The sequence below is a fragment of the Lynx canadensis genome, chromosome A2, assembly GCF_007474595.2.
Source record: "Lynx canadensis isolate LIC74 chromosome A2, mLynCan4.pri.v2, whole genome shotgun sequence".
NCBI lineage: Eukaryota > Metazoa > Chordata > Mammalia > Carnivora > Felidae > Lynx > Lynx canadensis.
Window position 1 is genome coordinate 8682641 of NC_044304.2, and position 52992 is coordinate 8735632.

Consider the following 52992-nt stretch of genomic DNA (forward strand, 5'->3'; position numbering starts at 1 on the left):
GGGCCATGGTATAATGACATTTTGGTATTTGTTGGGATTTTCTTATTGACCTCCCGTCACAGGTACTGGATATTCCTTGTCTATTATAAATATTCCTCCTTTCATATGTGAAATGGTTTCTGGTTTGTTTTTTTTTTTTTTAATCCAAAGAGTCTTTTCTTTCCTGGTTAATAAATTGTAGGCATCAATTTGTAAGTATGCAGAGTTTATCATAGGGTATAATCTCATTGGAATTGCTGTTTACATCTTTTCCCTTGACTCTGTCATTTCTTCCGACTGTGATTTGGAGATTATACTTTAAGAGACCAAAAAAAAAAAAAAAAAAAAATGTAGCATTGGAGATAGCACTCCTGGAATGCGTTAGGTCAACATGGGTAATGTTGTGACCTAATTTTCTAGAATCTGCTCTCTTTATAGTTTCATGTTAGAATTCACCGGTAGCCTCACTTGCATGAGAGTCGGAAGGCAGAAAGGAAGAAGGCCTTAGTTTTTGGAATCACGGTACAGACAGTGATCGATACCATAGGAATTTTGCCTACACCTTCCAGCCCATTTTGCTGATTCTTTGCCCTGCCCGTCAAGAGTATCTTCAGTACCACCGCCAGCTACTTGACTTCCATTTTCTCAGAGCTGTAGCTTTCCACAGATGCCGCCACAAGGTCTACGACCTGGCAAAGGTTGATGCCGCTTGGATTTTCCCGCAAGCCATCATGTGTCCACCAGACTATCATGGTTGAGAATGTTCTTTAGAGCGCTGACTTTCCTCTTCTCTGGACTGTATTTGTATAGGGTCTAATTTGTGTAGTAAACCCCTCGTTCTGTTAATACTCCTAATTACTGTGTGTTCCCGATTTCACCAGTACAGCTACAACATGCAGCCAAGAGGAACCCCATGGTAACCTATTCCTCTACCGCATTGTACAGTGACTTCTGTGAAAATAAGCCTTTTCGTGTGAAAATAAGCACCTTCTCCTTATCAGGCAGATTGTGGGTGTTTCTGATTACTCACATCTGAACATAAGTCTTCGGTATATTTTCAATTATGTTTTTATGTGATTTAAAACATTTCCTAAAGCTCAAACCACTGTTTCTGTCCATGGTCCTTAAAATTTTTTATTAACTGTTGGATATTAACAAATGTTATCTTCTCCATTTCCTGACAGGATATATTAAAACGTCCCATTGCAATTGTGGCTTTTCAAGTCAACCTGTAATTTTGTCAGCATTATGCATTCCGAGGGTCATCGTGTGCAGACGAGTTCAGATATTTTTTCCTCCAATTTTGTTTTTTATTCTGTAGTCATAATTTTTGTAATTAAATTTCTCGTCCTCCGTTATTGATTCCAAAAATGTGCATCATGGTTTTGTCAGTGCCTTCTTGCCAAAGACTGCCAGGGTGACATCTGTGGTCAAAGAGAGAGAGGTGGAATGAATTGTAGTGATAAAGATGACCACAAACCACAAATAACAACGGGATTATGTTGGGGCGCCTGGCTGGTTCAATCAGCGGAGCGCGCGACTCTTGGTCTCGGGGTTGTGAGCTCGAGCCTCACGTTAGGTGTAGAGATTACTTTAAAAAAAAAGAAAATCTTCTAAAAAAAAACGGTGGAGTCAATCAATGCGAAGGTGCTCAAATGGTCTAGGATTTGGACTTGTGAAACTCTTACAGAAATTAATACAATTAAAAGCAGATATTTTTACAGGGGAGTTGAGAACAAAGCACACCCACAGACCGAGGGAAGACCCTTGCCCAGAAAAGGCCTTCATGCTGGGCTGAAGAGGCAGTCTTTTCTTTGCGTGGAGCCAGTCTGCACAGAGGTGATGTGGGTGTTTTATCAAATGCCCAAGTTTCCACAAAAGATGATGAGGCATACAAAGAAACTTGGAAACCTGGCCCACTAAAGTCAAACCCTCAATCTCCAGAAACCAAGCCTAACAAAACACAGGCCTCAGACTTTAGTAGACAAAGAATTTAAAATAATACACCTAAAGAGCTTAAAAGGAAAATAAAGTCCAAAGAACAATGGATGAAGAAATTGAGAATATCAAAGAGAAATCATTTTTTAAAAATCTGGAGCCCAGGGCACCTGGGGGACTCCGTCGGTTGAGCATCCAACTTCACCTCAGTTAGAGTCCCGCATCGGGCTCACTGCTGTCAGCATGCAGCTTGCTTCGGATGCTTTGTCCCCCTCTCTTTGTCCCCTGCTCACGCTCTCTCAAAAAATAAGCCTTGGGGCGCTTGGGTGGCTCAGTCATTTAAGCATCCGACTTCAGCTCAGGTCACGATCTCACAGTTTGTGAGTTCGAGCCCCACCTCGGGCTCGCTGCTGTCAGCACAGCTCCCAGAGCCTGCTTCGGATCCTCTGACCCCCCGCCCGCCCCCCCGCCCCCCGCCCCTGCCACTCCCCTGCTTGTACTCTGTCTCTTAAAAGTAAACATTAAAAAATAAATAAACCTTTAAGAAAAAATAAAATAAAATTCTGGAGCTGAAATCTACAAGAACTGAGTTGAAAGAATTCACCAGAGGGGTCAAAAGCAAACTTGAACAAGCAGCAGAAACAATCTGCAGAGTTGAAAACAGGTCGTTTGAAATTTGAGTCTGGGGAGCAAAGAAAAAAAGAATAAAGGAAACTAAACTAAGCCAAGGAACTTAAGGGATACCATTAAACCAACCAATATGCACGATATGGGAGTCCCAGAAAAGAGTGAAAGAAGAGAAAGGGTCAGAGAATTTGTTTGCAGCAATAATAGTGGAATATCCTCCTTTCTCTGTCTGGTGGTCCCATTATGCATATGTGTGCACTCAGCATTCCACATTTTCCAGCGGCTCTATTCAGTTTTCTTCATCCTCCTCTGCTCTTTAGATTGCATAATCTTTATTCATCTGTAACTTCTCACTGTTGATATTCTTTAATGTGATGTCATCATCATACCCTCCCTTACTCCTTTAAATATGGTTTCCCTTAGATCTTTGAGCATATTTATAATGGGTGCCCCGAAGTCTTTGTTAAACCTATCATCCGTCTAGACCCTCTCACAGGCAGTTTCTGCTGTCTGCCTTTTTTTTCTGTCTGTAAGTCCATCCTTTCCGGTTTTTTGCACGTATTCTACGTTTTCAGTTGAAAATTGGACATTCTAGATTATAGACTTTTCGGGGCTGCTTGTGGTTTGCTTGTTTATGTGGTCAGTGATTAGCTGACATTTTGGTGACATCTGTTTTTTTTTTCCACATATGAGCCTCTGACGTTCCTCTTGTCACAAGAGCTTGCTTCCAGTCACAATGGGATGGCTGGTTTGGGCAGAGATCTCACTGAGTCTTTCCCTGATCACACGTTACGGCAGGCCGGTTGCTTTATTGTTTTTGACACTGAGACATGAATTGCTCCAGAGTCTGATCCAATTTCACTCCTGCCCCCTTGTAGAGGTAGTTTTCGAGGCCAGGGTTTGAGGTTTGCTCTAATCCTAAGAGGGCTTTCCTATCTCGCTCTTCCCCTGGTTCTCTGGTAAACGAGCTGGCCTACTTGTTTCATATATATGTATAGATTTTTAACGTTTTTAAAAATTTTTTAATGTTTATTTTAGAGAGAGGGAGACACAGAATCCGAAGCAGGCTCCAGGCTCTGAGCTGTCAGCACAGAGCCCCACCCGGGGCTCGAACTCACGAACCGTGAGATCGTGACCTGAGCCAAAGTCAGACATTTAACTAGCTGAGCCACCAAGACGCCCCTAATGTTTATTTTTGAAAGAGAGAGAGACAGAGTGGAGGGAGAGACAGGGCAGAGGGAGAGGGAGACACAGAATCTGAAGCAGGCTCCAGGAGCCAAGCCGTGCTCACTCTGAGGTTTTATTGAATAAATGTTTCTTTGTTACACACCCTCATGACACTTTCCCAGAGCCTTAAAAGGATTAGGTTTTTAAAGCGGCTCATCATTTATATTTGTTTTGCTGGGGAGAGGATCCCACAGAGCTAGTCATTGCAGAATATGCTGTCATTGCAGAATAGTATTTTTTTCTTTGGATGCTGTGGTGAATGGAACATTCTTAATTCCAGTTCTGGATTTTTCATTACTAGTAGTTAGCAATACATTTTTAAAAAATGTTTATTTTTGAGAGAGAAAGAGAAAGCACAAGCAAGGGAGGGGCAGAGAGAAAGAGGGAGACACAGAATCCAAAAAAGGCTCTGAGCTGTCAGCGCAGAGCCCGACGCGGGGCTCCAGTTAACGAACTGCGAGATCATGACCTGAGCCGAAGTCAGACGCCCAACCGACTGAGCCACCCAGGTGCCCTGTTTCGATGGTTATTTTTACAGACAAGATTGTGTCATCTGCAAATAAAGAGTTTTGCTTCTTTCTAACCTTTGTTCCTTTAAGTTCCCTCCTTGCCTTGCGTTAGCTTGATGTTCCAGGACAGTTTTGAATAGAAGTCGTGGGAGAGAGTACTTGTTTTGTTTCCAGTCGGAGGAGGAATGTATTCAGTCTTACACCCCTAAGTACGATGCTACCTGTAGGTTTTTCATGTTTCATCAGATTGACGTTTCCTTCTAATGTTCTGTTTTGTTTTGTTTTTTGAGAGAGAAAGAGAGCGAGCAGGGGAGGGGCAGAGAGAGAGGGAGACACAAAATCCCAAGCAGGCTCCAGGCTCTGAGCTGTCAGCACAGAGCCCCACACGGGGCTCAAACTCACAAACCGTGAGATCCTGACCGGACCCAAAGTCAGACACCTAACCAACTGAGCCACCCAGGTGCCCCTGAAATTTCCTTCTAGATATCATTTGATGAGAAGTTGTAGAGTGAATGGATGTTGGATTTTTCTCATTTTCTTTTCCTCTGGGGATTATTATATACTTTAGTCTTTTAATATCTTACATTGGTTTTCAGATGTTAAATCCACACTTGCCTTCTTGGAAAAGCTTCACTTAGCTATACTGTATAAACCTTTATATGTATTGCCATATTTCATTTCTCAGTATGTTAAGAGATTTTATGTTTGCGAAGGTCATTAATCTGTCCCCCCCCTTTTTTTCAGTCTACCCAAACCTGCTTGTGTATCAGTGTTTTCCCCCTCCAGCCTTTATTGTGGTATAATTGACAAATAAAATTATAAGATATTTAAAATATACATCGTGGTGATGGGTGGCTCAGCTAGTCGAGCATCCAACTTGATTTCAGATCATGATCTCAGGGGTCATAGAATCGAGCCCGTGTTGGGCTCCATGTTGAAATGTGCAGCCGGCTTAAGAATCTTTCTCTCTCTCTCTCTCTCTCTCTCTCTCTCTCTCTCTCTCTCTCTGCCTGTTCCTCTCCCCGACTTGTGCTCATGCGCTCTCTAAATTAATTAATTATTCATGGTGATTTGACACAAGTATACAGTGTGAACGAGTTCCTGCCATTTTTTTTCTTGTGATAATCTTTGTCTAGATTTGATAAAATTATTTCCAATGTAGTTCCTCCTGTTTCATTAGTTTGATACTGGTATTATTTCTTCTTTAAAGTATATTAGAACTGGACGCCTGGGTGGCTCAGTGGGTTAAACCTCCCGGCTCAGGTCGTGATCTCACAGTTTGTGAGTTCGAGCCCCGCGTCGGGCTCTGTGCTGACAGCTCAGAGCCTGGAGCCTGTTTCCGCTTCTGTGTCTCTCTCTCTCTGCCCCTCCCCCGCTTGTGCGTGTGATCTCTCTCTCTCTCAAAAATAAATACACATTTAAAAATTTAAGAAAAAAAAGTATGTTAGAATTCCAGCTGTAAAGCTATCTGGACCACAGCTCTTCTTTGTGTGAAGATGTTTTAACTACTACTTGAACTTCTCAACTTAATAGAGTCCTGTTCAGATTTTCAGTGTTTCTTCTTGAGTTGACTTAGTAGGTGTGAATGTTGCTAGGAATTGTCCATTTCAAATAAATTATCCAATCTGTTGTCATAAAGAGGTTTATATGATTCCTTTATAGCTTTAAATTTTTTTAACGTTTATTCATTTTTTGATAGAGCGTGAGTGGGGGAGGGCAGAGAGAGAGGGAGACGCAGAATCTAAAACAGGCTCCGGGCTCTGAACTGACAGCACAGAGCCCGACACGGGGCTCGAACTCACAGACCGTGAGATCATGACCTGAGCTGAAGTCAGACGCTTAACCAACTGAGCCACCCAGGTGCCTGGATTCCTTTATAGCTTTAAAAAAAGAAAAAATCTCAGGTAGGTTTGTAGATTTGGGTGGGTGAGGGGCGGAGTTTGGGGGGTTTTTGTTTTTGTTTTTTTTGGAGCATATATATTTGTTTCCTTGGTTTTCTATTTTTGTAATTTGTGTCTTCTTTATTTCTTGGTTAGTGCTGCTTTGATTTTTACAATTTTCTTTATCCTGTCAGAGAATAAATTTTGGTTTTGTGGATTTTTTTTATTGGTTTTCTCTACTTCATTGATTTCTGTTATTTTCAGTATTACTTTTGATACTCTTTTCCTTAAGGTTTAGTGAAGTTGAAATTTAGATTGTTGATTTTAGGTCTTCCTTCCTTTCTAATGTATTTAAAAGTATGAATTTGACCCTAAAGTTTTTGTGTGTGTTCCACAAATTTTGATATTCTATTTTCATAATCATTTACTTCAAGATGCTTTTTTCAGTATTTTTATTACATCATTGATTAATTCCTTTTTTGTGGTTTGAACTATTTGATTTCTTCTAGGATCCAAAGCAATTTTTTTTAAAGATTTTTTTTTTATGTTTATTTATTTTTGAGAGAGAGAGAGCACAAGCAGGGGAGGGGCAGAGAGAGAGGGAGACAGAGAATCTGAAGCAGGCTCCAGTCTCTGAGCTGTCAGCACCGAGCCCGATGCGGGGCTTGAACCCGTGAACCGTGGGATCATGACCTGAGCTGAAGTCGCACATAACCGACTGAGCCACCCAGGCACCCCCAAAGCAATTTTTTCAGGTTAAATTCTTTCATTTCCATATAGTTAACATCTTTTCCCATGAAAATGACATTATTTTATTTTATTTTATTTTATTTTTTTTTTTTTTTTTTTTAGAAAATGACATTATTTTAGTAGGAACTTATGTGTTGCTTTCATCAACGCCATGCAGCCAAAGATGACCAGGAACACAGTTACAGTAGAACATAGTTGAGTTACTGATACGTTGTAATGGTGGAGACCATACACCATGAGGAACCGTGATGCGTCTCAGTAGAGGCTGGTAGGATGGATGGACTTACTATCTCTGATTTGGGCTTACATTAGTTGGTTGGCGGGGGGGAGGGCATTCCAAGAATTGGAACTTTGATTAATGGCATCAGAAAGTCAGTGTAATTCTGTGATTGGGTATCTTAATCGTTAGATCTAGAAAGAACAAATGGAATGGGGTTAAAAGAAGCAATAGTCAGGGCGCCTGGGTGGCTCAGTCGGCTGGGTGTCAGACTTTGGCTCAGGTCATGATCCCACGGCTTGTGGGTTCGAGCCCCGCGTCGGGCTCTTGCTGACAGCTCGGAGCCTGGAGCCTGCTTCGGATTCTGTGCCTCCCTCTCTCTCTGCCCCTCCCCTCCTCGCACTCTGTCTCTTCTCTCTCTCTCCCTCTCAAACATAAAATAAACGTTAAAATTAAAAAAAAAAAAAAGTCAATCGTCTGTGTCACAATAGTGACACATGTGGTCATTGTTGTGGCTTGGGCAGTTTCCTTGTGTAATTCAGTTACAGACATGACAGCGGCCTCGTGTTGGTCTTGTTCCATCACAGAGAGTGAACCTGTGGGGTTTGGGTTGTAAGATAGTTTATGCTCAACAGCAGAACAGGTATAGCCTTGTCACAACAGGCCAGCAACTAGCAACACCAAGGCCTCTCAGGCACCATTTCCATCGTTTTGTGGAAATGAGCACCCACAGATTGATACCGTAAAACTTGAGCAAATTCTGTAAAGTAATTCTGTTTCCTGTCTTTCAAAAAAGCAAGGGGTTGCGGTACATTTTAGCAAGCTTCCAGTGGTCACAAAAGCTAGTAAAAGATAAAAGACTGACTTCAGACCCTTGCCAGTTGGCTCAGAGATTGTGCTCTCAATGCAGTTCTAATTTTGAAGCATCTCTCCTATGCCGGGTGTTGTAAATCAGGTAAACTTTCTGCCAAAGGGCCAGGTCCCAGACCCGTTCATCTGGGCAGTCTCTGATCCCTTGCGAAGCTCCTCGGTTCTGCCATTGTTCCACTCAAGCAGCCCATGACTATTATGTAAACACACAGTTAAACTTGATTTACAAGACATGTAATTGCTCGGTGCATTGTCTGTCTCTGCGAGTCAGACCCGGGACAAAGAGAGAGCAGCAAACTATTCGAGCAGTGTCAGCAACATGGTGGCCGGGAAGCTCCAAGTTCTTGCTCCCCCACAGAAACATCGGCAGGGAGGAAGCAGGAAGTGAACCAGAGTTCCAGCAGAGCTCTGGAAAATCGAGGTTTACAGCAACCAAATGAACACCTAATCAAGAAAAAGCCACGTTCAAATGGGGGGAAAGTGTTGTGCCTTTTCACTTACCCCTTCCTGACTCTCTCCCCAGCACATCGGTGGCCTTGGTCTTGAAGCCGTGGCAGCTTGGTTCCCAGCTCCTCCGTTGAACCCAAGGGAGCAGAGAAGACCTTATTTGCAAATTATTGCGTGTCTGTCCTAACCTTTCTGGAGGATCTTGAAGGATTGACACAAGGTACTTGTCTCTTTGTTTGTTTGTTTCTCTCTCTCTTTCTTTCTTTTCCTTCTTTTCTTTCTTTATGTTTATTCTTGAGAGAGAGAGAGTGCGAACAGGGGAGGGGCAGAGAGAGAGGGAGACACAGAATCGGAAGCAGGCTCCAGGCTCTGAGCTGTCAGCACAGAGCCTGATGCGGGGCTCGAGCCCACGAACCACGCGATCATGACCTGAGCCGAAGTCGGACACTTAACCAACTGAGCCACCCAGGTGCCCCCCGAAGATTTTTAAAAAATAAAGAACAGAAAAGCAATAGGCCATAGAGAAATAAAGAATAGAGATCAATGACACAAAAGGTGGTTCTTTGAAAAAATAAAAAAAATTAGCATTTAGCTCAGTTGGCTAAGAGAAAAAGAAGATGCAAATTACTACAATAAATAAAAAGTGACATCACCACCAATTTTACAGGTAAAAAGGATTATTAGAGAAAATTGTGAACAGTTGTACACAAATAAACTGGATAACCTAGATGAAATGGACAAGTTCCGGGGCGCCTGGGTGGCTCAGTCGGTTGAGCGTCCGACTTCGGCTCAGGTCATGATCTCACGGTCTGTGAGTTCGAGCCCCGCGTCGGGCTCTGTGCTGACAGCTCAGAGCCTGGAGCCTGTTTCAGATTCTGTATCTCCCTCTCTCTCTGCTCCTCCCCTGTTCATGCTCTGTCTCTCTCTGTCTCAAAAAAAATAAATAAATGTTAAAAAAAAAAAAAAAAAAAAAAAAAAAAGAAATGGACAAGTTCCTAGAAGCACACAATATACCGAAACTGAATCATGAAAAAATAGAAAATCTAAATAGACTTAATAACTAGTACTGAAACTGAATCGTTAGTCAAAAACCTTCCAGCAAAGAAAGGGCCAGGACCAGATGGCTTCACTGGTGAATTCAAAGCCAGACAAAGACAAGAAAAGAAAACCACAGACCAATATCCCTGATGAATGTTGGTGCAAAAATACTAAAGAAAAATTAGCAAACCAAATTCAGCACATTAAAAGTATTATACACCATGACCAAGTGGGTCATGAGTGCACTAAACGTGAATGCAAGGATGGTTCAACATCAGAGAATCAGCGTAATATACCACATTAGCAGAATGAAGGGGAAAAACATGAGCATCTCAATGCAGAAAAGACAGTTAACGTGATTTAAAAAAAAAAAAAAGGGCACGATCTTACATGTGAGAAACCCTAAAGATTCCACATACAAAAAAATAATCCAGCAAATGTGCAGGATACAAAGCAAGCAAAACTCAGTTGTGTTTCTGTACACTAACAATGAACGATTCAAAAAGGAAAGTTTAAGAAAACAATTTCATTTACAAGCATGAAAAAGAATAAAATACGGTAAAACATTGGTTTGAGCATAATTCGTTCTGGAAACACGCTTGTAATCCAAAGCACTTGTACATCAAAGCGAATTTCAAGAACTATTGGCTCACTTGTGATCCTGTGACTTTCAGCATCATGTGTTACTTGTATTGCAAGACACCGCTCGTGTATCAAGTTAAAACATACAAGAAATGTTTGCTCGTCTTGCAGAACACTCGTCGAACAAGTTACTCGCCATCCAAGATTTTATCGTACTTAGGAATAACCTTAACCAAGGAGACAAGATTCATACACTAAAAACTACCGATGTTGCCGAAAGAAAGTGAAAAAGATCACAATAAATGCAAAGACATCCTGTGTTCATGGATTGGGAGAGTTAAGGTGTTGACACCACCCAAGTTAATCTACAGACTGAGTGCAATCCCAGCAGTGTTTTTTGCCAAAATAGGGGGGGAAAAAAAAGATCCATTCTAAAATTCGCATGGAGGGGTGCCTGGGTGGTTCAGTTGGTTAAGTGTCAGACTCTTGATCTCAGTTCAGGTCTTGATCTCAGGGTCATGAGTTCGAGTCCTGCATTGGGCTCCACACTGGGCATGAAGCCTATTTTTTTTTTTAAATAAATAAGATAGAATTCACATGGAATCTCTAGGTACCCCAAATAGACAAAACAATCTTTAAAAAGAAAAAAGTTGGGCGTGTCACACTCCCTGATTTTAAAACTTAAAGCTCCAGTAGTCAATACATTAAGGCACTGGCAGAAGGACAGATATGTAGAGGGGGACTTCGAAAAATCTTCTGCAGGCAGGGGCGCCTGGACGGTTCAGTCGGTTGAGTGTTGATTTTGGTTCTGGTCACCATCTCACATCGTAGGCATAGAGCCTGCTTGGGGGTCTCTCTCTTTCTCTCTCTCTCTGTCTGTCTCCCCCTCCCCTGCTCATGTGCATTGCTCTCTTGCTCTCTAATAATAATAATAATAATAATAATAATAAAAAAACATTCTGCAGGCATATCCAGCAACCAGAGAATTTGGGGGAAGATGCTGAGCTCAGCCATGGTCTCATGTAGGGCCTGGATGCACCCCAAGAACACCAGAGGGAGAGTTAGAAACATTTGTGCAGGCAGCCTTCTACAGCCAACCACCAGTCAGTACCACGTGTGGTCCTGGGGTGCTCTCCCTGGGCCTCCTGCTCTGCCTGGACTGTCTTCCTTTTCATAGAGGAACTAAAAATATCCGGGGAAGGGGCACCTTAACCAGTTGGTTAAGCGTCTGACTTTAGCTCAGGTCATGATCTCATGGCTCATGAGTTCAAGCCCCATGTCGGGTTCTGGGCTGACAGCTTGGAGCCTGGAGCCTGCTTCAGATTCTTGTGTCTCCCTCTCTCTGCCCCTCCCCCACTTACACTCTGTCTCTGTCTCTTTAAAATATAAACTGTATGTGTGTGTGTGTGTGTGTGTGTGTGTGTGTGTGTGTATATATATATATATATATATATATATATATATCCAGGGAAGGCTTATCCTAACAGTGGGACCCCAAGATGGGGGAGGTGGCCAGAGGGATTTTCACCAGCCTATCTGCCCTAAGCCAGGCCCAACTTCTGGGAGGGGATTAAGAAAATTACAGGGAGCGCTTCCAATGTTTGGAACCCATTATGGGTTGAATTGTGTCACCTAAAGTTCAAATATTGAAGTCCTAACCCCAAGTACCTGAGAACGTGATCTTATTTGGGAATAGGGTCATTGCACGTGTGATTAAGATGAATGGGGTCTTCGGGGTAATTCATGATGACTAGTGACCTTATAAAATGGGGACACTTGAGCACAGGCTCCCACAAGGAGAAGGTCATGCGAAGATGAGTGCATCTACAAACCAGGAAACACCTAAGATGGCCAGGAAACCCCCGGAAGCCAGGGGAGAGGCAGGGGACACAATCTCCCTCACAGACCTCAGAACGAAACCACCCTGCCCACACCTTGAGCTCCACCTTCTACCCTCCTAAACTGTGAGATACGTTTGTTTAAGGGGCCCAGCCTGGAATGGTACTTTGTTATGGCAGTCCTAGCAAATTAATAGAGAAGCCACCCTGGGTTGCACCCTAGCTCTGGATGAGCTCCGTAGGGTACTTAGAATAACATTTCGAGAGGTGCTCCAAATGTATAGAAGCCGTGTGGGACCACAGTTATGCCCAGAGCACCTTCTCAGGCTTCCCTGGCTAGACGTGGCCCAAGCCCAGGACACAACGGAGATTCAGAGAAATTTCCAGAAAGCCCGTCTGACAGCCATGCCTCATGAAAGATGGGGGCTGTGCCCAGTGAACTCTCCTAGGGCGTCCTTAGCATGTTCACGCTGGAGATTTAGAAAATTTGGAACATACTAAAATGGGCCCCATGTGGGACTGTGGCTGGCTGGGGTCCTCCTCCTAGCCCTCCCCATCCAGCCCAAGCCATTCCCAGCCTCCAAAGAGGGACTAAGAAAACTTTGGGGAGGCATTCTCTGTGACCATAACCCAGGGTGGTCTGAGGCCTAGCTTTGGATGCCCTCTGCAAGCCTGCCAGGCTCACTGGGAATTGCAAATGTCTCCGTGAGCTGAATCAGATCACCAGGGCTAACATGGGACCTGGCGACATGGGCCGATGCTTCCACTGATGGGGACTTAAAACATTGAGGGGGTACCTCCGACAACCAGGCCCTTCAAAGATCCACATTCTTCTCCAGGGAACCCTCATAGTGCCTCCCCTCCAGGAAGGGGAACTAGAAACGCTTGCAGGAAGTGCACGTGACAGCCAGGACCTACGGCATCACTGTGGCCAGACCCGGATGCCTCCCCCAGTCACCACTGACACGAGACAAGCTGATTCTCCACCATTGGTGTGGAAGGGATCTCCTATCCCCCCTGCAGGATGGACACCTAAGCGCCCTGAAAATGTTTCTGCCAACTACTGGGCCCAATCTGGGCTGGGGACCGGACCTGGACCCCCTCCCTGGGTGGGAGGGCCTCCCTGTCTGGCTGGCTTGTTACCATGGAGAGAAACAAAAAAACCAAGAAGTGTTCAGGAGGTGCATCCAAGGAACCCACACGTGACTGCTCTTCCCTGGGGTAGGGAGTTGACAGGTGGCCTTCTTCCCCTCAGGAAACATTTTCAGAAGAGACAGGTAATGACTGGAATCCCACTGAGGACAGCTGCCTACCAGTAGCAACCTCCTCCAGCCGCCCTTGAAGCCTCCAAAGGATTCAGCCTTCTGAAGGAGACTTAGAATGCTTTTTGGAAGGCCCACACCCCCAGGGCATCCCTACTCACACCTTTTCCGCTTGCCGGAGCCGGTGCCCCACCCCAGCCCGAGGCAGAATTGGAAACGGTTCAGGCAAGTGCTTCAGATTACCAAGTGCCCGCTGGGGACCGCCACCAGATCCAGTGAGCCCACCCCTGCGTCCCTCCGGCCCGGGATGGACCCTGCCACTGCAAGGAGACATCTAGAGATTTGAGGGAAGTGTCTCAGAACAGGCCCCACTGGGACTGCAGTTGGGCCCGAGCGTCTCCTCTCCCGAAGGCAAAGTTTCAGGATACACAGCCAGCGACCCTGCTCCACGCGGGGTCCACGCAGGTTGGCTGGCAGCCAGGGGAGGGGAACGCTCCCAAGGGCTTCCTGGCCATGATCCCGGTCTCAGGAGGGAGAATCTAGAAGAATTCTCAGGAGACACGCCCAACAATCAGGCACCAGGTGAGAATACGGCCCAGCCCAGGACAAACTACTGTCACCCGCAATGTCCCAAAAGGAGTCCCCACGTGCAGAGGGGACCACCGTGTGCCAGCCAGCCCATCCATGCAGTTCCTAGATGCCGCTCTCCTCTATGTTGCAGTGACAATCTCAGGGGGAACCCATGCAGCCGGGATGACACTGCTGTCCGCCTCCTGGAACTCCGCCTTGGGTTTGATGGCCGGATCCCATCCCAGGCCCACACCGCCGAGCTCCGGGGACGATATAAAAGCAGCCGCTAGGTGGCGCGGGTCAACCAGCGCGACGGGGATGAACTTGGAACCCGCCCCCACCCCCACTCCCACCTCCCCGGGTGCCGCTTTGTGTGGGTTCCACCCAAATTGCGTATCTTGGCCCATAGCAGGCGGGAGTGCCTGGTGGGCCCGGGACACCCTCCCCGCTGGTCCCTAGCCCAGCTGGCTGCTGCCTTTGGAGGGGGAGGTGGAAACATTTTCCAGTGGCATATGTGAATAGGGCCCACGTGTGACCATGGCTGGGCCTCCCTGGATGGCTAGAGCTGCTTGCCTCCCCGAGAGGGAGACCGAGAACAATGAGGGGAAGGAGGAGGGCATCCAGCAACAGGAGTGCAGTCCTGACCTCCACAGAAGGGCATAGGTTTTCAGGAGGCGTTCCCGATGACCGGGACGCAAGAGTGACACCACCTGAGCCCAAGGCATCCTCCAGGAGTCTACCTGTCCAGCCAGGCCAGTTGGGGTCTTCCCTTTGTTATTTCTGGGTTTTGTTTTTGTCCTGAAAGAGAGCGAGAGTAGGGAAGGGGCGAAGGGAGCCAGAATCTTCAGCAGACTCCACACTCTGTGCAGAGCCCACGGCAGGGCTTGATCCCACGACCCCGGGATTGTGACCTGAGCCGAAATCCAGAGTTGCACCCTCAACAGACTGAGCCACCCACGTGTCCCCACGGTCTTCCCTCTAAATGGGGATGTGGATACGTTTTCAGGAGATACCACCAGGCGGGTCCAATACCAGGCCCTGTGCACAACCACAGCCTGGCCCTGGGCACCCACCCCGAGTCTCTCTGGCCGGTCTCTCTGTGCTTGTCCCTGTCACCAGAGAAGAGCTGGAGAGGTTTACAGCGGTATAGCCAGCAATCGGGCACCATGTGGGACTGAGGGAGGACCCAGGGCAACCTCCACGGATCTCCTTGGCCAGCCAGGACAGCGCCTGCCATTGGAGGGGGATTTGGATACATTTTCAGGAGATCCCATGGCCTACCAGGGTGCATGTCATCCCTAGGGTGCACTTCCTGGCCAGCCTTTTTCCTGCCACCAGAGGAATACTTACAAGCAAATTTGGTGGGTACCTGCTAAGATGGGACCCTACATAGGACAGCAGATGGCCCTGGGGCACAATCCCCAGACTACCCTGGCTGGCTCTGCTGCCTTTCCCTTCTGGAGGGAAACTTTAAAAAGTTTAAACTTTAAAAAGAGGTGCATCGGGGCGCCTGGGTGGCGCAGTCGGTTAAGCGTCCGACTTCAGCCAGGTCACAATCTCGCGGTCCGTGAGTTCGAGCCCCGCATCGGGCTCTGGGCTGATGGCTCAGAGCCTGGAGCCTGTTTCCGATTCTGTGTCTCCCTCTCTCTCTGCCCGTCCCCCGTTCATGCTCTGTCTCTCTCTGTCCCAAAAATAAATAAACGTTAAAAAAAAAAAAAAAAAAAAAAGAGGTGCATCAAGTGACCGGACCCCAGGCAGGATGGCCACTTCCTTGGGCCTCTCTCGTCCGTCTCTTTATGGGGAGACTTAGAGAAAATTTCGAGGCCCATCCAGCACCCAGGCCCACAGTGCCCTCCCTGGGGGTTCCTAGCTACCCAGGCTCATGCCTCCCACCCGAGAGGTGCATCCGACTGCAGGTTGGTCTGGGATGCCCTCCTGGCCTCCATGCACCTTTAAGGGACCTGCACAAGGCTGTCCTTACTGGAGGGAAAGTCCCTCACCTTCAAGTCTAAACCCCCAGTTTCCTCCCGAAGCCTCCTTCCTCGGTAACACACCCCAGAGGACACCAGGGTACGCCAGGCTCTCCGCCTGCTCCTGGGAGCCCTGCAGCTCTAGCCCACCTGCCCCGGGCCCCTCTTTGGGGCCTGGCTCCACTTCCACCCCCCTCACCAGGACCTCCTAGATTCCTTGCCCTCAGGGCCTGGCTCCCCCAAAGCCAGGTCTGGAAGCCCCCCCACCTCCACCCGCCAGGTATGTTCGGTTCTCTGGGCCCATATCCAATGCAGGCCCCCCCCCCCCCGTGGCTCCTAGGGACAGCTGTGCCACAGCCTGAGTGGACAAAGGAGGGAAGGAGGAGTGGAAGACAGAGTGGTGGATGAGGTGGGGTGTGAATGGTGTAGTCTGGAGTCAGGATTCAGGCCGGTAAGTGACTTCCCTGCAAGGCCTCAGGTCAAGAGTCACATAATGTTGGCTGACTTTTCTAGGTCACAAGTTAAACCCCCTCCAAAAAACAGCAACAAAAAACCCCACTCAATCACACCTTGACCCAAGGCCTGGTAGTGGCATTTTAGTGGCTTTTGTTGGTGGCAGAAGCAGCAGGAGGAGGAGGGGGAGAGTCCGCTTGCTCCCAGCATGTCTAGCCATGCTCCTCCCACTGGACGGAAGCCAGGAAGGTACGGATTTCCATGGGCTGCAGCGTGATGGTGGCGGGGTCCAGCCGAGAGGGAGAGGGCAGGGGTGTGGGGCCTGGGGAGGAGCAAGGGAGGAGTAAGGGCCACAGATTTCCTCTGTCTCACCCCTCCCCCTGCTCCTTCCCTGGGCCTACACATGACCATACACTCTCAAATCTGTCCCTGGGGCGTTATTCCCAGACCTGTTTTTCAACTGCCCCCCCCCCCAGGCCCTGAATACCACCCCCAAATCTGTCTCCAGTGCCTGGCCATCTCCATCACACCCTCCAGCCCTATTCTAAAGACCATCATGCCAACGCCACGGGTGACAGACACACCCCTTTCCCCAGAACTAGATACCCATGGGATTCCATCTCAAACCCTCAAGACCCACTGCTAGTTTGCTCGGACCCACTTAAGACCCTTAAACTGCTAACCAGGATCGGAACACTAGAGCTTTCTACACCTGGGTCCTGGCCAACATTCCCACACCTCCCCACACGGCTCCCAGCTCCCAGCCCCCCCCCCCCCCCCCGCCCCGGGCAGGCCCGCACCCGTGTTTGGTGTCCACTTGAGCCTGGAGGCGCTGGCCCGGAGCTGGTTGGCCACCAGCGTGGTCTCCTGCAGGTAGGTGATGGTGAAGGCGGAGAAGAGGTCCTGCAGGCAGTGGATATGGGCAGGGCTGAGTAGGGACAGAGCGGGGTTTCGCCTCTCCCTCCTTTCTTTGCCTGGGTCTTGTCTCCTTCCCACCTCCGCCCTCCTCACCGTCAAATCCAAGGTCACGGGGGAGCTCAGGTTGCCAGAGTCCTCCCCTACAGCGAACTGGTGCTCCAAGCGCAACAGCAGCGTTTTCTGGTCCCAGCGGGCCAGCGTGAGCAGGTGTACGGAGGGAGGCAGCTCCCGGCGCAGCCCCGAGAACTGCGAAAAGCGGGGTGGGGCTGAGGCAGCGAGGCTAGGAGGCGGGGCTCCGACGCAAGGGGCGGGGTTTAGTCGGGGAGGGGCGATGACCCCCTTATAAAGAGACCCAGGAACAGGGCGGTGCCGGGCTGGGGGCGGGACCGAGCCGCAGAAAGGGCCGAACTGATCTGGCCTGAGACCCACTGGGATGGGGGGCGGGGCTGAAGGCAGGGCTGGACCAAACGTAGGGGGAGGAGGGTGGGAGCCGGAAGGGGAGAGGGCGGAGGCTGTGCCTGGACCCAGTCCCGGCCGAGGGGACTGAACAGGCTGGTACTGGGCGGGGCCTGCGGGGCAACCGGGCTGAGCTGAGGGGTGGGACTAGCTTATGGCCTCCCCAGGACGAGTTAGGGGCAGGCGGAGTGGGACCCACATTAGGCCGGGAAAACCCACCGCGGCTCACTGGGGTCCCCTACCAGGCGGCCCAGTGCCCCTCACCTGCTTGCGCGGGGCGACTTTCAGATGGTAGGGGGCGCCGCCACCCGGGGCCAGCACCACCTGTGGGGCCAGGACCTCCTTCTCCGCCTGCAACCGGTGCCCGGTGGCCGCGGTCCGGACCTTGTCCAGCAGCACGAGGTGGCGCCCTCGCACCCACCGCCCCAACCCGTCCTCCAGTAACGCCTCCCCTACGCCACGTCCGTCATCCTTCAGGAGCCTTCGGTGCACCTGCAGGGAGTCCACAGGACAGGGTGAGGGGTCCCTCTGGCCAATTGCTGGCCCAGGGCTCGTGGAAATTTCAAGAGAAACCGAAGAGTGGGAAGCATGGACCCAGAGAAAGGTCCGGTAGAGGGTCGCCACGGAAGTGGGGAGTCAACCTAGCAAGGGCCTGGGACAGAGGGAGGTAGGGATCTAACGGGACAGGGCAGGCAAGTCAGGGCCTGGAGGAGGTGGGGGGCTGGGTAGGGAGGGGACAAAAGGGAGGAGTAAACTTGTCACATAGGAACAGAGGTTTCAGCTTAGTGGGAACTACAGGCGGGGGCTACACCTAGCAGAGAACGGGGACGGACACAGGCTTCAAGGTCCAGTAGGCACCAGAGTGGGAACTGGCTCAGGGCTCTGGCCACTCACCATGAGCTCCATAGAGCCATCCCTCAGGCTGCTGCCCCCCTGGGAGCGGTCAGTCAGCACCGTCAGCTGCATGTTGCCATCCTGGGGGGGGCGGGGGGGGGGAGAGTGAGGGGCCCCACAGCCAGGCAGCCACACCCCCAGGCAGGCCCCACAGGGGATGGGGAGACCACCAAGGGCAGCTGGGAGACGCTCAGCTTGAGGGGTGACCCCCACTCTGTGCAGGGGTGCTGAGAAGTGGGGAGCAGGATGGGGGGGATACCCTGATGTAAATGCGGCTGTTGACTGGATAGTAGTTTCCCGCCACTGTCTCAGTCTGGTTCAGTTTCCAGGTGGGCCGATAATCCCGCCTGGGGAGGTGGAGGGGTTCGGTCAGGCCTGGGGTCCAGCTCCCCTTCCCCGGTTCTCCATTCCTCACTCCCCCGTCATCCCCTCCCTCCCACACTCAGAGGAGCAGCAGATGCTCCCACGATCCCAGGGCCCTCCACACACCGCAGGCCACCCGTGGCTGCCCCCGGTCACCCCGACCTCCTCTCCAGGATCTCTCGGCCATTGCTGTCTGTGTAAAAGAGTCCTTTCGTCTCCAGCACGGTGTCAAAGCGACTGATGATCTCCTTCCCCCAGCCGTCACTATACCCGAGGGGATGGCAAGATTGTGAGCTCCACCGGCGCCGCTCTGCCCTCGCGCCCAGCCCCCCAGTCCCAGCGGGTGCCACTCACCCCACAGGGATTGGTCCCACCGTCCACTCGAGCTCCAGGTGCCGCTGTCCTCGGTACAAGCGAACCACTTGGGAACACCAGGCTGAGAAGTTCTGGTGAACCTCCTGCACCAAGGGTGTCTGCAGGCAGGTAGGGGTGGAGGGCAGGTCTAAGCATACACCTGAGCACGGGTGAGCCCTGCAAATATCCACCCCTGCTACAAACCTCACAGAGGCCTACACCCGGGTCAACCCCACCTCTCCCACCTGCCTAGGTGTGATGCCCACACTTCCTCCGTCAGATGTTACCGCGTCATTCTTGGGTGTGGCAATAGGATTGTTGCCCACCATTGCCCCATCTTCCCTCCTTAGAACAGGATTCTAGTTTGGCAGGTGGCTACCCGGACTAAAGACATTGTCTTCACATTGTCCAGTCTTCCCTGAGGCTATCAGTAGCTGTGTGGCCATGGCTTGCTCCATGGAAAACCACCAACCTGGTGTAAACAACGTTCCTTGCCTCTTTCCCTCTCCCACTGGCTCAAATGCAAGTACGATGGCTGGAGCTTGAGTAGCCATCTTGGGCCAGGAGGTAGAAGCTGAATGTTGAGGAAAGTAGAGCAATGAGACAGAAGAGGTCTGGATGGGGGTGCCTGGGTGGCTCAGTCGGTTGAGCGTCCGACTTCGGCTCAGATCACGATCTCGCAGTCTGTGGGTTCAAGCCCCGTGTCGGGCTCTGTGCTGACAGCTCAGAGCCTGGAGCCTGCTTCGGATTCTGTCTCTCTCTCTCTCTCTCTCTCTCTCTCTCTCTCTGCCCCTCCCCTGCTCACACCCTGTCTCTTTCTCAAAAATAAACATTAAAAAAATATTTTAAAAAAAAAGAAGAAGAAGAGGTCTGGATGACTGTGAAATCACCCCACCTGCCCTGGATGGCCCAGCCAGACTTTCTGTTAGATGGAAAGAAAGCCGATCGTGTTTTAGGCACGATGAATTTTGGCAACTGTTACTACAGGTAAAACTATATCCTAACACAGCGACCCAGGTATGCGGAAGGTTCACCTCAAGGGGAAGCAGGGCAAATGTGAACCTTGCCATTACCTGAGCCATCCCTGCCCTACGAGGAAATATCAGCGAGAGGTCCCACAAGGGTGGGCCCTGTCCCGGCCAGATGCACCCTCAGACATCCACCCCAAGGGAGACTCACCCAAGCCCTATCCAAGTGTGAACTCTCAAATCCCCACCTCAGATATAATCCTCAGTGAAGCCTTCGAGCAATTCCACCCGGCCCTCCCCATTCACGGGCCAACTGAATACACCCCACCTCCAGCTTCCAAGGCCAAGTATAATCCCGACACCCACAGCAGATGTGAAAGCCTTTGTTCTTGCTTCTAAGACAGGGCTGTTACTCAACCAGCCATGAATATCCGCCCAGTGGGGATACTTGAGATCCTCAAGTATTCCCCTCAGGTCTTAGCTGTCTTTGGATATGATCGAGGTGCAAATCCTACACTCACCCCCCACACCCGCCCAGACTCTACCCCCCCACACCCACCCACACATAGCTCACCACCCGCCCAGACTCCACCCCCCCCACACACACACCCACTCCTCATCCCTGGGCACGGACCTTCACCAGGCGCGTTTGAGCCCAGCGGCTCACCATCAATGGTTTCTCTTGGTTGGGTCTGAAGATGTAGGCACCTGAGACCTGGGCGCTTAGGTTGTTGCCTACACTGGCGTTGTACCTGGACCAGGGCAGGTGAGAGTCAAGGTAGGTGACCCCAGCTCCACTTACACCCCCTCCCTGGACTAGTGGTCCCCCCCCCCCCCCGCCTCACCAGTAGAAGGCTTGGCGAACAGGTAGCAGGAGGTTCTGGTCCAGGTTCTCCATCTCCACCAAGAGCCCTGTGTCAGGGTCAAACCTAGCCCGGATGTGCTGCAGAGAAAAGGCGGACAGACGTTAATGACCATCATCTCAGCCAAGGGCAGCGTCATCCTTCCTGGGGCTCAGGAGGTACCCTCCCTCCCTCTATCTCCTCACCTGGCCCTATTAACAAATCCTAACAGATCTACCTTGTACCCTCTCCTTAAGCTGATCACTTCTTAACCATTTCCGTGGCCTTCTGGGACTAATGCCGCTGACCCCTTCGGGGCTCACCTCCCCGTCAGTTCGCCCTGAGGCCGCCAGAGGGCGCCAGTGACACCCTAAGTACGACCCTAACCCCCGGTCCGCTGGGGCCCAGGGCTGACTTGGGCGTTTGACCGAGTAACCACAGTGCCACCACCCAAGAGACTTTTAGGGGCCAACGGAAATGTGTAAATTTTAATTTCTCCTGGAATCAGAAGAAAACTTAAATGTAATAATAAGGAGTATGTTATAACGAAGACTGGTTAATATTCATCTTTTATACCCACCTGGTCCTGAAATATAATTTTTAACTTTTTTTTTTTTTTTTAATGGAAAAAGGGACCCACAAAGGCAAAAGTGCTGGGGCCCCATGACAGTCTTAGTGCAGCCCTGTCCCTCACGTGGCTCCTTGGAAGTAAAAGCCGAAGTCTTCCCCTGGGCCCTCAAGTCCTGCACAGTCTGACCTGTCACCCAACACCCGCCCCTCCAGCCACAGAGGGTTCCTTGAACACTCGCCACCTTCCTGGCTGAGGGCTTTTGCTTCTACTGCTCCCTGCCTGCCTGGGTCCTTCTCCGTGCCACCCCCCGCCCCTCCGCTCCCAGTGGCCACGTGGCTCCCTCCCTCAAGTCTCTGACTTGCCTCATTTAATTTGCAAACCCCTACCACCGTCAGCTCTTTCGTATCCGTCAAGTGTCACACGTGATTACACTGGGTCCGCACAACGGTCCCAGGAAAGGACACTGAGGTTCAAAGGGAAGTGGTCACTCACTGGAGGACACATAATGGGAGACTGGTAACTACACCATGAACTGATGTAGTTCATCCACTGATCCACTCCATGAGGCTCGCCATGATACCTCAAATTTCTCACAGCGACAGGGAAGGGGATCCCGACCGTCTCACCTCATTTTGGATGGCCAAGACACGGGACCAGGGCCGCTGGGATCTGGGCTGGGGTTTGTGGGCGTGGGGGCGCTGGCCAGGCACCTGGCTTACTGAGTAGATGCTGAAGCCCAGGGCAGGCACCGAGGCTGGGAAAAGCAGTTCCTGACCGTCTGAGCTAGGAAGTATCACCACCTCAAGGGAAGAGGGAAACAGAGTCAAGAGACTGTGAGTAACCTATTGAGCTGTACATAGGCCGGGTCAAACTCCATCAGGAGAAGGAGCCCCAAATGGGAGGAAGAAATTAAAGTGTTGGCCAGGGAGGATGGGGTGTGAGAAATTCTGAGTTAGAGATTGCAGAGAAGATTCATAAGGTGGGGAGACAGCATTGCTTGGAGGGTGTAGAGACTGTGGGAGAAGGAGAAGTGAGGGAGGAAGTGGAGAAAGAGATCCTTGAAGCAAGGGAATGAGGGAAAGGCAGATTCTTGGGGGAGGAAGAGATTCGTAGGAAGAGGCGTTCCAGGATGGAGAGAATAAGCGTTCAAAAAAAAAACTAAAAAAATAAAATTTGGGGCCCCTGACTAGCTCAGTCCGTAGAGCATGCGACTCAGTCTCCGGGTTGTAAATTCGAGCCCCACGTTGGATGTAGATTACTTCAAAAAATAAAATCCCGGGGTGCCTTGGGTAGCTCAGTCAACTAAGCATCCAACTCGTGATCTCAGCTCAGGTCTTGATCTCAGGGTCGTGAGTTCAAGTCACCCGTTGGGCTCCACACTGGGGCATAGAACCTACTTAAAAAATCCTTTTTTTTTTTTTTTAATTTTTTTTTCAACATTTATTTATTTTTTGGGACAGAGAGAGACAGAGCATGAACGGGGGAGGGGCAGAGAGAGAGGGAGACACAGAATCGGAAACAGGCTCCAGGCTCTGAGCCATCAGCCCAGAGCCCGACGCGGGGCTCGAACTCCCGGACCGTGAGATCGTGACCTGGCTGAAGTCGGACGCTTAACCGACTGCGCCACCCAGGCGCCCCAAAAAATCCTTTTATGTTAACTAAAATTTAAATACAATTTGAAAAAAAAATTTAAATAAAATCTTAAAAAAAAAAAAAAGTCATGAGGAGACATTAAAAATGGGGAAGACTGCTCAGGAGGCAGGGCAGGGGGATGGGTAGGGAGACAGATGTGGCCAAGGGGAATGATGTTAAGGGGCAGAGGGGGGAGATATTCACAGAAAGAGAAAGTACCAGGCGCAGGTATTGATGGAGGGGAAGATATTCACGAGAACGAGTTACCCAAGAGAGGGAGGTGTCCATGGGAGGAGGTATCCATGAAGGCAGATAATTATGGGGGGGGGGGAGGTGGGGGGCGGGTAGAAATGCTCAGGTGGAGGTGTCCAAGGCAGGAGGTAACCATGGGGGGGGGGGGGTACTCATAGGACGAATATTCATTGAATGGGCTCACATCGCTGGGCACAACTGTGCCATTCGGGTCCCTCACGACGAAACCGTGTTTGCTGACTGGCAGCCGCACCATCCAATTTATTTTCCGTCCCAAGGGGTTATAAATAGTCACTTGGAACTGGTGTGGGAGGGTCAGAACGGGCAAGGGTTACAGCAGGCCTTCTTGAAACCCACCCACCACAGGCGGCAACTCCCTCGGGTGATCCAAGCCCCCACGGGGTTCTTTGGTCTCCGTCCCACCCCAGTTTCACTGCGCCCCACGTGGTCACAGGTCGCTTCTCCAACAAAACAATTTCGCAGGCCGCGGGTGCCTCCAGAGACCCTTCGTCTGAGCCCCACCTCCTCCGGGCCCCGCCCCGCTGTCCTCAGGTTCCTGCTCTATCCACCCACCAGACCTGGCTCCCGGCCCCGCCCCTCCGGCCCGGGGCCCAGCTCACGTTCTTCGCTGTCTGGCTGAGCGGACAGACGCTGACGTTGAGGTTTCGGCAGTACGTGAAGTCCTCCTTGGAGCCGCTGAGCCGCGCCAGCGCATTGCTCAGAAGAACCTGTGGGAGGGAGCGTGAAGGTGTGGGTCGGCTCTAGATGCCCACCCAGGTCTCCTCCCCATCCCCTCCCGCGCCCCGCCCACCCCGCCCTAGGCCCCGCCCAGGAGTGCTGCCAGGCCCCGCCCCACTCCTGCCCCCGCCCCTCTTGCCCCAAGCCCCGCCCCTACGAGCCCTTCTAGCCCCCACCCCACTTTGCCCACCTCTTACAGTCTCCGCCCTTCCGTTCGGTACCGGCCTTTCCCTGTCCCCGCCCCTTCCCAGGCCCCACCCCGCGCACCTCGCAGGGGTCCCAGCCGGCAGCCAGCTGTCGCGCGTAGTCGTCGGCCACGTGCTGCTTGGAGGTTCCGCTGACCGCGTCGTGGTGCTGGAGCACGGCCATCGCCTCATCTGCAAGCAGATTGTGAAGCGGGTGGGGTCTCTGCAGGGCTCTCAGTCCCGACCCCAAGGACACGGGACAGGTCACGTGTGTGCGGGCCGGGTTCTTAGGAGCTTTATGAAGGGAATCGAGGGGGTGGCGAGGGTCTGGCGTCCAGCTTCGGACATGCTCCCATCCCCTCACCAGCCCCGACACCTACTGAGGGGTGCGCTGTCTCCCGAGCCGTAGGGTCCCACGTTGGCCGCCGGACCCGCCAGCGCCTCCAGCTGGTTGCACACCTGGGGGGCAGAGAGGGCGTGTCGTGGCCCTGGACCTGTCGGGAGCGCTGGGCGCCCGCTTGGGCTCAGCACCCACCCACCTGCAGAAAGTTGTAGCTGAGGCGCTCGTAGCGTTTGAGGGCCGGCCGGCTGGAAAAGTAGCCAGTCCAAAACTGGTGAGGGCCGTCGGCGTAGGGAAAGAAGTCATCCTGTTTCACAGACCTGCAGCGGCAGAGGTGTTGAGGGCAGGGTCAGGACCCAAAGGCCATGCCAACCCCCCCCCCCCCCCCCCCCCGCAAGCTCCCCTCCCCCCCGCAAATACCAGGTAAGGTTGGCCTTGTTCAGCTCCCAGAGGTAACAGGCGGGAGTGGAGTAGAGAACATTGACGCGGCTCCCGTTGGCCTGCTGCTGGGGGGAGGTGTCCGTGTGTGAGCCCTCGGGAGTCCGCACCTTCCCAGGGGGCCCACAGGTGTGCACCGACATCCTCACACACGTGTGCACGCATTCATGCATGCGGGGGGGGGGGGGGGTTCAGATTCTCTTAACACACATTTTGAGTGCAAAACAGTGGCCAAGTGTGAAACTGAATTCTGCCAGCACGGATATTACCAGCACGGAAAGAATTTCACGGATGCAAGAATAAACCTGAAATTTTTACTAAGCTTGTTTTAAAAATTCCAATTGTATTATTTTTTTTTTAAAGTTTATTTATTTTTGAGAAAGAGCGAGAGTGCGTGCATGAGCTTGAGCAGGGGAGGGGCAGAAAGAGAGGGAGACACAGAATCCGAAGCAGGCTCCAGGCTCTGAGCTGTCAGCATAGAGCCCGACGCGGAACTCGAACCCACGGACCGTGAGGTCATGACCGGAGCCAAAATCGGACGCTCAACCGAGCCACCCACGCGTGCCTCCAATTTTATTATTAAAAATGTTTGTGGAAAAACTAAGTGTGACATCATAGGGCGGGAATAATCCCTCAGCACTGTCAGGTTATTGCTAAATGACACCGCTGTTATAATTAAAGGAGGCACACTTTCCGCTGAGGGAGGTGGACGCACAAGAAGGTGACCTCCGTGAAAACAAAGATGTCTGTTCTGCTTGTGCTGTGAACCCAGTGCCTGGTATACAGCAGGTGCTCACTAAACACTTGAGTGAATGAAAGGAAGTGAGTGGCACCACATGCCTTTTTGTGCGTGCACATGTCTACACCTGCGCCCGTGCGCGCGCGCGCGCGCACACACACACACACACACACACACAGTAGTCACTCAGCAAACAATCGCTTGATTCTTCAATATGCTCAGGATTTCAGACACAGTCTAAGAAGCAGAGGCCAGCCCCATTCTCATGGAATTCGCAGCCAAGTAGAGGAGAGGCATCGTGAACACAGTTGGTTATGATCAGCCTGGATGTGGCATCACAGGTATTTATGGGAACTGGGTGTACACAGCGGAAAGGACAAGAGCTCCACCTGGAGTTTGGTGAAGCCTTCCTGGAGGAGGAGATTTCACAGCTTGTGTATTAAAGGAGAAGCGGAAGGTTTTATTTCTACCCCAAATAATAATAATGATAATGGTAATAATAAAAAACAACCATAATATTATTTACCCGACACTGTTCTACTAATCTGTGTAAATGAACTCCTTCAAGGGGCCCTCGGGTGGCTGAGTCGGTTGAGTGTCGACTTCAGCGCAGGTCATGATCTCACGGTTTGTGAGTTCGAGCCCCGCGTTGGGCTCGTTGCTGTCAGCGCAGAGCCCGCTTCGGATCCTCTGTTCCCCAATGTTTGCCTGCCCCTCCCCCGCTTGTGCTCTCTCAAAACAAAACAAAAGACATTAAATAAATTCATTAAACCCTAACAGTCTTCTCAGGTAGGAACCACCATTGTGCCCACTTTCTAGACAAGAAAACTAAGGCAGAGTGCTTAGAACTCTGCTTAGGACGTGGAGACTGCCGGCAGACAACCCTGGGGATGGAACTGATAGGAAGGGACATTTCTTTCTTTTTTTGTAAACGTTAATTTTATTTATTTTGAGAGAGAGAAAGAGAGAGCGAGCAGGGGAGGGGCAGAGAGAGAGAATCCCAAGCAGGCTCCACGCCATCAGCGCAGAGCCTGACTTGGGGCTCCAACTCACGAACCGCGAGATCGTTCACGAACCATGAAATCAAGAGTCAGACGCTTCAGTGACTGAGCCACCCAGGTGCCTCAGGAGGGGACGTTTCAGATGGGAAAGGCCCAAAGGTGTCTGAGCCCTGATTCCTGGAACCTGTTAGGTTACACAGCCAAAGGAAATTAAGATTGCGAGTGGAGGGGCGCCTGGGTGGCGCAGTCGGTTAAGCGTCCGACTTCAGCCAGGTCACGATCTCGCGGTCCATGAGTTCGAGCCCCGCGTCAGGCTCTGGGCTGATGGCTCAGAGCCTGGAGCCTGTTTCCGATTCTGTGTCTCCCTCTCTCTCTGCCCCTCCCCCGTTCATGCTCTGTCTCTCTCTGTCCCAAAAATAAATAAACGTTGAAAAAAAAATTAAAAAGAAAAAAAAATGGAAGAGGGAGGCAGGAGTGAGAGTAAGAAAGAGAAGTGATGATGCTGTGTGGCTGGCTTGCAGGACGGGGAGGCCATGATCCAAGGAATGGGGCTGGCCTCTGGAAGCTGGACAAGGCAAGGAAACATTCCCCCAGAGCTTCCAGAAGGCACCCAGCCCTGCTGACATCTTGATCTTAACCCAGTGAGAATTGTGTCAGGCTTTCTGAGCTACAAAAGCGGAAGGTAATATATTTCTGTTGTTTTTCAGCCGCTGCGTTTGTTGGTAATTTGTTATAATAGCAATAGAAAACTAAGATAGGACCCATTGCTATGCATATGACCCAAAGGCCAGGGACACAAGCACACTCGTGCACACGAGATGGGCACAATTACCTGGGCGTTGACCAGCTGGATGAGCCTGTCGAGGTTCCTGAACCACATGTTAGCATTCTCATATTGGAAGTCTGAGCCCATGGTCATTATGGTGTGGTTGGTGCGGAAGTGCTGGCCCTGTGGATGGAATGGAGAATTCTCAGGCCGGAGGGTCCTAAACCACCCCTGTGTTCAGCTGTCTCTTGGTATACATGTGGTCAAGAGTGTGGGTGCACACAGAGGAGGGAAGGAAGTGGGTCGTGTGGGAGTACAGGGACACATGTGAAAACAGCCACAAGCTGTTGAGTAAGTCTCTTGGGCCCAGCACACAAAGGAGGGCACTGAGGCACAGTGTCATGCCGTCTCATGGCCCTGGTGAGCATCTGGGGTGGCAAAGGTCATCAGCAGTCTTTTTTTTTTTTTAAATGTTTATTTATTTTTGAGAGAGACAGACAGAATGCGAGTGGGTTAGGGGCAGAGAGAGAGGGACACACAGAATCCGAAGCAGGCTCCAGGCTCTGAGCTGTCAGCACAGAGCCCGACGAGGGGCTGGAACTCCTGAACCGTGAAATCATGACCTGCACGGAAGCCGAATGCTTCACCAACTGAGCCACCCAGGCGCCCCTTGTCAGTCTTCTAATCAGAAATGCACACAGGGGAGCCTGGGTGGCTCAGTCGGTTGAGCATCTGACTCTTGATTTCGGTTCAGGTCATGATCCCATGGTCAGTGAGATCGAGCCCCATATCCGGCTCCATGCTGACGGCTCAGAGCCTGCTTGGGATTCTCTCTCTCTCTCTCTCTCTCTCTCTCTCTCTGGCTCCCACCCCTGCTCGTACACACTCCCTCTCTCTCTCTCTCAAAATAAGTAAACAAACTTAAAAAAAAAAAAAGGAAATGCATACAAATCTGAAAGGGGAACGTGGTGATAGGGAAGGAAGTGTTCCCTCCCTCCGAGGGTTCCAAGGAGGTGTTAGGGAACGCCCAGGCTGTGGAAAGTGCCTGGTGCATTATGAACACCAGCCTCATGGGTCCTGCACAGTAGGGTTACCTGGGCAGTGGCCAACTGCAGGAAGTAATTGACCAGCTCCTCGGCGTTGTACTCAGGGCTGCGCCGGTCCTCCACGAACGGCTTGTCGGCACACAGCGTGTCCCAGCACAGTTTCTCAGGTGGGTTGTAAATATTGGGGAGCACACCTGCATGCCACACCGGGCTCAGGAGGAGGCCCTGTGCCCCAGACCTGCCCTGGGGTCAAAGCCTGCCACGCCCCACCCAGGAGGGGCTTCAGAATTTGCAGGGCCCCGTGCCAAGTGCAAACGCTGGGTCCTTGTTCGTAAATTATTAAGAGTTTCAGGACAATGACAACAGAGTATAAAAACACACCCAGAGCCCTCTGAGCATGGTCCCAGGTCCCAGGCCCCTGGGGCCAGCCCTGCCCCCACCCCAACTCCTTACTGGTAAAGAGGTCGGCCACTGGGGGCTTCAGGCTGGCGCTAGCCCGCCAAACCTGCTCCAGCCCTAGGTTCTCTTCCCGCACTCTCTTATCTTGATAATCCAGACGCCCGAAGAAGAGGCCATCAAAGCCCATCTGGAGGTGGGGAGGGATGAGCGGGATCGGAGGGTAGGAGGAGTAGATGCCCAGCCCTCTCATCACCCACCGCCGGACCCCTCCACATGGGAGGGGCGGGTCAGAGCACAGGGAGGAAAAGCAGGTCTGAAACCAGAAGGCCTCCAGCCCATTTCGAAGCTTGGGGAAGGGCCAGATCACACCGCGGGAGAGCTTGGAGGGGTAGGTCTAACGCTAGAACAGACCTCCACCTTCCCCAGCTTGGAAAGAGGCCTGGCTCAAGGCTTTCCCCCTTATGCAGCCTGAAGGAATCAGAGCATGGAAAGGGAGCTGGGTCAAGGCAAAGATTACGAAACTGGTGGGAAAGAGGGGCAGGCCTCCACCTGCCACCTGGACTGGGGAGGAGCTGGGATCATAGCAAACGGGGGTGGGGGCTCCAGTGAGGGGCAGGTGTGGGGCCCAGCATGGAGTCAGCCTGGGCGGAGGCAGAGCAGAGAGGCGGGGTTTTTTTTTTGGGGGGGAGGGCGGGTAGCAGTAATGGGATTCACAACTCACCCAAGGGGCAGGGTCTCAAGGGGCCAAAGGGCCAGGGAACAGGGCCTGGTCCCTGTGAGCTTGCAGGGAAGGGTGGGGCTTGAGTGGCCAAGGGAGAAGTCAGAGCTGGTGAATGGGCAGTTCGTGAGAGGTCAGGAAATCACCTGTGCGAACAGCGAGGCCTGCTCCCGAGAGTGACCGAAGGGATCAATGTGCCAGGCCACACGGGGGCGCCCATCTTTGCCAAAGGTGTCTTCCAGGAAGCGCAGTCCCAGTGTCATCTGGTCTATAATGGCTCCATAGTGCGTGGCTGCCTCATCATTCATCACCCAGCCACCGTTGGCAAACTCCAGGCGCCCTGTGCCGGGAAAGACAAAGACAATTGGCAGGGCCATGAATGGGGCCAGGGTTGGCAACGCAGGGGATAGGAAGACCTGCCTGTGAACCCAGGCCTGGAGGGAGAAGAGGGGTCACTCCCAGGCCAATGAAGCCAGATATGGAAGAGAGGGCATTCTGCACCGCAGGCTCCCCTGAGGATCCCTTGGAGGTGGGGCCTTGCGGGATGCATAGGAGTTCTACAAGTAAGGGAAATTCCAGGTAGGCGGAGCCACATGCACACACAGGCTGCACACAGCATGATAAAATCTCAGAAGCTACGGTGTGTCAGAAACAGCAGCTGAGCTGGGCTTCCTCTTTTCACTTCCTTGGGGCAGGCTCACCCTGGCGCACCAGGTCCCGCACAACTTCCTGTGTTGCATTTGTCTGCTGGTGCCACCAACGGGAGAAGAAGGCAATCTCCACATAGATGAATCGGCGGGTGGGCTCCACCAGCAGAGAAGAGATGACCGAGTCTAGGATGTACTGCACACCTGCGTGCTGGACGTCATTATGGACTGTGGACACAGGGGTCAGGCAGTCAGGGACAAACGAGCCAAGGGGGGGATATTCTTCAACACAGGAGCCCAAGCTGGGCATTGTCCCCACCCTAATGTCCAGGACCCAGAAAGGATTGGAAGGGCTCAAAGGGGCCATGGGAGTCCCAGGGGTAAGTCCCCCACGCTCTACTCACTGCCATAAAAGTACTGGTCCACCGTCTTGAGCCAGCCCACATCATCATGTGTGTGGGCCACCAGGTGCACATTGAGCATGTCCGGATGTACCATAGGGCATGTCTGCACAGGGACCCCAAACACACACACCCTGTCAATTGCCCAAGGTTAAGAGGCAAGCTGGGGTAGGGGTTTGGGGTGGGGGCGCAAGATAAGTCTCGATCTAGAGGTGAGTGCTTCAGAGAAATGGGGCTCGGCCCTTCCAGGGAGGACACACTCAGAGAAGCTCCCCCTGGACACAATCCCTCAGGGAAGCTCTCATTCACATGGTGGGGAAATGGTAATAGCAGTAGCTAATGTTTATCAAGCATTTGCAAATACCAAGCAGCCACCCTGGGGGGTGGGGGAGATATAATCTCATTTTCAGATGAGACCACTGAGGATCAGAGTGGTTAAGTGACTTGCCCCAAGTCACGAGCCAGGAAGTCAGGGAACCAGACTGCAGCTCGGGACAGGCTGACTCCAGAGTCCCAGCTCTCAAGCAACACCCTCCTCCCCCCCACCACCACCCACATACACACATATGTTCAATCACACAGTTGCGTGCGTGCAAAGTCCAGGCGAGCCAACCCACAGAAGCAGGGAGGCAGCTACAGAGACCCCTAGTCTCAGACTCACACAGCCAGACCTTTCAATGACGGAAAGCATGCCCTCAGACCACACTGTCGTATTAGCAAATCATTCACTAGGCACCCACAGAACAAACCCACCCACACCTCCCGATCCTACTCGGGCTTCACTCGAGCTTCTGTACATTTCCGCCCGCGGGCGGCGCTCACCTCATATCCCGCGGCCCGAGCGCCAGGCGCCGCCAGCAGTAGCAAGAGGAAGGAGAGAGGCGGGAGCGGTGGCGGGAGCGCGCGGGAGCTCGTCCCGGGCCTCGCCGCGCCCCGGCCGCCACCGCCAGCGCGGACCCCCAAAGGCCGCGCGTCGGCCCCCATGGCTCCGCAGCCGCCGCTGCCTCCACCGCCACCGCGGCCGCCTCCGGGGGGTTCCCGGGCCCGGCAAAGGCGGGGCAAACGCCCCGCCCCCAGGACCCGACCTGGCCAATGGTTGCTGGCGGGGGCGGAGCTAAAGTGCGGCAGGGGCCCGGCGCCTCACTGGGCTGAGGCTGTTTCTGGCTACCCCTGAGGTCGCTAGGAGTGTAGGGAGGCGTTAGGCGTGTTCCCCCCCCCACCCCGAGGGTGCTGGTTTGGCCAGAAGAGCCTTTAGTGTCTCCCTACCTCCGAGTGGCCTCGGAGTGCCCCTTTGTCCCCGTGGATGCATCGGTCTCAGATTTTCCCATGGGTGTAATTTTGGCTAGGAGGTGGGAGTGTGTGCACAGGATCCTAGGGTGTCCCATTGACCTTTAAGGCTGGGGTCTTGGAGGGACCTAGCTTGGCTAGGAGCAGGGGTTGATGGCGGTCCTGTTCTGTCCTACGAGGATTACAGATACGGAAACTGCCCTGAGAGTGCTGAGGTTGGGAGGTATCCAGCCTAGTTGTTAAAGAAATACCCACGGTACTCAGGTGAGGAGTGACCAGTGGGAAAGGTCTCAGCCTTTCATGCTTTTCCCAGTCCCTGTCATTCCATCCAGTTGGCTGATATTACCCAATTTGTCTGATAAGAAAATCAAAGCCCACATTCCTCAGGTCAGCAAAGCCCATGTGCTAAATTGCCAGAGGACAGGGGTCACTTCCCTGTCTCTAGCAGCTGACTTAAGTCACAAGGCTTGTGAAATAAGCAAGTGAACCACCAGAAGGCTCCAGGCTAGAGCCCCACCAAAGGCCTGATTGAGTGGAAGAGCTGGAGCCCACCCACCCCCACCCCCCACGAGGAAGATCACCCATAATGCACAGAAAAGAGAGGTCACAAAGAACCGCCAGAATGCAAAACTTTATTTAACTGGTTTCAACAACAACAACAACAACAACACGAGTGGATACACCTAGAAACATGGACAGCATCTCCCACCGCAGCAGGCAGGTTGGGGAAGGTAGGCAGGAGGGGTAGGCCGAGGGTATTCCCCTCTGCCCAGCAGAAGTGGAATCCCAGGGAAAGGGTCAGGTTCCCTCCAGCCAGCTGTGGGCCCTGAGACTACCACATTCATGGAAGCCCAGGACAGCAGCTGAGGGCAGGAGGCTGGGCAGCCAGGGGCCAGGCCTGGGGGAAGGTGGACAGAGTGGTCCTAGGCTGACATCACCAGGGGGGCGTCATGGGCTGAGGGTTCTGCAGATATGACATCACCACGGCAGAGATGGACAGCCTGGGACAGGAGACAGGTATCAGTCCAGGAGGGGTAGGCTTGGGTCCCCCACTCCCCGTTAACTCAGGAGCCCTCCTTCTCTAGGCCCAGACTCACATGAAGCTACTCATCATCTGTTTAGTGTCCTCAGAGCTCCGGGAGTTGGCAAAGCTGATGAAGGAACAGTAGACGGCGACCCAAGCGCACCACTTCAGCTAGGGAAAGGTAGGTGGGTGGGTGGGATTTGGTCAATGAAAGGCACACCAATGACCCCCCCCCCCCGCCCCCGGGGCATTACCAGGCACTGGTTCCAACCGACTGATTCCATCTGAAGCAGCTTGGACCTTGACCCCAAGAGTCCCTCAGTCCCATTCCCCCTAGGCTACTCCAGGCACCCAGTGTTTGGTCCTACTCTCTCGGCGTGCGTCTCTGACCCCTCCACATACTCTCAGGCCCAAGAAGACTGGCCTCTAACACACCTCATGATGCTAAGAACCCCATCCTTTCGAGTCCCCTCCAAACCGCTTTAAAACCTGGCTCCCACCCTTAGACAGACTTCCCACGTACCCACCCAGACCCCTCGCTTCCCTCACGTCCTCGCCTTGCTCAGCCCCGCCCCCCGGCCAGGCCCCGCCCCCTCGGCCGCAGCCCCGCTTCGTTCCGAATCCGCTGCCCCCACAGGCTTCGCTGTCGGGCGGAGCTACGCCGAAGGAAACTCGGCGCCGCCCACCTTGAGCATGAGGCCGCACATGCTGAAGATCATGCCGAGCAGGTTCATGTAGTCTGGCGTCGGGTCGTCCAAGGCCGGGTTACACTCGCTCGGCGGGGGCTTGTACCTGCGGCAGGGTCAAGGGTCAGAGGCACTCAAGTCCCACCCCCGAGATGGACAAGCGCTTCCCTGGGCCTCGCCGTACAACCCGAGCCCCGTTCCCATGACGTGGGGGTCCTCACCTCAGCACTTTGTTCGGCCTCCGTGGGTCCGACATATTGTTAGTGGACATGGCGGGTCGGAGGTCGAGCCTCTTCCGCTGCGGGAGTTGCAGTTTCCGGCGCGGAAACGGAGGATGGCTTTTAGAGTAGCACCCACAGACTTCGAGCTTCCGTTCCCGGCGGCGGGGGCCAGGACTCCTCCCAGGCAGGGGACAGACAATTAGAAGAGACCAAAAATGTTCCTTGACAACAAGAAGTGGGGAAAGAAACCTGGACGCTGGAATCAGGCTCCAGTATTCCCAAAACTATCTTCAAGAAGCCAAACATCTGAACCGGAAGTGAGAGACAGGAAGTAGACCGCGGAAGACCACAAGGTTACACCCAAGCGTGGGTGCCGAGGGCTCGAAATCTTCGGTGCCAACCGATTTAAGGCGGTGGGGAAGGGTCCTGACACAAATGGCTTTCCCTGAGCCCAAACCGCGGGGCCCGGAGCTGCCGCAAAAACGAGTGAAGACGCTGGACTGCGGGCAGGGGGCAGTGCGAGCTGTACGATTTAATGGTGAGCTCCCTCTTCATTCCTTGTCCTCCTGCCTCCTGAGGCCCGCGGCCCTATAATCCCCTCCTGGTGTTCCCCAGTGGATGGCAATTACTGTCTGACGTGCGGCAGCGACAAGACCCTGAAGCTGTGGAACCCGCTGCGAGGGACGCTGCTGCGGACCTACAGTGGCCACGGCTACGAGGTGCTGGACGCGGCCGGGTGAGCTGGGGGCCAGGCCGCGATACGGGTGCCGAGGTCGGGATCCGACGTCAACACTGACCTTCCCTCCTATGCCGTCTAGCTCCTTTGACAACAGCAGTCTCTGCTCCGGCGGCGGGGACAAGGCGGTGGTGCTGTGGGATGTGGCATCAGGGCAGGTCGTTCGCAAATTCCGGGGCCACGCGGGGGTGAGTACGGGCAAGAAGAGGCCTCATTAGGGCGTGGATGACGGAGAGGACCTGCATTATTGTGTAGCTGGTGACAGGGAACCTTTCCACCCCTACCCACTACAGAGCAAGCATCCTTTCCCCATAGCCCAGCATGCAGTTTCCCCAGAACCTTTCACCTCCCCTGTCTCTAGCCTTTGCCCTTGCCTTAACGTGCATTGGAACCTGGAACCCTGCCTTTATCCCAGTCCTCCAAAGTCCAGCCTCCTCTGAGTGGCAATTCCTGTTTCCCAGAAGGTGAACACGGTCCAGTTTAATGAAGAGGCCACGGTCATCCTGTCTGGTGAGTCTGGGGCCTAGGCAGGGTGCTGCCCCTGCAGCCCACACCTGACCTCACCGTCATGCTGGCCTCACAGGCTCTATCGATTCTAGCATACGCTGCTGGGACTGCCGATCTCGAAGGCCTGAGCCAGTGCAGACGCTGGACGAAGCCAGGGATGGCATATCCAGTGTGAAGGTGTCGGACCATGAGATCCTGGCAGGGTGAGTGGAGCCAGGACCTCACCCCTCCTGGGTGCCAAGGGGGATCACCGCTGCCTCTCTGCTTAGGTTGTAAATCTCCTCTTCTCCCCTCAGCTTACAGGGCCCTGCACAGTCTGGTCTCTGCTGGTTTTTCAGCTTTTATCCATCCTTGGTCTCATTTCTCTTCATGTGCTAAGGACGCTCTCACCCCAGGACCTTTGCCTTTGTTCTTCTTCTACCTGGACTCCCTTTCCTCTACCTGGACTCCCTCTACCTAGTGTTTTTTGAGCATCACCTGCATATGATTTAGTCAGTGCACACACAGCAGTGAATGAAATCGGGAAAAATCTCCACCCACAGAGGTTTGGTATTCTAGTTGCGGGAGGCGAACAATTAAAATTCCCAAGCCCAAGCCCGGGTGCCCAAGTGTTGCCAAAAACCAGAGGAGTGCCATTCCCCCCCGTGGGGGCAGTTGGGGCTTCCCAGCCTATTGCTGGCCTGTTCCCACACGTCTCCTGGACCACAGATGTTTGTCTCCTTATCCTTCAAGTCCTAGTTTAGATGTCACCTCCTCGGGGAGGCCTTCCTACTCTCAGTCAGTGGGGCTCTACGATGGCAGAAAGTGCTCCTGGCTGGGTGGCAGCTGTGTCCCAAGGACTAGCCCAGAGAGCATGCTCAGTCGGTATCAGAAACAGGTGGAGTGGGTCCGGATTGGCCCTGGGTGTGTGTCTCAAAGCCAGCGTCTTGGAATTACACTCGTGAGTTCACTTTAGTGCATAGTTTCCACGGCTAGCCTTGAGTGTGAGCATGACAGTGAAGGGTACACAGGAAGGGCAAGCCCAGCCTTGCCCCCAGCGTCCTGGCAGGGCCAAGGAGGGTACTGGGACCGGAGCCATGGACCTACTGGCCCCCGGTGATGCTTCAGCTGCATCCATCCTCCTGCAGTTCCGTGGACGGCCGGGTGAGGCGCTACGACCTGAGGATGGGGCAGCTCTTCTCAGACTACGTGGGCAGTGAGTGTGGCCGGGCTGTGGGGCAGGCAGGGAAGGCGGGGGCAGCAAATGGGGCCCTGGTCTCACTCACCCGCACCCCTCCCCATCCCCCCCCAGGCCCCATCACTTGTACCTGCTTCAGCCGGGACGGGCAGTGCACCCTGGTGTCCAGCCTGGACTCCACGTTGCGGCTTCTAGACAAGGACACCGGGGAACTGCTGGGCGAGTGAGTCCTCAAGGATGTGGCCCCCACCCCCAGCCCAGCCCATCCCCCAGCCCCTGCCCCTTCTGATCCCACTGACCCCTAGGTACACGGGCCATAAGAACCAGGAGTACAAGCTGGACTGCTGCCTGAGTGAGCGTGACACGCACGTGGTCAGCTGCTCCGAGGACGGGAAGGTGTACTTCTGGGACCTGGTTGAGGTGAGCCTTCTCACCCCAGCTCTGTACCAGGGTGCCTCCATCACTCCCACACCGGGAAAAGGCAATGCTGTTAGAGCTGGGAGCTGGGAGGAGTGAGTGGGAGGATGAAGCAGGAAAGACATTCCCGGCAAAGGGAACTGTGTGCTTAGGCTTGGAGGTGTGGCCCACGTTGGTCGGGAGATACAAGTACTGTGGGGTCGCGGCGGCAGCTGCAGGGCCGGGTTAACCAAGGCCACAGAAGCCAAGCTGAGATGGGGCTGTGGTTCAGGAAACCTGAGCTATCTCTGAGCATCCCTGCCGTTCCCAGTCCCAAACCCTGTGAGCCCTGTCCTGATGTGTCTGGTGGGGATGTCAGGCTGGGAACAGACAGTTCTGGCCTAATGGGGTCAGGGCTGAGGCTTGGCCAGGGAAAGTAAGCCCCCTAAGAGGATGGAGGAAACGGGGGGCGGGGGCGGCGCCTGGGAACTAAGAACACACCAGTGTTCTGCCTACTTCTCAAGAGTCTGGTAGACAGGAAGTCATCCTGAAGGGAAGGGCACACGAAGGGACATGTTTGAAGTGGGAAGAGAAATCTGGAGCCTGCTCGAGGGACCGTATGTGTTGAGCGATGACTGTAAGGTGATGAAGGAAGTGAGCACGGAGGCTGCCCAGTGGGCCAGTAGAGCCTGGACGGTGGCAGCGTGGGGAGAGAAGCTGGGAAGAGACACAAGGTTGGAGCAAGGTGGTGGCTGTCAATGGGGAGAGCATCTGCAGTCTGGACGTGGTCTAAAGGCAGAGCCAGGAGCACTTACTGATAAAGGGGTGGGAGGTGTGAGAGAGAGAGAGAGACTCCCAAGGTGTCTGGCCCAGCACCTGGAGGGATGGAACGCCAGAGGGGTTCATTTTGGGGCAGGTGAGGTTTGCGGTGCCGGGGAAGCGATCCGAGGCAGGTGGCTGGAGGTCAGGGGAGAGATCTGCACCGGTAACTGCCCCCCATCCTTCCCTCCACAGGGTGCCCTGGCACTGGCCCTGCCCGTGGGTCCTGGTGTGGTGCAATCGCTGTCCTACCACCCCCTGGAGCCCTGCCTGCTGACTGCCGTGGGGGGCAGCGTCCACTGCTGGCGGGAAGAGGCTTATGAGGCGGAGGGTGGCACGGGCTGAAGCCGGGGGACCCGCCGCCACCAAGGGCACAGACTCCAGGCTCACAGAGACCATTTATTGGAGACCCGCCGCTGACCAAGGAGTGAGGGGAGAACTGCATGCTAATAAATAGAGGAGGGGAGGCTTCGCTGGTGCGGTAGCCATTCAGTCCTCGTTCTTCTCGGGCGTGAAGGCATCTGACTTCTGGGCGAAGGTTTCAGCCACAAGCAGGGGGAAGACCAGGGAGGCATCGGCATAGACCTGCGGAGGGGACCTGGGTGAACCACGGGGCCTGTGACCGCATTCTGGGAGACTGTGCCCCGCCCCCCAGCTGACCACCCTCACCTTGACAGGCTGTGCGTCCACCCGGATCTTGCCCCAGGAGACTGCTTCGTCTGGCCTGGCACCAGAATCCGAGCCGTCGAATTCCTGGGCCGTGTTGATGTAGACAGCATAGTCGGCCCCATTCCGCTGTGGGGAGGGGCAAGGTGAGCTGGTCAGGCAGTCACTGGAGACAGGCAGGCAGAAAGACACGGACGCAGGGGACTAGCTAGAGGCTGAGGGATGTGTCCTGCATGAAGGAAGCCCTTAGTGGCCCCTTGCTTCAAAGGAAAGGCCCATGTCAATGCGTGGCCAGAGCTGCCCCCAACCCTCCTGCTATCTAGCAACTACTCTCCTGCATCTGTTCAGCAGGGACTGCCACCAAATATACAGAAGGCTCCCACCCTGGTCCGGGTCCCATCACTGTTTACCCAGAACCCGCCGTTTGTTCCCCCCACAGAAGCCAGAGGGCGCCTGTGAGGACCCGAGTGGTGGCCCTGGAGGCCTGACTGGTTACTTACTTCCCGTTCCCCTTCGCTGGCCTCGTAAGTGTTCCTTGACTTAAATCAGGCACCTCAAAGCCTTTGTGCTGGCTGTTTTCTCTGCTCACAGGTTGGAATTCCCAGAGCTTACCTTTTCTGAAGAGCACTCCTTTTCTCTTGCCAATTGTCATCCCTCGTTTTTTCCCATAGCAGTTTCTGCCACCTGACGTGCATGGCCCTGGTGTGCTGCCCTTCGCCCTGTCTAGAACCTCAGTCCGGGAGGGCAGAGATTATGGCCTGTCTAGTCCACAGTTGTCTCCCTGGCACATGGCACAGGCATGTCTGCATGGCAAGCCCAAGTGCCACCCTCGCTAGGGACCAGGTACTCTAACCCCACTCACCATGAGGTTGGCGTTGGCGATGTGGTGCTTGACCACACCCCCGCCCAGGATGATCATGCCAGTGCGCTTGGCAAAGATGGCCTGTGTGTTGATGAGCCTCAGGTCTGGGAGGAGAGCGCCGTGGTCAGGCTTTGGGCCCAGCCAGCCCTCCTCCCCTGCTCCTCCGTGGCCCCAGCACCTCACCCTCAACGATGTCCAGGACCAGGCCTGGCTTCTTGTAGGAATGGAAGAAGATCATGTCGCCCAGGGAGCCATCTGTGAGCGCTGGGCTCAACACGGGGATGTGGTTCTGGGAAACAGGAAGACAGGAGAGCAGCTGGGGCTCAGAGCCCAGGGTGGGCAGGCTGGTCCCCATCCCAGTGGGATCCCCTCCTCTCTGCCTGATTCTGGGCAGAGTGTTTAAGTTCCCTGGGCCTCCGTTTCCTCAACTAAAGTGCTGAGGCGGCACCTCCCTCACAGATGAAGAGGCATACGGGATGAAACCCAAGGCAAACGCTAAGGATCGTGTCTGACAAAGACTGGGAGCTCTCGTTATTCCGGCTGCTGGAGCTCAGCCTCTGAGGAGCCTGGGACCATGTGCCCTGCCCCATGAGGGTTTCGAGGCACGACCCCAACTGATCCCAGATGGTCTAGGAATAGAGCCAGGATACCAAGACCACACTCTGGCTGTGCAACCTCAGACAAACCACCTAACCTCTGCATCAGGTTCTTCACCTAAAAGTGGAGATGACGAAAACCATTCTGGCTCCCCAGGTGGCTGTGAAGATGAAACCAGCTAACACATGCCCAGGCCTGGTATCTGCCCCACCCAGGCCCTCACCTTCTGGGCCCAGTAATACACGGATTCTGGGTTGTTGATCTCCTTGCCCAGCCGGGCGATCATCTTGGAAGGTGTCCACTTCACACCCTAGGAGGAGACATTGGCTTCAAGCAGCAGTGCCTCCCCTGACTCCTACCATGCCTGCTCCCAGGTCACTCCTGCCCCACCTCTGTGTTCTGCTCCAGCACCATCTGGTCCAGAATGGGCATCAACCAGTCCTCAAATTTGCAGTAATTGTCATTGGGCACCAGTAGGTTTCCAATCCTGCGAACATGAGGCATGTGGGCATCGGGTGCAAACATGAGGCATGTGGGCATCGGGTCCCAGGACCCTCAGCCCAGCTCCTTTGCCCAGCACCACTCAGGGTCTCCACCTGTTGATCCCGTTCTCACGTAGCTCCTTCCCCCTGAGACTGAAATCGCCCAGGTACGTGGGTGCCAAGCACTTGATGAAATCTTCCTCCACACCGCCAGCTGTGGTCACTAAGACGTCCACCTGCAGCAAGTCAGTGAGGTTGGCCCGGGAAGGGGCCTGTCCTCATCCCAGGCATGGCTTGTAATTCCCAACTCTCATCCAGTGACCCTTGGGGGAAGCTCTACTACAAAACAAAATTAGATCGTGTCCCTCTGCTTAAAACTGACTCTGTGGGGGGCACCTGGGCGGCTCAGTCAGTTAAGCGTCTGACTCTTGATTTCAGAGCAGGTCATGATCTCACAGTTCATGGGTTCAAGCCTCACATTGGTCTCCATGCTGACAGTGGTGAACCTGCTTGGGATTCTCTCTCCTCTCTGCCCTTCCCCAGCTCACTCTCTCTCTCAAAATACATAAACTTAAAAAAAAAAAAAAAATGACCCTGTCTCCCTATGTCATTTAAATGATCGATAATCTTGCCCCTAAGACCAAGGCCACAATCCCACCAGGTCCCTACCATGTTGTGCTGCACGAGGTAACGGATGGTCTCACGGAGGCCTGAACTGATGAGATTGGATGTGTAGCCCAGAAAAATGGTGCAGCCAGTAAGTGGGCGGCGGCTCTGGGTCAAGTCTGCATGATGGTCTTCATCCTGCGACAGCGGCTCTAGTTTCTTCTCTATCTAGATGGAAAGGAGGGGTCAAGTTACCCTCACCCTCTGACCCCAAACTAGCCGGAGGACTCGCCCCCAGGTTCTGCCCACTCAGGGATGGGGGACCACTTCTACCTGGAATACCTGGAACCAGGGAACGAACGCCCCCTGTGCAGGCTCCTCCCCATTCACAGCCCAAATCTCAGGGCACACGCTCAGGTTTTTTTTACCCCTCTTTCAAGGAATTGGAGAGCCATGACCTTTGCAGGCCCGGCCTCCTTCCCTATCGGAAAAAGCAAATCCGAGCTCAGACCCCGTCCTGACTCAGGCTCCTCAACTGCACCGTCCAGAACTCTCACTGGTCACCTATAACCTGCCCCCTATCTAGAATCATTCGGAAAGTAGGACGCGATGAGGGTGCAGGAACAACGTCCTCTTCCCAGCGCAGAAACTCCCGCCCGGAACGGGCCCTGCCTCTCTCCACCTATTGGACCGCCCAACAGAGGACACTCCTCCTTCTCAAGGGAGCCCCCGCCCCCTTCAAGTGCTGCATTGCTGCTACTGGTGACCACGCCCCCTCCATCCAGGAAGTCCCGCCCCAGGCGTCACCATGGCGTTGACTTGCTGCACTGCGCGCCCGAAGTTGGTGGCCTGGAAGCCGGTGGTGCCGAAGGCCTCCAGTAGCGCACGGTAGTCCACGCCGCGGTTGAAGTCGTAGCCTCGGACTTGGGCGCTCTCGGACGGCAGCGCCGAGCTGTGCTTCAGCACAGCGGCCAGCGCCGCTGCAGGTGCCTCCCCCTCCGGAGGACCCTCCATGCTCCTGCGGCCGCACTCTCAGATCACAGCCACCCCAGGCCAGGCCTCCAGCGGCCTCGAAACGCGCTAAGCCCCGGCACGCTCTTCTGTAAGACAGTGCAGGAAGTAGGGCTTGGGAGAACCTGCCGAAGGGGACGGGAAGTTGCTTGGTCACATGACTCTCTGTGACTTCCGTAATCCAGGACGCGGCCATCTTTGCGCGTGCGTTCCGTAATACGGAAGCCGCGAGGAGCCGTTGTTCCCTTTCGCCCCTTGTCAGCCCGAGATGAAGAGTCCTACTTTTACTGCCGCCTGCTGGACACCCACCGCGTTGCGCGGCGCTCTCCCGTTCGTTTCTGTCCCGTTGGGGGAAAAGGATGGCTTCTTAGACGTCGCCCTTGGACAGGATTCGAGTCATCAGGAGATGTCAGATAGTTTCTGCCTCTGGGCGTCTCTCATCAAACGGTTTACTGATCCCTGTTCGTGCCTCACAGGTCTCCAGAGACTCCACAAGCTACCTAACTCTCTGATCTTCCCCTGGCAGCAGCGGCTGTCGCTTCTTCCGGGAAGCCTTCCCTGACCTTCCTCAAAGTAAGGGACCTCCTCTGGGATCCAAGGCTGACGTCAACCTCCAGCAAGGCTGTGAGACCTTCGAAGGCGGGGTCTGTATCTTACGGGTCCTCAGAGCCCTGGACGGGGTCTGGTCCCCCAGGGGGATTCTTTTAACAAGTCACTCTACAATTTATGGAGTCTGTACTATACGTTGAGCCCTGTGTGTGGCGCGGCAGCTTTATCAGTGAATGAGATGCAGGCCCTGTCCTACTGGAGTCCACAGTTTGGGGAGCTAGAAAGGTAACAACAATAGCGGTAAGTGTTATTGAGGATTGAGAAATGATGATGTGTCTTTGAATTAGGGATGGATGGAGGGGTAACCGGTGGCCTTATTTGCAGGGACAGGTAGTTAGGGAAGGACACCGAGGAGGTGACATTTGAGCCAAGGCCAGAAGGCCAAGAAAGTCCCCATATGTGAAGATTTGGGGAGGCCGTTCCCCCATCGTCCCCCGTTGGTAAAGAAACCTTTGCCAGTGCAAAGGTCCTGAGGCCAGAGATTAGCCTACTTAATTGGAAGAAGAGACCATCTTTGACAGTCTCCACTTGGATCTCAAACTCACCACCTCAGTCCCTCTCCTCCTAACTCTGATCTCCCTGAAGTCTTCCACACCTCAACAAAGAGCCCTCAACTCAGCAAAGGAGCGCTCCACACACCTGGTAGGTTCAAAACTGGGGAATTGAACTTGATGTCTCCCCTTCTCTCACACCCACATCCATCCCTCAGCACAGCCACCAAGTGCTACCCACAAAGTAGGTCCCAAATCCAGGTGCTTTTTTTTTTTTTTTTTAAATAGACTTGACATAGCACATTATATTAGTTTCAGGTGTGCAACTCAATGGGGGCATTTGTATCCAGGTGCTTCTCGTTCTCAGCCTCCACGCGGGGCTACCTTCCCTCTGATTCATCTTCCAGCTGTGGCCAGAGAGCTCATTAAACAGAAGCCAGATACATCATTCCTTTTTAAATGTTGTTGTTGTTTAGAGAGAGCGCGAGAGCGGGGGAGAGGGGCAGCAGGAGAGAGCGAGAGATCGAATCCCAAACAGGCTCCACGCCCAGCACGGAGCTCGATGCAGGGCTTCATCCCGCGACCCTGGGACCATGACCTGAACCGAAATCAAGAGTCAAACACTCCACTGACTGAGGTAGCCAGGCGCCCCCACCAATTCTTTTTTATTGTGGTAAAATGTATATAACAAAATCTATTATCATAATCATTTTTAAATGTTTATTTTTGAGAGACAGAGCAGGAGACGGGCAGAGAGAGAGGGGACAGAGGATCCCAAGCAGGCGCCGCACAGACGGCAGAGAGACCTAGCTGAAGTAGGACGCCCAGGCGCCCCTGTTATCATAATCACTGTAAAGCGTACGGTTCCATGGCATTAAGCACATTCACACTGTTGTACAAACATCATCACCATACATTTCCAGAACCTTCTCATCTTTCCAAACTGAAACTCTGCCCCAGGAAACACTAACTCCTCACCCTTCCCCCGGCCCCTGGTTCCCACCATCTGCTTCCTGTCTCTACGGACTTGACTCCTCTAGGGACCTCACACAGACGGGATCGTACGTTATCGGTCATTTTGTGACTGGCTCATTTCACTTAACATAATGTTCTCAAGGTGCATCCGTGTTGTAATGTGATTTTTTACCAGATCCCACTGGATGCCTTGAGAAGGGCGGTGGGGAGCGGGGGGTAACTGCACAGGTCCGAGCCGGCAGAGGTGGGCGCAGGACCTGGGAGATGCCAACAGGTGTGGAGAGAAGTGACCAGACTGAGAACCTAATTTGAAGTTGATCTGAGGGTTCTTGGGAAAGGATCAGAAAGGGGACACCAGAAAGGGAGGATTGAAGGGGTTCAAGATTTGGGCCAGGGCAGTTGGGTGGATGGTGGTGAACTTGGGGGCAGAAGATCTGGGGGGGGGGGGTGGAGAGGATAATCTGGAGCCCAGCTTTGGCCGAGTTAGATGAGAGACCCCCGAGACCTCAGTGTGACCGACTGGAGAGCAGGAAGCTCTTTGGGCAGGTCTGAAATCAGGGACGGGGCTGGGATGGGGACAGGTGGAGCCATCAGCATAAGCAAGTGGATGAAGTAATCTGTGGGTAAGATCCCGGGGGTGAGTGTAGATGGAGGGGGAGAGGCAGGCCCGCACCTGAGCCAGGGTACACTCTATACACGGTGGGGAGCAGAGGCCGGGAACCCCGCCTTCCCCTTAGCCAAGGTGACGTGTGACACCAGCGCAGCCACTGGGCCCCCTGGGGCAGGGACCCCCCTCAGCTGAGGCAGCTGCTGCCGCTGACATTTCGCTCCACGAGCGTCCAGGCTTCAAAGTCTCTGCAGGGGTGGGGGAGGAGAGGAGGGGGCTGAGAGGCCGGGCTGGCAAGGGAGGGAGCCAGAAGCGGGCTGCTGGAGGATTGAGCCGCCGGGAATCCGCCGGAGTCCTCAGCTGAAGTATGTGGTCCTGACGGGGCTCGGGGAACCGCCACCCCCTTCCCACAGTCCCCAGAGGACGCAAGAGGTGGTTGGGAGACTCTCAGGTAGCCCCTAGGGCTCAAGGTCTGGAATCGAGCCCACTGCCTACGACCCTGCTCGCTTTCGTGCAGATGTCCAGCAAGGTGGCCATTGGCAGCGACATCGGGCAGGCCCGCCGGGCCGTGGAACAGCTGCGGGTGGAGGCGGGCATCGACCGCATGAAGGTGAGGACCAGGGCGGCATGGGCGTGTCCGGGAGAGGGGGCGGGCGGACAGCCCGGGGCCAGCTGACAGGCTGGCCCTCAGGTGTCCAAGGCGGCCGGCGACCTGCTGCAGTTCTGCGCGGAGCGGGCCAAGAGCGACCCCTTCCTTGTGGGCATCCCGGCTGCCACCAACCCCTTCAAGGAGAAGAAGCCCTGTGCCATCTTATAACCCACGGCCCCGACCGCCCAGGAGGCCTCAATAAAAAGGAAGTGAATGATCCTCGGGACGTGGCTTGGCCAGGCTTCACGGGGACAGAGGGGGACCACAGACTCGCACCCCCCGCACACCCGGCCCAGCCTCCCTCCCCCACCCACCCCAGGGTCACGGCCACAACAGCACACACACCTGGACTCCCGGATGGAAGGGCGTGCACCGCCCCCACCCTGCACCTCTGGGGCAGCAGTAGCAGATTCCCCCTCCCACTGCACACACACGCCTAGGGTCGGGGTCCCACTCTACATGCCGACACACGTCACACGCGCCCACAGGTGCCGTCATACAGATGTGCGCACACCCTCAAGGGCCTCCTCCCTCACACACACCCACATCCGCCAGCACACAGATGTGCGCAGACAGGGTCACCTCCCTAGTGACACCCGGACACACGTGATCACAGAAATGCACTCGAGCGGGCACAGGTGCCCGCAGACGTAAGTAGTGGCTGCCAAGGCTTTCACGACCGTCTCGCAGACCCCCCCCCCGCCCTGCCCCGAGCAAGCACAGGCAGAGCCCTCGGGTGACACCAGTACATCAGGTTTATTTCTCCTTTGCTCTCCAGGGAGAGCAGGTGTCCAAACCGTAACAAAAACTGGGCCCAAGGGAGGGGAGCAAGCAGTCCCCTGGGTGGGCCTGAACGGCAACCTCACCTTCCCTGGCGTGGGGCGCAGCCTGGGGACACCGCCTAACCGTGGCCCGGACTCCTTGGGCCCCAGGCCTTTGGGACGGGGCGGAGGCGGCACCGGCGTGGGGGAAGGTCCCCCGAGAACAGAAGCCCTGGCCCAGCCTGCGGGCCGGCAGACCCACATCCACATCCACGTCCGCCTGCTCAGGCCTGCAGCCGCCAGACCTCCAGCGATAGACCCCCAGAGGCAGCTACCACCAGGTTGCCCTCGGCACAAATCTGGGAGGGCAGGGACAGAAGTAGTCAGGGCCGTTCTGGGCAGCTGGGGAGGGTGCACAGGGCAGGGCCTTACCCCGTTTAGCACATTGTTGTGGCTTCGGGTGCAGATGGTCCTCGGTGGATCCGTGGGCACGTGCACCTGGTGAGGGGCGATGGGCAAAGGTCAGGAAGCGCACCTCTGACCGGCAGCGGGGGGGGGGGGGGGGGGGGCAGGGAAGGGAGGGGGCCTGTCTTGGGGCCTCACCCGGACGGTCTTGTCGGTGGACGTGGTGTACAAGGCCCCCAGTGAGTGTTTGATGCCTGTGATCTGAGACCTGTGGCCCACGTCAAAGGACTGCAGAAAACAGGGACAGGTGACACTCAGGTAAGGGCTCTCCCAACGCCAGCCCGACAACCACCCAGGGGTCGAGAGGTAGGGAGGAGGCCCGGGGACGGTTGGGCAAGGGGCAAGAGCCCCGGCAGACCCGGACGAGTTGGAAGCAGCCACTGTGGTTGGCGAAGACGTGCAGCAGGCCCTGGTTGTCACCAGCCCAGAGCTGGGGCTCCCGGTAGGACATGCAGAGCAGGTAGGAATCCAGCTGTGGGAGGGACGCGGGACACGGCAGCTCAGGCCAGGCCAGGCCGCAGCCCCCGTCCCTCCAGGCCGCAGGGGAGGGCGCACCTGCAGTCGCTGCAGGACGCTGTTGGCCCGGCGGTCGAACACCACGAGTGTGTGGTCCTCGCTGCCCGAGATGATGTGACGGTCGTCCGCCAGCAGCGCCAGCACCGCGCTGGAGTGCAGCCGCCTGCTCTTCAGCAGCGCCGGGCCCGCTTCGCGAGTGATGCAGGGAGGAGGGAGACGTCAGGGCCCCTCCCCACTCGGCTGAATCCGTGGTCTGCCCCGCCCACCCGCATCTTGCAAGTGGTCCCGTCTGTCTCTTCCGTCCCGTCTGAATCTGGGCCATCCAGGACCCCCAAGTCTCTGCCCTCCCGTCTCCCACCGCAACCCCGTCTGCTCGCAGTGCAGAGCAGACCTCGGCAAGTCCCAGCATAAAACGCTTCCTCCTGCCGACCGATTGGAGACGAGTCCCACCATCACCCGTCACCCTGCTCTGGCTGTGCCTGGGCCAAGAGCCCCAGCCCTTCAAGTAAGAGAAGAATAAATAGACAACAGAAAAGGCTCATATGCTGGGCAGTGTTTAGCCTAGGCTTTTTGTGTGAACATTTACTCCACCAAGGCTCTTACTGTCATCTCCTCCAATTAACCCTAGGGGGCTGGAGTCATTATCCACATTTTACAGATGGGGAGACTGCGGTTCGAGCTTGAGAGCGAGGAAGTGGTGGACCCAGGGTTCTCGGGGGCTGTTCCACCTCGCACAGCATTGAGGCTCAGAGGCCCCTCCTCCGGAGCCCTCCCATCCTTCGCCGCAGGTGGAGGGGGGCTTCTGCCCCAACACCCGGCCCCCCCGCCAGTTGCCTTGGTTGCCCCCAGCACAGCCCAGGCCACTCTTGAGTGGTCAGCCTCTGGTTGTGACTATCGTCCCAGCCAGGCTGTGAGGTTCAAGTGTCTCCTTCCCCGGCATGACCCTGGAGACCCCAGGCGGCCCTGCTCTCCCCACCTAGGCCCCAAGGCCCCTAGCCCACCTCTGGGGTCGTAGACGGTCACCTTCTTGTCATAGGTGCCAGTCACCAGGATGTCAGGCCGGTAGGACAAACACAGCACGGCCGCCTTGCCCCTGGGAACACACGGACCGCAAGGTCGGGGCTGCGACTGCGCAGCACACGGCCCTGCCCTGCCCCCGCTGCCCAGGACCCCACACACTTTATCTCGCCGAACTGCTGCCCGTCTGCCGCCATGTCCCAGAGCTTCACCGTGCTGTCCCAGGAACCGGAGCACACGCGGTGGTCCAGCGCTGCCAGCGACCACACCCAGCCCTGCGGACCAGACCTGCGATCATCCCCCTCTCAGAGGTAAGAAAATTTAGGGTCAGAGGACGGAGACAACTGACCCAGGGACCCAGAACAAGTCAGCTCCAAGTAGAGGTTAGGACTTAGGTCCGTGGGTCTGACTCCAGAGCCCAGGGGTACACACCCGCACAGAATATTCCTAAATCCCTGTGAGACTCAGCAGCGGCGGTGGTTTGAGGCCACCTAACAATGCGATTAAGAACGGGGCCTCCACTAGGGGCGCCTGGGTGGCTCAGGCGGTTAAGTGGCCGACCTCAGCTCAGGTCATGATCTCGTGGTTTGTGGGTTGGAGCCCTACATCGGGCTGCGTGCCGACAGCTCAGAGCCTGGAGCCTGTTTCAGATTCTGTGTCTCCCTCCCTCGATCTCTGACCCTCCCCCGCTCCTGCTGTCTCTGTCTCTGAAAAACAAGCAAATGTTAAAAAAAATTTTTTTTAATTAAAAAGAAAAAAAATGGGGCCTTCACTCCATGGCCTGGGCAAATGAAGTACCCTCCTTCAGTTTCTTCATTGAGAAGATGGGCACAAAAAACAGCCCCTGTCTCAGGAGCTAACATGCACAAAGCACTGGCTGGTGACTAACTCCCCCCCACCCCCCGCCAGACTCTCTGAGGACAGTACTGTAATTGTGTCCCATTCTACAAATGAAGAGACTGGAGCACAGAGAGGTTGCATCCTGTGCCCAAGGTCACACAGCCAGAAAGTAGCAGAGTGGGGATTTGAACCCAGTAGCCTGGCTCTGAGACCAAGCTCCTGGCCACCTGCCTAGACCACCTCAATGACTGGTGGAGGTGCCCTCCACAGCCATTTCTCCCGAGATGCCAGCCATGCTCAGAGCTTTGTGATCCCCGCCGGCAGCCTCGTAACTGCCGCCTGCCGTGCCCTGTGCCTCTCAAGGTCTGCCTGACGACCACCGAGCGCCTGCGGTGTGTCCCAGCCTAAGCGAAGCTCTTAGTGTGCGTTCATCCCATTCATTCTCATCCGGACCCCACACAAAGTAGAAGTGGAGGCCCAGAGAAGCCCTACGTCTCATCCAATGTCACACTAACAGTAGCAGAGCAAGATTTAAATCTCTGAGGTCCAGGGGCGCCTGGGTGGCGCAGTCGGTTAAGCGTCCGACTTCGGCCAGGTCACGATCTCGCGGTCCGGGAGTTCGAGCCCCGCGTCGGGCTCTGGGCTGACGGCTCGGAGCCTGGAGCCTGTTTCCGATTCTGTGTCTCCCTCTCTCTCTGCCCCTCCCCCGTTCATGCTCTGTCTCTCTCTGTCCGAAAAATAAATAAACGTTGAAAAAAAAAAAAAATTTAAATCTCTGAGGTCCAGTGCCAAAGAAAACTCACGCCCTTAGCCACGGCGCCCTACCCAGGCTTCTCCCCTCCTACCCCTGTCTGGCCTCCTTTTTTTTTTTTTCTTTTAATATTTATTTCTCTCTCTCTCTCTCTCTCTCTCTCTCTCTCCCTCCCTGAGAGGGAGAGAGAGAAAGAGCTCAAGGAGGGGCAGAGAATCCCGAGCAGGCTCTGCGCTGCCAGTGCAGAGCCCAGTGAAGCTCAAACTCAGGAACCGTGAGATCACGACTGGAGCCGGAATCCAGAACCGGACGCTCAACCGACTGAGCCCCCCAGGCAACCTCCCCCCCTTTTGAAAACATTTATCTATGGCCTCCCAACCCCTCACCTTGTGGGTGCTGTTCTTCTGGGTGCCCAGGGCCTTGACGAGAACTCGGCTGGGCTCCACCCCGAGCTGCCGCAGGTCCCACAGGTTGACGTTGCGATCTCGGGAGCCTGACAGACAAAGCGTCCCACCCTGGGAAGAGAGTGAGGTGGTGTTGTCGGGGTCACCCAAGCCCACCCCTGCCTGCCCCCCACCGCCCCTGCTTCACCTGGAGCAGCAGCACGGAGTCGATGGAAGCAAAGTGTCCGTCGGCCAGGCAGAAGTACTCCGCCCAGCGCCCGTCCTCGGCCCAGCGCGACAGGTGTTGCTCCAGCTCAATGCAGGCCGTCGGCCAGTCAAAGTCCTCCTCTGTGGGGCACCGTGAGCAGAGTCCCCAGTGGGCAGGAATCCCGACATCCACACCAGCTCCAAGCCCACCTCTGGCTTCCGGGAAGCCCAACCTGCACCAGACTTGGAAACCGCCCCCCCTCCCGTCCCCGCCCCGGGAGCCCTCAGCCCACCCAAGGAGGCCCGGGATCTAGCTTTGGGACCACCAGCCCACCAGCCTTCCAAGCAGGTCTAGAACAACTCACCCCAGCTTCCAAAAACTGGGTAACTGGAGACTCAGTGCCGCTTTCCCAGGCCTCAGCACCGCCCCCCCCAACCCTGAGGATAGTAGCCTCAGGACGTTAAGGTCCTGCCTCAACCCTCAGGCTAAGCCTCCAAACTAGGACTCTCTGCGTCAATGATCTTAACCAGACCCGATGAAGTGTTGTCAAATTAGTGTTGTCAAATCTGTAAACTTGGGAGCTCTGTCAAGATGTAGAACTCAAGCCCCAGGTGCAGAGAGTCAGTGGTATAATGGGGGCTCCAGCAACTATGTTTATCAAGCTGTTCAGAAAAGTCCCACCAATTCAAGGTCACCAAAGCTGTCTTATCCCCCAGGGACCAATGACCTCAGGGACAGGACGAATTACCACCAGCCCTTGCCTAAGACCAGGCTAGACCCTGGGCTTGGGGATCTGTGATTGTGGGTATCCTAACCTCTAAACTCTAGACTGGGTTCAAGGGTTGCGGGCTCTGGACCTTTAGACCGTTCCTCACTCCTACCTAGGTCAAGAGTCTAAGAGTGAGGGGCTTTGGATCACCAGTTGCTAGCTCAGCGTCTATACTCAGAGGATTCTTTGGCTTACCCTGAGCCCCCAAGAGAGTCCAGAAGCTGAGACTTCAAGTCCCTGTGTCAACCACCGGACCCCAAGCCTGAGGATCCCTGGGTCCTGAGTTCAGGGACCCCAACCCCCCAGGATAAATCTCCACAGCCCCGGAACCCCAAGCATCTGGTTCACGGTCCACCCGGAAGGTCAGGGGCTTTGGCACCATCGGTAACTACCTCAGCCTCCACCCAAGCCGGAACAACCAGGAAGCCTGCTCCAGGGCTCTGCTCACAGCACCCCAGGTATCTAATCCCCTGCCCCAAACCTAATCTGGGCAGCTGACCCCGGCCCCCCCAGGCGCGCGCACCTTCCACCACTGGGTAGGGCGCGCGTACGCGGCGCTGCGCGCGTAGTCTCCAGGTGACATGGTCACGCACGAGGTCGCGCAGCGTGTGGCACACGCGCGGCAGGACATGGAGCACCAGACGCGCGTCTAGGTAGGCGCAGATCTCGAGCAGCAGCTCCGGAGGAAGGCTCAGCAGGCCCGGGACGCCCACGGGCGGACCCTTGGACGCCGCCCGCGGCTCCAGGGCGCCAGGGGACGCGACCGGAGCCGACAGCAAAGGCGCGCGCGGGAGCGCCTGTCCGACTTTCGGCGGACTGAGCACGCGGGCCACGTAAGCCTCGGCCTGCGCGTCGGGGTCGGGCTCCGGCTCCGGGTCCGAGTCATCGTCCCAGGCGCGGGGATCGTCGCGAGGCCCTGGGGGAAGCTCCATGGCGACCGAGTGGGCGCGGCCAGCCCGGCCCTGTCAGCCGACGTCCCCGCGTCCCGTCTCCTAGGCAGCGCGAAGGCACTTCCGGCGCCGCTTAATGATGTTGCAGCGCCGACCGGAAGCGAGTGGCGCGCGCGGAAACCGGCCGGACCGTAGGACCCCACTGTTTTTGAGGGCTCCCACGGTACAGCCCCGTGGGCCCTGGGCTGGAAAATGTAGATTCCTGCTCCCAGCGTTTGTTAAACAGGCATCTGTGGCGGTCCTGATACAGACGGCCAGCCGACTCCGGTTTGACGCGGCTCGGCCAAAGGCATCGCTCACAGGAGACGCTGGGCTTAGAAATGGAGTCTCTCTTCTGAGTTCAAAGTCTGGGGCTTTTATAGGGACTTCAACTCCTGTCTCTCCTTCCGGAGCCAGAAAGGTGCAGTTGTACTGCAGAGTCCTCGGTGAAACAAATCTCTGAATTCCCTATAATCGTTATTTCTCTCTTACTGAAAGCCTCTTTTGAGCCAGGCGGTGTTAACCGAGCCACATAAATATCCCAGAGCACTTGCTGTTTTTCTCTGCCTCACTCTTTTTTAAATGTTCATTTATCTTTGAGACAGAGAGAGAGAGAGAGAGAGAGAGAGAGAGTGCAAGCGGGGGAAGGGCAGAGAGGGAGACGCAGAATCGGATGCAGGCTCCAGGCTCTGGGCTGTCAGCACAGAGCTCCATGCGGGGCTTGAAATCAGGAGCCTCGAGATCATGACCTGAGCAGAAGTCGGATGCTTAACCGGTTACCACCTTCACAGTGAGGCCTCCCCACAGTACCCTACGGTAACACTGACCATTTTCCCAATGTTCTTTCCCCTCCCCTCTTTTTCTCTATGGGACAGATCACTGTTGCACTGCTTATCTCCTGTGCCCTCGCTAAAAATGTTATGTTGAATGGATGCTGGATGTATGTCCGTGTCCGCTTTTCTCCCCCAAGATGATGCACGTGACTTTGGGCCCTATTGAGGTTGCAACAAGATTGTATTCTGAGGCTGTGTGTCCCCAAGAGCTTAGCAGTTTTTCATTTGCCTCAGTAACTGTCACTCATACTTACTTATTACACCTCCAAGAGGCCTGGTGCCGAGCT

General features: G+C 54.6%; 7 protein-coding genes across 10 annotated transcripts in view; 3 read left to right on the forward strand and 4 right to left on the reverse strand.

Annotated features, from left to right (window-relative positions):
- LOC115504313 (zinc finger protein 791-like) overlaps positions 1 to 1512 on the forward strand; it is a 24483-nt gene extending 22971 nt beyond the window's left edge. The window contains exon 4 of the mRNA XM_030301193.1: positions 1 to 1512. This exon is cut by the window's left edge and continues 2096 nt beyond it. The gene's annotated coding sequence lies outside the window, so the exon portion shown is untranslated.
- A 14751-nt stretch (positions 1513 to 16263) lies between these two features.
- On the reverse strand, positions 16264 to 31837 carry MAN2B1 (mannosidase alpha class 2B member 1). Of its 2 annotated transcripts, none has more exons than XM_030301223.1 (24): positions 31648 to 31837; positions 30829 to 30931; positions 30479 to 30652; positions 29924 to 30117; positions 29114 to 29246; positions 28709 to 28854; positions 27681 to 27797; positions 25091 to 25176; positions 24870 to 24990; positions 24711 to 24789; positions 24413 to 24522; positions 24028 to 24135; positions 23592 to 23708; positions 22150 to 22323; positions 20956 to 21053; positions 20745 to 20862; positions 19143 to 19261; positions 18951 to 19052; positions 18685 to 18772; positions 18426 to 18506; positions 17796 to 18023; positions 17169 to 17321; positions 16958 to 17060; positions 16264 to 16479 (listed from the first exon to the last, which is right to left on the reverse strand). In XM_030301223.1, the coding sequence occupies exons 1-24, from the start codon at positions 31807 to 31809 to the stop codon at positions 16370 to 16372; spliced, it is 3024 nt and encodes a 1007-aa protein (XP_030157083.1). In that variant the 5' UTR covers positions 31810 to 31837; the 3' UTR covers positions 16264 to 16369. The 2 variants fall into 2 exon arrangements, with proteins under 2 accessions (XP_030157083.1, XP_030157092.1); XM_030301232.1 differs by having other exon boundaries at positions 25091 to 25173; positions 31648 to 31834.
- Positions 31838 to 32723: 886 nt separating this feature from the next.
- WDR83OS (WD repeat domain 83 opposite strand) lies at positions 32724 to 34155 on the reverse strand. Its single transcript, XM_030301300.1, has 4 exons — positions 34044 to 34155; positions 33823 to 33928; positions 33210 to 33307; positions 32724 to 33113 (listed from the first exon to the last, which is right to left on the reverse strand). Exons 1-4 carry the CDS (start codon positions 34091 to 34093, stop codon positions 33047 to 33049), a joined length of 321 nt encoding a protein of 106 aa, XP_030157160.1. The 5' UTR covers positions 34094 to 34155; the 3' UTR covers positions 32724 to 33046.
- On the forward strand, positions 34156 to 38984 carry WDR83 (WD repeat domain 83). The gene is made up of 9 exons (XM_030301288.1): positions 34156 to 34581; positions 34659 to 34779; positions 34862 to 34967; positions 35241 to 35289; positions 35363 to 35489; positions 36414 to 36481; positions 36578 to 36686; positions 36769 to 36883; positions 37874 to 38984. Exons 1-9 carry the CDS (start codon positions 34479 to 34481, stop codon positions 38021 to 38023), a joined length of 948 nt encoding a protein of 315 aa, XP_030157148.1. The 5' UTR covers positions 34156 to 34478; the 3' UTR covers positions 38024 to 38984.
- DHPS (deoxyhypusine synthase) lies at positions 38058 to 42041 on the reverse strand. Of its 2 annotated transcripts, none has more exons than XM_030301267.2 (9): positions 41699 to 42041; positions 40955 to 41119; positions 40400 to 40521; positions 40194 to 40290; positions 40027 to 40113; positions 39390 to 39495; positions 39207 to 39310; positions 38348 to 38473; positions 38058 to 38263 (listed from the first exon to the last, which is right to left on the reverse strand). In XM_030301267.2, the coding sequence occupies exons 1-9, from the start codon at positions 41903 to 41905 to the stop codon at positions 38168 to 38170; spliced, it is 1110 nt and encodes a 369-aa protein (XP_030157127.1). In that variant the 5' UTR covers positions 41906 to 42041; the 3' UTR covers positions 38058 to 38167. The 2 variants fall into 2 exon arrangements, with proteins under 2 accessions (XP_030157127.1, XP_030157136.1); XM_030301276.1 differs by having other exon boundaries at positions 38348 to 38402; positions 39185 to 39310; positions 41699 to 41923.
- GNG14 (G protein subunit gamma 14) lies at positions 42023 to 45452 on the forward strand. Its single transcript, XM_030301311.1, has 3 exons — positions 42023 to 43153; positions 45102 to 45194; positions 45276 to 45452. Exons 2-3 carry the CDS (start codon positions 45102 to 45104, stop codon positions 45399 to 45401), a joined length of 219 nt encoding a protein of 72 aa, XP_030157171.1. The 5' UTR covers positions 42023 to 43153; the 3' UTR covers positions 45402 to 45452.
- A 739-nt stretch (positions 45453 to 46191) lies between these two features.
- FBXW9 (F-box and WD repeat domain containing 9) lies at positions 46192 to 51947 on the reverse strand. 2 transcript variants are annotated; one of them, XM_030301243.1, is made up of 10 exons: positions 51467 to 51947; positions 50175 to 50314; positions 49970 to 50098; positions 48155 to 48294; positions 47977 to 48068; positions 47015 to 47163; positions 46818 to 46931; positions 46598 to 46687; positions 46427 to 46492; positions 46192 to 46353 (listed from the first exon to the last, which is right to left on the reverse strand). In XM_030301243.1, exons 1-10 carry the CDS (start codon positions 51873 to 51875, stop codon positions 46279 to 46281), a joined length of 1404 nt encoding a protein of 467 aa, XP_030157103.1. In that variant the 5' UTR covers positions 51876 to 51947; the 3' UTR covers positions 46192 to 46278. The 2 variants fall into 2 exon arrangements, with proteins under 2 accessions (XP_030157103.1, XP_030157113.1); XM_030301253.1 differs by having other exon boundaries at positions 48155 to 48267; positions 51467 to 51946.
- Positions 51948 to 52992: the final 1045 nt, after the last annotated feature.

Bases quoted from the DNA above. Each gene is read 5' to 3' on its own strand.
- FBXW9 (XM_030301243.1), bottom strand. From the start codon at position 51,875: ATGGAGCTTCCCCCAGGGCCTCGCGACGATCCCCGCGCCTGGGACGAT. The intron at 50,099-50,174 runs GTGAAGCAGGGG...CTCTCTTCCCAG, and splicing joins ACTCCGTGCTGCTGCTCCAG to GGTGGGACGCTTTGTCTGTC. The intron at 46,688-46,817 runs GTCTGCCGGGGC...TGTTTTCTGCAG, and splicing joins GCTGCTTCCAACTCGTCCGG to TCCTTTGACGTGGGCCACAG.
- DHPS (XM_030301267.2), bottom strand. From the start codon at position 41,905: ATGGAGGGTCCTCCGGAGGGGGAGGCACCTGCAGCGGCGCTGGCCGCT. The intron at 41,120-41,698 runs GTGACGCCTGGG...CTTTCCATCTAG, and splicing joins TGCAGCAAGTCAACGCCATG to ATAGAGAAGAAACTAGAGCC. The intron at 40,291-40,399 runs GTGGAGACCCTG...TCATGTTCGCAG, and splicing joins CGTGAGAACGGGATCAACAG to GATTGGAAACCTACTGGTGC.
- WDR83 (XM_030301288.1), top strand. From the start codon at position 34,479: ATGGCTTTCCCTGAGCCCAAACCGCGGGGCCCGGAGCTGCCGCAAAAA. The intron at 34,968-35,240 runs GTGAGTACGGGC...CCTGTTTCCCAG, and splicing joins AATTCCGGGGCCACGCGGGG to AAGGTGAACACGGTCCAGTT. The intron at 36,482-36,577 runs GTGAGTGTGGCC...ATCCCCCCCCAG, and splicing joins CTTCTCAGACTACGTGGGCA to GCCCCATCACTTGTACCTGC.
- GNG14 (XM_030301311.1), top strand. From the start codon at position 45,102: ATGTCCAGCAAGGTGGCCATTGGCAGCGACATCGGGCAGGCCCGCCGG. The intron at 45,195-45,275 runs GTGAGGACCAGG...GCTGGCCCTCAG, and splicing joins CGGGCATCGACCGCATGAAG to GTGTCCAAGGCGGCCGGCGA.
- WDR83OS (XM_030301300.1), bottom strand. From the start codon at position 34,093: ATGTCCACTAACAATATGTCGGACCCACGGAGGCCGAACAAAGTGCTG. The intron at 33,308-33,822 runs GTGGGCGGCGCC...ACCTTTCCCTAG, and splicing joins TGTGCGGCCTCATGCTCAAG to CTGAAGTGGTGCGCTTGGGT. The intron at 33,114-33,209 runs GTGAGTCTGGGC...CTCCTGTCCCAG, and splicing joins CAGATGATGAGTAGCTTCAT to GCTGTCCATCTCTGCCGTGG.
- MAN2B1 (XM_030301223.1), bottom strand. From the start codon at position 31,809: ATGGGGGCCGACGCGCGGCCTTTGGGGGTCCGCGCTGGCGGTGGCGGC. The intron at 30,118-30,478 runs GTGAGCCTGCCC...TTCCCGGCACAG, and splicing joins GCGGGACCTGGTGCGCCAGG to GGCGCCTGGAGTTTGCCAAC. The intron at 19,053-19,142 runs GTGAGTGGCACC...CCTCGGGTATAG, and splicing joins GTGGGACCAATCCCTGTGGG to TGACGGCTGGGGGAAGGAGA.